General features: G+C 35.2%; 4 protein-coding genes across 4 annotated transcripts; 2 read left to right on the forward strand and 2 right to left on the reverse strand.

Moving 5' to 3' along the window:
- Positions 1 to 1035: 1035 nt before the first annotated feature.
- LOC136071474 (uncharacterized) lies at positions 1036 to 1668 on the reverse strand. Its single transcript, XM_065782811.1, has 2 exons — positions 1527 to 1668; positions 1036 to 1442 (listed from the first exon to the last, which is right to left on the reverse strand). Exons 1-2 carry the CDS (start codon positions 1666 to 1668, stop codon positions 1036 to 1038), a joined length of 549 nt encoding a protein of 182 aa, XP_065638883.1.
- An 11479-nt stretch (positions 1669 to 13147) lies between these two features.
- On the forward strand, positions 13148 to 18938 carry LOC112024804 (cyclin-B1-2). Its single transcript, XM_024057449.2, has 4 exons — positions 13148 to 13365; positions 13893 to 13993; positions 17596 to 17693; positions 18668 to 18938. The coding sequence occupies exons 1-4, from the start codon at positions 13240 to 13242 to the stop codon at positions 18766 to 18768; spliced, it is 426 nt and encodes a 141-aa protein (XP_023913217.1). The 5' UTR covers positions 13148 to 13239; the 3' UTR covers positions 18769 to 18938.
- Positions 18939 to 28991: 10053 nt separating this feature from the next.
- Positions 28992 to 33798, forward strand: LOC112024798 (translation initiation factor eIF2B subunit delta). The gene is made up of 7 exons (XM_024057442.2): positions 28992 to 29728; positions 30739 to 30882; positions 31159 to 31523; positions 31822 to 32566; positions 32668 to 32764; positions 32856 to 32910; positions 33304 to 33798. The coding sequence occupies exons 1-7, from the start codon at positions 29269 to 29271 to the stop codon at positions 33364 to 33366; spliced, it is 1929 nt and encodes a 642-aa protein (XP_023913210.2). The 5' UTR covers positions 28992 to 29268; the 3' UTR covers positions 33367 to 33798.
- Positions 33799 to 40660: 6862 nt separating this feature from the next.
- On the reverse strand, positions 40661 to 44268 carry LOC112000413 (MDIS1-interacting receptor like kinase 2). Its single transcript, XM_065782790.1, has 2 exons — positions 41503 to 44268; positions 40661 to 41274 (listed from the first exon to the last, which is right to left on the reverse strand). The coding sequence occupies exons 1-2, from the start codon at positions 44216 to 44218 to the stop codon at positions 40901 to 40903; spliced, it is 3090 nt and encodes a 1029-aa protein (XP_065638862.1). The 5' UTR covers positions 44219 to 44268; the 3' UTR covers positions 40661 to 40900.
- Positions 44269 to 60565: the final 16297 nt, after the last annotated feature.

A 60565-nucleotide genomic window follows, 5' to 3' on the forward strand; every position in this document is an offset into this window, starting at 1 on the left:
TAGGTTAATCTGGTTGTGTTTTAAGGGGATTAAAAAACAAACAGCTATGTAGCACTCGTGCGCTGCCACTTGGTCTCCATGTACCTCTCCTACTCCGTACTTGGTGGGGAACTTGATCATCAGGTGATAGGTCGAAGTTACGGCCTTCCTCGAATTGAGGGTAAGACGGCTCAGTATAGCGTTATAAGCAGACGAATGGTCAATGACAAGGAATGTAACATCCTTAGTAATTTGTTGAAGGTAATCACCAACCATAACGGGCAATGTGACCACACCTAGAGGGTATACTCTCATTCCTCCAAACCCAACAAGTGGTGTATTAGTCAATACAAGCTGTTCTCCCTCGATCCTCATCTGCTGGAACCCCAGGTAATAGAGGATATCAACAGAGCTTCCTTTATTAACTAGGACCTGGTGAGTGTTATAATCCCCTACCCGTATGCTAACAACAAGTGCATTTTCGTGTAGGTGGTGGAGACGTCGAGCATCTTCCTTCGAGAACATAATTATAAGGTTGTCGACTCGTGCCATCTTTGGAACCATTCTTAGGTAAGTCTTACGTGCTTTTCTAAATGAACCAGAAACTGTGGTGCCCCCTATAATCATCCTTATGTCTCCTAGGAGCGGCTTGGGGCACTTGTTATCCCTTCTTGTAGCCTACTCCTGTGGTGGGTCTGCTCTTTCCTTGCTAACGAATTGTTGTAGCTTTCCTTGTTTGATTAGGGTTTTCATCTGTTGCTTCAAGTTATAGAATTCAGACATGTCGTGACCGTGATCCTAAAGAAAATGACAATACTTGTCTCTAGACCTCTTATTAGGATCTCCCTTCAACTTGCCAGGCCATGTCAAGGCCTTGTCATCCTTGATTTGCATCAAGACCTGATCGATCGGGGCAGTCAGTGAGATGAAGTTTAAGAACCTTTGAATAGGGGGTTTTGAGCGCCTATCCTCTCGTTAATCTCTAGATCTGGCCATCTTCCGTCCCCTGTCCTATCGTGCATCTTCTTGCCTTTCCCTCTTCTTGAGTTTCTCCTTTCAGGCTAGTAGCGCGTCTTCTACGTTCATGTACTTAGTGGCTTGATAAAGCACATCTGACATGATCTTCGGGTCGTTTTTGTATAAAGAGAACAAAAACTTCCCCTTCCGTAATCCATTGGTGAACACATCAACAATTATCTTGTCATTAGCTTCATCTATCGAAAAGGCTTCCTTGTTGAAGCGAGTTATGTAAGACCTTAGTGTCTCATCCTTTTGTTGCTTGATGCTCATCAGGCACGCAGTGGACTTCTTATACCTATGTCCCCTGATAAAGTGCAAGGCAAACTGCGCGCTTAACTCCTTCAACGTACCGATGGAGTTATGCGTCAATCTGCTAAACCATACCCTTGTGGGACCCTTCAGCATAGTTGGGAAGGCTCGGCACATGATCTCTTCTGCCACACCTTATAAGTGCATAAGGGTTTTGAATGACTCTAGGTGATTCAAGGAATCCTTAGACTTGTTGTAGGCTTCTATCTACAGCATACAGAACTTTGGCACAAGGGGGAACGAAGTGACGAGTGCTATAAAAGGTGAGTCTGTTCGGTGGACCAACTTGTCGAGGTCATTTGACACCCATCCCCTGTGGGCATTCATCATGAAGTCCATCCGTTCCTTCATTATCTGCATCTCTGCAACTATGTAAGGCGGTGCCGTATCTGCGACGGATGGACTTGTCGCTATTGTTTGCTCAGGGCGTTGCTGTCTTCTGGTCTTTCTTAGTCCCTTCTTTCGACGCTAGTACCCTCTTGCTCCTCCCCACAATTGTTGGGTCCTGCATTCCTTCGGTGCAATTGTTCCTCTAAGTCATGGTTTTGCTTAGTAAGGCATTCTGCAGCCGCAGCAAGAGTCTGTACCTGTCTTTCGAGGGCAATAATGCATGGTTCATCTCCATTATTGTTGTTGGTTGCCATCAAGTGGGTGAGTACCACACAACTATTTGTTTGGGAAGTGGTAATATGGCTGCTATTGTTTTCTCAATTCCCCACAGACGGCGCCAACTAATGATGCCAAAAATCATCAATGAGCTGCACAGTCCTTGCGTGCTCTAGACAGAATTTGTAAAATAGAAATAAAGAAGACCTTGCAGAGAGTACCGGTGTGGTACTAGCCAAATACCCTCTGAAAGTTAAGTTAGAAAGAATTTCTACAACTCTAAAGTGCCAAAGCTGGGAAAATTACGTGTACCTTGATTTGTGAGGATTTTGGGGTTTTTATAGTAATGTAGAGCCAACCTTAATGTCTTAAGGGATAGGTTATTTCCTTGTAGGGAAGATCTCCATTAATATTTGCAATTTATGGGATTATTTCCTTACAAGGATTCCTATAATTATGGTGGGGCGTGAAGCGTAAGACATTTCCATACTAGAATCCTTGGAGACTACTCATGCCACGTAGGTGCCATGTAGATGCCATAGGGTGACACGTGGCTTCAACAGACCGTCTCCCTTTTATCCATTCACTCAAAAGCGTCTATCCGTCTCCTTACCTTTACATCTTGGTCGTGAATCCATCTACCAACTTTGTCAGACCAACTTTACCGTCTCTTTTGGTTACCTTGTCTCTAAAGTCTAACTCCATCAATTCAATCCGTCTACCCTAGGATTTACCCCTATCACATATAATTTGCACCGTTCTCATGGACTTATTTTTTAAGGACATCTGAGACTTTCTCAAACCTTTTGATGATAAAATTAATATATTTGGGGATTTTGAATGTATTTTTGTTAGCTGTAAATAGGGTTTAGAACTTTTCATGTTTGGTTGAAAATGTATGTGATTTAGAAGTAATAGAAGAATGTAAAACATCAATGGTGACAGAAGCAGATTTCAGATGCTATTCAACAGAATTATAAATAAATAAAAAATTATATTAAAGAAAAAGAAAGGAAATATGAGATAATAACAGTAAGAATAAGAAGACATGAATAAGCATAGATTTCACTTTTATAAAAATTAAGGGGTTTCCAATAAAAATTACAAGAGGATTACAGAGAAAGAGAGAAAGCTGTGTGAAAACAGCTAGGCAATATGCCAGGCTGGTCAAATTCTTCAAAGAGTAAGCAAAACAAAGCATTACAAAGTCAGCTCCACTCACCTCAAAGGCACATGTACTTCCATTCAAGTTAAAACAAGTGGAACCATCAATTGTTCTTCCTCCAAAGCCCCAAGCAAGAAAGCGCCTATTGGAATCATAAAACTGAATGACCTCCCCAACCTCCATTATAGCCTGCAAGTTTTCTTAATTAAATATACAATGACTTCATCAATCAATGAAAAATTGTTTTAAGTATATGCAAATATAAGTACCCTAACAAAAATTTCAAAACAAAGAAACAGTTTTTTACACAATCCATAATCTCAGACATGTTCCACATATGGTTTTTTTTTTTTTTTTCTCTCTCTAACATGTTCTGCATTAGTTGAGAGTAAAAGAACCAGCCAAACAACTATGTTGAACAAAAATATGAAAATATATAACACATTATCTGGACTCCACTCTCAACGGCTCGTTTCTGACAAACGTATTCCATAAGTGGCGTAACAATAGGAGCTTCTTTTGCAGCACCTAGAAATAAGTATGGAGAAACTAATAAATCTGTAAGAAAAAATATGTCTCTTAAAAACAAATAATTAGTTGTGTCCTCTTTTCGTTATGACCAAAAACACAAATTTACTCCACAACATTTGCACACAACCTTATGTGGCAGCAAAGTAGAAGAACTATTAATTTTTTTTTTTTTTTGATAGGTAAAAAGACTAAAATTACTTACCTCTACAACATCATTGAAATCCTGCTTTCTTTGAAATGCACCTACATCATTCTCAATATACAAGAGATTCGGCTAAAAATTTTGTTTAGAAAAAGATTATCAGTCTTTCTAGGGCATGATCAACCTGTCTACATATCAACCTGTCTATAATATCAAAATAATATATGATATATATATATATACACGCACACACATTAAAATTAACGCATCAATATTCCTGTCTACAATAGTCCTTCATGATCAGCCAAAAATTAATACAAATGATTTGATCAATATCCATGGAGAGTCCTCGTTTATCAGTAGTGCTATCTTGAACATATTAAAGATATCGTATTAATATCACATAACAGTGCATTGCAATAAACACGCAAGTTTTGTTAAATTAAATGCAACATTTTTAATACCTAAGAAGGCAGTGAAGAATGCATATGTGGGCTAATTTGGGCAAACATTTCTTTCATGTGCAACATCATTTCTCTCATTTGCTCTTGATGCCTCGCATTTGATTGGGTGAGTTGCTCTTGATGCCTTACATCTGATGGGGCTAGTACTTGGGCGAAATTCTCTTGATGCCTCGCTTCTAATTGGGCTGGTGCTTGGGCAAAATTCTCTTCATGCCTCGCTTCTGATTGGGAAAGTTGGTCCATCACAGATGCAAGCGAAGTCTCCAATTCAGTAATCTGTTGGGTCGTTTCGCTTGATGACAGTGGAGTCAATGTATAGCGTGAAAGGTTTGACCCACTTCTTCCTGATGGGGTTGGTCCAAAACCCACCCCACATACACGTCCACAATGCTCTGAACCCATCACTCAAGCAAATGCATCGTCTTTCGACCATAGGATTCCTTCACCATGCTTTCCTTGTAGTGATGTATTCTCTTAATTTAAAATTTCTTTCATCCTAGCCTATTTTCACACAAGAACCAAATAACATATTACTTTCTATAAACAATTCAAACACAAAATCTGAAAGAAATAGGATACAAATAATGCTTACGATGTTCTCTCTCACTTAGGCAGTAACAAAAGTCCCATCTTTGGTACTGTATACTTTCTCATAAACAATTGCAGGCTCCACTACTGCCCCAGTTGATTTTGCCTACATCATATAGACATATCTTATAGCCACGTTTTAAAAACGCGGCTATAGGTCAATAGTTTAAGTTGTGTTTACTAAAAACGCGGCTATAGCCAACCTATAACCGCGTTTTTGTAAATGTGGCTAAAAAAAATGCAGCAATAGCCCACGTGTTTTTTAGTGAGTTCTAACAAATTTAGCAGATACTTTAAGGACCCATTTCCTCCCATAAGACAAAGCAAAAAAAAAATTTGTCAAAAAAATTACCCAAATCAAAGCCACATTTTCCTATTATTCAAATAAGAACAAAGCTTAAGGTTGCCATAATTCTAAAGTCTAGCAGTCAAAAGCTATGATTCTTATTCAAACAATGTAATAGACCTGCTATATAAGATCTTGTCACCAAGCCATGTATTAATAAGAGATTTTATCTACCCCACCAAACTAACTCTTCCAAGCTTAAATTCAAGCTTCAGATATAAAAAATAGTAGATCTTAAAAGAGTCAAAGGTGCTCTTGTATGTGTGGTAATGAAAATAACACCCCCCCCCCCCCTTCACCGTTTCTTTCTTTTTGCTCGTACTATTATATTGTGATCATCATAATAATAATGAATCTTTTTTACTGACATTCTATTTTTGTAAGTTAGTATCTTTGATTATTCCTTCATAATGCACCATTAGCCTCCATCCTTGTATTTGAGTGAGTAGTGGACTTGAGTCACTTATATATAAATACATTTTCAAACCCAAGTAAATAGGCTCACAAGTCCCCTTAAGCTTGTCATTCCACAATTGACATGACTTATATGCGACTCTAGTGGGGAGTCGTGTAGCTCAAGTTGAAGAAACCATGGCACCAAAAGCATGGAACTCACACACACATGTAAACGCACCAAGGAAAAAAAACAAGAAGAAAGAATCGTAAACACAAACATGAAGTCTAACTATCCATAATATTTCATCATAATGTAAGCATTATGAGACAACATACCTTAGATCACCATGTTGTATGAGATGCTACAAAGTATGCAGCAAATTCATTTTGAACTTGTTGAAGCCATTCAACAGATGAAGGAAACAAAGTATTCAAATGAGTACCCTAAACATCAACAAGAGATGGCTCATCCAAAAACAAATAAACAAGAAAGAGCCTCTAACAACAATTCTCCTGATGGATGACTCATCTCAGAATTTTTCACACAATTTGATGTAGGGGATCCCTTGTGATGCTTCTCTCTTGGTAGAAATTTATCTATGTTATGCCTAAAGCCATGAAAGGTTGATTTCTCATGAATTTCCTAGTCCATGGACTGACACTAGTTAACGTTGAAATCACTCTCAAGCTCCAACAATGATGTATTGGAAATCACACATGGAAGAAAGGAAGAGAGTAGAGATCGAGAATTGTGGAAATGAATCTTCTTATTGATAAATATCTTGCTCTGTTCCTTATATAGCAAGATCAAAATGGCAGGAAAAGAATAACAAAAAGCTAACTAACCAAATATCCTATAGTAGCTAAACAAGTGTCAAAATAGTGAGTAACTAACTACTACAGGTTGTTTAACTCTCCACTAATCTATCCTACATGTAATTTATGTACACAACTATAGTATAGTGTTACAATACATCATACAAACTAATCAAATCGAGAATTGTGAAAATGAATCTTCTTATTAATAAATATCTTGCTCTGTTCCATATATAACAAGATCAGAATGGCAGGAAAAGAATAACAGAAAGCTAACTAATCAAATACCCTATAGTGGCTATACAAGTGTCAAAACTATGAGTAACTAACTAACTAACAATAAGTATACCAAAACTACAGGTCATTTAACTCTCCACTAACAGCCAATTAGGGCTTTACCAGGAGGTAATTTAGTCATAACCCAGGTATGGTTAGCCTGAAGAGCATCAATTTCAACCTTCATTGCAACTTGCCACAAAGGATCTTTCAAGGGGCTTGAGCATAGGAATTTGGTTCTTTGGCAATAGATAAGGCAATTGAAAAAACTCTATGTGGAGTAGATAACTTGCTATATGAAAGAGTGGAAGAAAGGGGATAAAGAATACCTAAATTCTTAGTAGCAATGGATCCATGTGACTGAGTGAGAGAAGTTAAGGCCAATACATGAGCAAAAGCAAGATTGCAGTGATAGTCATGAAGATATGTAGGTGGGTTATGAGGTCTAGTAGACCTTCTAACAGGTGGAGGTACAGGTAAGGAAGAAATAGTGACATCAAAAACAAAATTAGAATCAAGATTAGGATTAGAAGCAACCTTATCAGGATGAACCAAATCAAGAAACTCATCTAGAGGAACAGCAATATCAACAAAAGAGAGAGGAGGGGAAAATTCTATAGAAATTGAAGGAATAAGAGACCTTTTATTATCTGGTACTAAAGGTTGACATGGAAACATGGAATGAGTGATAGAAAGGGAAGTAGTTGTAGACTTGGACACCCAATGCTTGAAAGGAAAGATAGACTCCTTAAAGACAACATCTCTAGATATGAAACAAGATTTGGTGGTCAAATTGTATAACTTGTACCCTTTTAAGCCAAAAGGATAGCCAAGGAAGAAGCACGCCTTAGCTCTAAGATAAAATTTGGTTCTATTTCTACTTAGGGTGGAAGCAAAACACAAGCAACCAAAAGATTTAAGATGATCATAAGAAGGAGGATGCCCTAGGAGTATTTCATAAGGAGTTAAACCATGTAAAAGAGGACTAGGTATCCAATTAATGAGATATGTGGCAATCAAAACACAGTCCCCCCAGAATTTCAAAGGTAAATTTGCTTGAAACCTCAAAGCTCTAGCAACATTTAAAAGATGCTAATATTTTCTTTCAACTACAACATTTTGCTGTGGAGTTTCAACACAAGATAATTGGTGGATAATACCTTTAGAGGCATAGAAAGAATCAATAGAAAATTCTGGTCCATTATCAGATCTAAGAACCTTAATAGAAGTTTTGATCTGAGTAAGAATCATGTTAAAAAAAGACTGAATCAGCAAGGATGTATCAGATTTCTGTTTCATTAAGAAAATCCAAGTACATCTGTTGTAATCATCTACCAAGGTAAGAAAATACTTAGAACCATTCAAGGAAGGAGTGGAATATGGCCCCCAAATATCAGCATGAATTAAATCAAAACAAAAAGAAGAAGTAGTGACAGAATGATAAAAAGGGCAATCTCTTTTGCTTGGCTAAAGGACAAACATTGCATTCAAAAGTTTTATTATTATTGTAAGAACTGATTTCAAGTACAATATTTTTCATCAAAGCTAATCTTTGTGAAGAGGGATGACCTAACCTACAATGCCATAGCCTAAAAACATCAATTGTGGAAGTTGAAGTACAAGAATTAACACTATTAATAGGAAAATAAGAAGCCAACTTGGACAAAGCCTCAGAAATAGAATTTGGCAAGGCAACTTGAGAAGAATTTTGCAATGTATTGAGACCTCTTCGCTTTTTACCCAATCCAATCATCCTCTAGAGCTGCAAGTCCTGAATGAAACAATAATAGGAAAGGAAAATGCAACATGAAGAATTTTGTGCCAGTTTACTTATAGAGGCAAGATTAAAGGAGAAAGTTGGAATACAAAAAACATTTTCAAGAATCAAGGTAGCTGACACTTGTACAGTTCCTATGTGAGTAACCTTGGTCATATCTCCATTAGGTAACCTAACTAAAATTTGGACTAAAGAAGTAATGGAATTAAAGAAGGTAAGAGAATGGACCATGTGATTAGTAACTCCACTGTCAAGAATCCAATCAGTAGAGTTAATGTGAGAGGTGTCAACAATTGAAGAAAAAAACAAAATACTCTAGGGATGAAAAGGACCATATACCTAATAGCTCATGACCTTGAAGACCAAGTGAAGGCTGTGCAATGATATTGGCAACTTGATGAGTCTCTACAACTACCTCTGGTGGTGCTTGAGTACCAAAATGGCATTAAGAATTTAGCAGACCAATCAATTGTTGGTATTCTACCTTAGTCAAATTAACAGCCTCATTTGAACTATCTTCAATACCAACAGCATTATTGGCAAAGGATGATGAACCAGCTGATTAAGCCTTATTTTTTAATTTATAACTAGGTGGGTAACCATGTAGTTTATAGCATTTGTCAACCATATGTCCCATTGCACCACAATGAGTGCACTAAGGCCTCCCAGACTTGTTCTTGGTTGAACTTTTGGAATTTGCATTGATATTCTTGCCTCCCAATGCTACCAATACTACTGCTATATCAATCTAACCCTTCTTTCCAGCACCAACCTTCCTTTGCTTCTCATCTTAAAGTAAAAGAGAGAATACCTTACTCAAAGGAGGAATAGGTTCCATTAGTAAAATCTGTCCTCTGATTGCTGCATAGGTGTCATTCAACCCCATCAAGAAGGACATGGTGCAATCTTCCACTTGATGACCACAAGTACAAGTTCTGTAGTTAGTAAACTCATCCCAGAGTCTTTTGAATTTGGTGTAATAGGCATTAATGGTCAGATGCTCTTGAGCCAAAGAACTGACTTTCTTCCTTAACTCAAAAATTCTAGGACCATTATCCTGTGAGTATCTATATTACAAATCAACCCAGACCTTCCTTGATGTCTTGAAATACACTACACTAGGCTACAAATCCTTTGAAATGGAATTGAATAACCAAGTCAACATTGTGCTATTGCACTTACACCTAGCTGCATAGCATGGATGATCAGGTGATTGGGGTTTTGGTATTGAACCATCAATAAACCCTATCTTGGTTTTGGCATCCAAGAAAATTAGTACTGCTCTACTCCAAGTATTTTAATTTTCTTCAGTAAGATGTTGCACAACAAGAGACACGCCAAGGTTGTCACTACTAGACAAGAAGTAAGGACTAGAAGGATTTTCCCATGGTTGAATAGTAGGGACAGAAGTACTAGAAGTAATGTCAAGCATACTCAATGCAATTGAATAGTAACAACAAATGCAATTGAAAAAAAAAAAAAAAAAAACACAACCTCAAATATCATATAACAAAAAAAAAAACCACAAGAATTGATCTTCAACAAATCAAGGTTCTTGATGACAAAAAATCAACTCAGAATTATGTTGAACAAACAAATCCAAGAATAAAGTATTCCTTGCATCCATTTCTTTAGACTCCATCTTTATTAAATGGCATCTTTATGGACCACAAGTTAATGAGCTATCTATTTTGATTTGCAACTTTACAGAAATAAACCATGTCCAAACAACATGAGCCATTGTGCTACCAAATGAAGCACAACACTTTAAACCTCCCAAAAAAAAATGTGTTAATAACAACATTCAACGACATCACCAACAGATGCTTAACACTTTGCAAACACCATTACAACATTCCTTGAAGAATAACTAACCCCAAGAACTCCTGAATATGAAACCTTCTCTCTTGAGTTAACTTCAAAAAATAAAAATAAATAGGGGTCATTCTTAATGTGAATAGCCACTCCCAAACAATGGCTGAAAAATATTTTCCTTACCTTATGCTCAAGTTGTATACCTCATGCCACCAACAAAAGAAATTTTCTTCAAATCCACGTCAACGACAAAAGTCTATCAACACACTTGAAAGATCTATAAAACTTGCCGTGCACGAATAACCAATGGGTGCCTATGCATCAGTGTTGTTAAAAGTGTGCTTTAAGCATGTCTAAGCGTGAAGTGCACAAGCTCCATCTGGAGTTTTTCCTCTAAAACAAGCGTGCACTTTTTAGATCTTTTCTTATTAAGCACAAAGCTCACATTTGTGAGATTTTTGTATTTTTTTTTTAAAGTCTAATTTGAGTTATAGCAGCTGGATATAGATATGGTTGATTAAAAGCCATTGATTTAATATATAAAAACCAAGATTTGGTGTGCTACTATACACTTAAGCCCCCCTCTTTCACCTTAACATATTTTAGAACAATTGGAACCACAACCACGTTCACTCCACTCAAGTTAGCCAACCCAGCCCCATAGCTCTCTCTCAACCCCACAACTCTATAACTCAACAAGTATCTCTCTCTCTCTCTCTCTCTCTCTCTCTCTCTCTCTCTCTCTCTCTCTAAATTTTTCATTTCGAAGCCTTTTATTTTTACTCTTCTAAAAACCTATGAATCCTCTCTTTTTTTTTTTTTCTTTTTTAAATTTGCCCTAAAAACATAAAATCTCCTTTTAAAATACTTTTTTTTTTTCATTTTATTTGGGTTTTTCTCGAAACCCACAATCTAGAAACCTGAAATAAAACTAACTCCTCTCTTTCTTAGTAGTTAGGTCATTCATGAAAAAAAAAATGAATGTATGAAATTATTTATATGTGTAATTGTTTAGTTACTTTAATAGATGTGAATATAGCACTAATTAAACTCTTATTGAATTTTTCTTAGGCTTATTAAGTGAATAAATCATGACTTTCAACCGGGCCGAATTGTACTCTAACTAGGTTAACCGTGAACCTCTCCTAAATGCTATACTTTTAACTCTAAGAACTTGTCTATGCAAAAAAAGAAGGAAACGTTTGAACGTGGTCCAACCACACGGTTCTAAGAACTGTGGTTCAACAACACGGTTTCGAGAACCGTGATCGATTCTCATGCTTTGAAAAATTCCCTACTACCCTTTGAATCTGTACACAAAAACCAAAACCTCAACAACAAAAAGAGAACGAACATACCTATACAGCTACAACAAAAACAGAAACAAGACAAGAAAGTCATGATGAGAAAAATGAGAGTGAAAAATGGAGAAGAACTGAAGAAGCATTGGTACTATGTTGAAGACGCAGACAAAAAGAATAACAAAACGGAAGACAAAACATAAAATGATAAAGGTGAAGATAAAGATGAAAAGAAATTCAAAAGTGAGAAGGGTAGAAATCAAAGAGTTAGAAACTAGAAGTCATATGCATGAGATAGAGGCAAAGAAAGAAGTGGGGTGTAGGTGGGGATATTTAATGAAGTGTTATATTTCACTTTTTCATTGGTTGATTGACTATTAAATATTTTTTCCATTCTAATGTGTGTTTTCCTTATTGTGCCACATTGTTTGCATGCATTAGCAATTTAGCATTCCACTCAAATGCATGTTGAATTTAACAGCTGATTTTGATGATGTGCCTTTTGATGAGAAAGAGGAGAATGAGGTGGTCATCAAAACAGGTGCAAAATGTAGGAAGTAGTGGCACTAGCAAAAAGACACCAAGACAAGTGGGTCCTATGGATTTATTCATCACTCCTCCCTAAAGCACCACAAATGGGAAATAATGGAAAGGGAATCTAGAAAACTGTTATTGATGCTTACAAGAAAGAGTTAAGAGAGAAAAAAAAATGTGTTGATATAGCAAGGTGGATGTATTAAGCAGCAATTTCATTTAACGAAGTTTCAATTCAATCCATTACATGATAAGAAATTGGTATGAAGCCCCCAAGTTACTATAAAGTGAGAGTTCTTTTATTGAAAAAGAAAATGGCCCACATCGATAGTATTCTAAAGAGCCATAAATAAAACTAGAGACCCAATTATTAAAAAAATATATATATTATCACAATCACAAACTATATGATCTTTAGCATCAATTTCAAAAGTCAATTAAATATACATTTGAGCTTTGTATCCCATAACAAAAGGCTAAGATCAAAGCTTGTGAAGGTCAACCACACGAGGAAGTCGCTTGATGGTAGGAGTCCCCGTTCTGCACCTAGAGATGAACGGTTCAAGCAATAACCCCAACAAGGCTCATGTGGTACACGTGGTATTACCCATTGCCGTCACGTGGCATGGGATCGATGAGTCCACATCGGAGACCCCCTTTTTCATTCAGCAAAAAAAAAAAAGCTTGTGAAGGTTAGCAAAATAAGAATGAGTGAAATAGCATTATTCCAAGGAAATTCCTTTGATTTGCCTTTCTTAGCTACACCGACTCCATTGATATGAAGTTCAAAATTCTAATCATAAGCAATCTAGGCTGGCCCATAACAATCGCAATCCATTGGAAATTAACTGGGCTTTAACTCTTTCAAATTCAAAAGTCAACCGCTCTTTGGAACCAGTATGGGCCCAACCAGCCCATTAACACAGAACTTAACGCATAAAAACGACGACGTTGTCACTTTTCCACAGTATAACTTTCCGCACAAGTCCCTCTCCCTCTACTACATTATTTTCTTGCTCACAAAGTCTCTGCAAAAAAAAAAAAAAAAAAACTCACTATCACACACAAAGAAGAAAATCACTACATTATTTTCTTGCTCACAAAGTCTCTGCAAAAAAAAAAAAAAAAAAAACTCACTATCACACACAAAGAAGAAAATCGAAGAACAACAAAAATGGAGGCAACGAAGACCATAGCTCACGAAATCGGAGGGATCCAAAACGACGCGCTCCGATTCGGACTCCATGGCGTCAAGAGCGACATCGTTGGATCTCATCCTCTCGAATCCGCTTATCAATCTGTAAATTAATCACTCTCTCTATTTATTTTTCTCAATTTTTATGATTTTTTTATTGATTTTTTTAATAACTTATTTCTGTGTTTGGTTACTCAGAGAAGTTTAGGAGTAAAGGAAAACTAGCTAGGTTAGTTTTAGTTTCGGCGTTTGTGTATTTGCTCTGTTAGGTCACAGTTTGTGAAAATATTTTCCGAGGAAAATTTAAATTGTTGTTTTGTATAAAGAAATATATGCGATATTGTAGTTAGAGAGCCTTGAGAATGATTCCTCATTCTTGTGATATTTAGCTAGGTTAATTTCAGTTTCGGTATATATATATATATATATATCTGTTCTCTTCGGCTTCTGTTTGTTTCGAGGGAAAATATATTTCAAGTGAAAATTTGATTGCAGAGAAAAATTTGAATGATGTTGCACAGTATGGGTCAATGTTGATAGAGCGATTGAGAATTATTCCTGGAACTATTTTCTCCAGGAAAAAAAAAATACTGGTTTGTTTATATATTTTTTGGTTCAAATGTACCTGTTAGGCAATGAAGACACAAGAGGAGATGAATAGGAAGATCTTGGCAAACACATATGGAAGTGCATTTCCACTGAAGATGGATCTTGACAGGCAAATTCTGTCTCGGTATGAGTTTTTCCCACTCCTTGTTGATGAACAGTTGTGTTTTTTTCATTTTCTTTTTTTTTTTCCTTGGAAGTTAGAAAGTGTTGAAGAGCATGCATATGGTAATGTACACTATTTTGGGGTTATTCATTCTATTGGTGGTTATGATTTGTGTCTTTATTTGAGCATAGTTGGGTTTATGTTTGAGTTGAAAACCCAAACCCTTGAAGTAATTTGCATAAGAAGAAAATTTTCAAATGCCTCCTTGATTATAGGACTATACAATGGGTGAAGATTTCATCGGCTAGGGTTTCTGATTGGAAATATGCAGTCCATAATGTTAACCTAAGAAGCATGGATATGGCAGATTGCCCTGCCTTTCCATGAGCTGTATGGTGAACTTTTATTTTTATTTTATAATCTTGACATGGTTGGGCATGATCACCACACAACAACAACAACAACGACCCTTAATCCCAAATTTTTGGGGTCGGCTATGGATCCTCAATAGGCTCAACAAATTAATTAGGGTCAACACAACAGTGAAAAAAATTGAAAAGAAAATCTGTGAGGTGGCACAATCTGATCTAAATGCTCAATTGATCTCTACCTTTCTCGGATTTGTACACCAAAACTCTCATCTCTCTTGATCTGGTCAATTTGCACCTTAGAGGCTTTGTTCTTGGCTCACTGGTGCTCATCTCAACTAGGTGCAGTAGTTCTATCTTGTTGCTGTCACCAATCTCTCGAAGTCGAGTGAGTAGGTTTCTTTTTTGGTTTCAATTATGCTTTCTACTCTGTTCTTCATAGTGGCTTAGCCCTTTTTCTCCCTCTAAATCACACATTTTTTTGAACAGTGTACTAAAACAATAGAATTCAAAATGTTTAATTTGTTAGTTTAATAATTTAATAGATTGAGAGAATAGTCATAATTTTTTAATTATTATTAGCATGGAATTGTAGCAGCCTGATAGTTGCAACATTGGTTATTAGTATCAGTGTGCTTTGTTATCTATTATTAATTTGAAATTAATTTTAAATATGTTTTCTGAGATTTTGATGATTTTTACTTATTTTTTAAAACCTAAAATAAACTCAAATGTGTCTAAAAATATATATATATATATATATATTAATTAATTAATTGTCAAACTGCCATTGTGTCTTGTCCTATATAGTAAAGAATTGTTGTATATTGTCTACGTCCATGTATTTTTTTTTTTTTTCCTTTGTTTATAAACTAGTGTGTCCATGGCAGCATGCTAAGTACACTCTGCATGCGTGTCCTCAGTGTGGTAGGAGGAAAAATAAAAATTTTAGTCTGTTTGGCCTCAGCTAAATTGGCTTTTTCTTGATTGTTATTATTATTATTATTTTTTTTTTTGAAAGTTAGCTAAAGTATACTTGGACTTTAAAAAAAAGTGAGGTTTTGAAAAGTTGTACAGAAAGAAAATAAGCTCTCCTTTGAGTTTAGATATGTTTTTAAAGTTTTCAAAAAAGTTTTTTAAAGTATTATAAATATTTATATCATTCTTATTAATGTTAAAAGATTAAATAAACAAAAATACCTAATGATACTTGTCTTTTTTTTTTTCTTTTTCTTTTTTTTTGAGAACCACCTAATGATACATGTCGTGTCCTAATTTTTGTCAAGAATTTCCGTGCTGTTGTATCTTATGTCATTTCCGTGTCCATGCTTCCTAGGCTGTTGTGTTCTGTGCTTTTTAGGTGTTTATGGGTTTAAAGAGTGATACTTCAAAGAATCCTTCATGTGTATTTTGGTGCACATTTTTGTGTATTCCAACTTCTACTTTTTCTCAATGAAACTATTTTTTTCAAAAGCAACCACCAAAACTTTGATTTGGAATCTTGGATGTGGATCCTTAATAGATTATTCAACTTGAATCAACTTACTCATCTTCTTTGATATCCTTTGTACATGATCAAACCATCTCAAGCGACTGAAAAAAATTGCCACTTCTAAAGAAGGATCTTTTGAACAATCTAATCAAACCATGTGTGTAGGTATATGGCTGTTTAACATTCTTGTTGATGTGACTTAAATGATATATGCTTTTGGATGTTAGGAGTTGAGACATGGAAAATTCCATAATAATAGTTGGTTATTGTCTGTTAGCAGTTGTATCATATGTTTTTTGTGTTTTAAAAACGAGGGTATCCAAACCTCTTTGAGCATCTAACTATTCCCCCGGGTGCATGCAGTTACCCCATCTCACACACTCCGGGTTATTAGAAGGAGAAATTCCTTGGGAATGGCCCCAAGATGCTGGCAAGAGGTTTCGAACCCTAGATATCATGGATATCATGAGGATTTAGAAACCACTAAGCCAACCCTTTGGGGTTTTGTATCATAGTTGATGGTTGGGACTTGGGGTAAATGTCTATTATGTATCTAGAATCTTTTCCTCTTGCTAGTGTCTATTTTAAAAATACACTAACTTGAAGGATTTTGTCCAAAATTTTCGCTTCTATTAGAAACAAGTGGAAGAATACTAGGATACTGCATTTAACGATATTTGTCAGACTGCAGGCATAGAACTAGAAAAGGTTATATGTTCTTTTCTTGCACCAAACAGAAAACCAACAAAACCTGCAACATTATTTGCATCAAAGGAGTGTGCTTTTTTCTTTTAAGGAAAAAGAATCACTTTTTTTTTTTTTTTTTTTTGGAATTACATAATGCAATCAAATTTTCAAGGAAAATTAGTCTTTCAAAAACAAAACTGCAAAATCCTGTAAGTACAGCTAAGTTATGTATTTAAACAGGGGCTTGATTGTACTCTTCTCAAGATTAACATGGTAAGCATGTGTGTGATTAACACTGTGCACACTTGTCTAGATTTGTTCACACTTGTTGAGATTTACATGGTATTAGAGCAAGTGGTCTTAAGTTCGAACCATTTTTCCACTCTTCCTATTAAAAAATAAATAAAAACCACGTGTTGAGTCCCACTTAAAATGGCCAGTTGGGGGCACACTTGAGGGAGAGTGTTAGAATAATAGTTAAATGATTAAATTTATTATTTCTTAACAGTTTAAGCTTTTATGATAAATGGTAATTTATCTTAAATTTAGAGCAAATGACCCTCTGCCACAAACTTTGGTGTCTGTTGCCAACTCTGGCATTTTTCATCACCGATGTCTACCTATGGTAACCAAAACTTTTGATGCCAGCAACCACAACCACATCCAAAAAAGGAGCCCATTTGGCTTCTTCATTTGGATTGTAGACCATATAATTCTGACATTGGTTATAGATCTACTTGTTGCATAATGCTGCTTTTATTTCTGTGATAATAGCTGAATTTGCATTTGCCATTCAGATTACAATGATACCTTAACCTCACTCCTTAACTTACCTCCTAGCTAAGGCCCAGTGAATGCATGTAAATATTTATCATTTTATGTGCAGCAAGTGTGCAACCTAACACATTTTTCTGCTTTTCTTCTTTGGGTACTTCAATTCATATCAAGTTTTATGCCCTTTAAAATTTAGTTGTTATAATCATTTCTATCAGATTTACATACATGTGATATTGGGAATATCATATGCCATTCAATGCCTTGTTCCTTTTGCGATAATTTCTTTGAAATAATTGTAGGTTCCAGAGGCCTCCAGGAGCAATCTCATCTTCAATGCTGGGTCTTGAGGCTCTTACAGGAAGCTTGGATGAATTTGGTTTTGAGGATTATCTGAATGGTAAGGAAATTCTGTTTATAAACCAACCAATTGAAATTGGGAATTCTAACCATTGCTATTCTATTTTGAAATTTTGGTTTGATCTGCTTCAATTTCAATAACTGATAACATCCTCTAGTGATTCTTCATTGTAAAGCTTTTATATTTATCTGCATCCTCTCAGTAAGTTAAAGTCTGCAGAAATGTCTAACGTCTTACTTAAGGTTTAAGCCATAACTTACCCAAAAAAAAAAAAAATTTTAAGGTTTATGAGATTTTTTTTACTCATTTTCCCTGCATTTTTATATATTTTTTTTAATGAAAAAAAGGGGGTCACAAGTGTGGTCACTGCCCTCATTTCCCCTGCATTCAATTTTACTTAAAGATTGATTGCTTGATGCTTAGTATTTTTATTCTGGTTTATTCTTGCCATTTTTCTTGAACAACTTGGCTAAATAGAAGTACAAGGGAGTTGAGTTATTGATTCTTTTGAGACTTTTGCTTAATGTATCTATAATAACTAAAGAAATGAATGAGACTTTTGCTCTGCGATATGCAACTAATCTCAGTGAAGTTCTCCTATGTCATAAAAAAAATAAAAAATAAAAAATAAAAAAATTGAATGAGAAATCTCTTTTTTGAAATCATGAATTAAGGTATTTCCTTGTAAAAAAATGATAACTTTCTGCAAATTTCTTCATTTATTTATTAAAAAAATAAAAATAATGTTTGTGCATGGGCCTTTGAAAATTGTAGTTTGTGTTAGCAAGTAATAAATGTCTAGTTTCTTAATGGATTATTATCCCGTTCTTCATGAACATGGAAAGGTTACATTCTTTTCAAAAAAAATCCCCTCTAATCACTTGGTTCTTCGCAATAACTTATAGATGAATATTAGAGTCATGTTGGCAGATGAACAATATGGTAATGACTGGTTTTTTTAAACGCTCTGGCATGTCCTGGGTTTTAAAATTGTTCGTTGGTGCTGTTTGCAGATCCCAAGGACTCTGAGGCTCTCCGGCCTCTTGATACGCATCATGGGATGGAAGTTCGTCTTGGTCTTTCCAAGGGACCAATCTGTCCAAGTTTCATATGATTATGCATTTAATCTCTGGAAGAAAATGAATCAATCAAGTAGTACTTGGTGGTGTTTAATCATGGATCTGTACTATTAAGGATTTAAATATTTTTCTTATTAGAATCTGAACATATCCTACAATGTAAGATTATCTGGTCTTATTGTACTACTTGGTTTTTCTTTTGCTAGTTACTCTAAACAAATCAACATTACCGATTGTTCTTTTGGATCTTGATTCAAAAAAATAAAAAAATAAAAAAAGCGCTTAACTCAGAGTGACTTTTGAAGTTGATACTTGTACGGCTTTAAAAAAAAAAAAAAATTTAAAGGTATATTTGGTTTGTGGGAATAGATCCTGCTGAGGAATGGGCAATGGCTATTCTATTACATGTGAAGGAGGTGGATTTGAATCTTGGTTGTCCTCGGAAGGAAGACTAAACAATGTCATCATTGAACTGTTTTGTCATCATTGAACTATAAGACTTTGGGTATTATTTCTTTTTCTTTTTTTAAATGGTTTTAATTATTATTTTTTATTGGCTTTAATAATTTTAAAGATTATGTTTATCCAAAAACAGAAACTCTTTCTATGCATATAATAGTTATAAAAATTATAGTCCTAAAAAGGGGAAAAGAAAGAGTTATCACGGATGGAGAGCTAAAAGAGTTGGTATAACTTTAAGAAATGCTATACTATAGATCCATTTGGATATTATTTATTTTACTGAAAACACTGTAGCAAAATAATTTTAAATATATAAATAGTGCTGTAAGACTTATTTTTAATTAAAATTTTGGTGAAAAAATATGTTTGTGGGTCTCGTGAACAGTACACGGGACCCACTGACAATGCCATTCCAATGAAATATGTGGACATTCAAAGAGTAGTTGGTCCCATGCACAGTGCACGGGATCCACTAGTAGGCCTGTATCCCACGTGAATGTGATTCTAGTAAAAAAAAAAAAAGGAAACGTGAAACACGGAATGCACCATTTTCATATGGATACTACATGATAACTTTTTTTGGATTAAATTTTTAAAAATTTATGCATAATATAACTTGAAAAAATGTTATATCACCTAATAAATTTTTATTGGATTTAAATTTTGAAAATCTTATGTTTTCTATGTTTTTACATACATTCAAAATTTTTGTATAAAATCAAATGTTTTTTACTATTTGATTCAAAAATTCATTTTTTATGCATAATATTAAAGTACAAACATTTAATAGATACCAACATGGTAGATGCCTAGATGTTCTATTTACCAGGACTTGGGCTAACAAGGCTTAAGTCTTAGGTTCGAGTCTTCCTCACCTTCACTAGAGAGTGTGTTGGTAAAGAGTATAAGAAGAAAATGTGATCAATTAGTAAGTTTGTCAAACTTTGCTTTTAATAAATAAAAAATATTGAGTTTTTTTTTTTTTGGTAGAAAGGGAAATACATTAAACTAAATAACAGTTACAAAACGTTCATAAACCATTCCAGTGGAGTCCAGACTAAGTAAAAATGCAACATCCTCTGGGGGTTCTAAGAAAATAACAAAATCTTGTGGGAGTAAGGCCCCCCTCCTAGCAAGCGCGTCGGCACATTTATTTGCCTTGTGATAACAATGTTGAATTTGAACCATAGGAATTTCTCTCAAACTTGACTTATAGTCACTCACTAAGGCATCTATGCTATTTTGATTACAATCTTCCTTTTGCATCAATTCCACAATAAGCTTTGCATCAAGCTTGAGAATCACAGCGGGGAATTTATGAGAAATGCATAACTTTATACCTTCTCTAAGTGCCCAAAGCTCCGCAGTAACACTAGTTGTATGCCCAATAGCCCTCGCAAAACCTCTAATCCATTCCCCTTTGTCGTTTCAGATAAAAAATATTGAATTGTATAATATTAATTAACATTACACCATATGTATATATATAATTGGGATGCGAAATATTTTTATTATCATTGTTTTAGTAAATTTAAACAAGCATGCGTGCATATAATGATATAAACACACTCGTATTTGTTGCTATCTATATACTTGAGATGCGAAAATGTTTGCTTTAAATTTTGATATGCGTATTGATTTAGAAAAATAGGTCATGATGTTAACGTTAAAAATATTTATTTCAGGACAACTAAGTTCCATATCTTTCTCAAAAAAAAAAAAAAAAGGGAGTTCCATAATTAGTGTAAATATAATTTTATAGCTTCATAAATATAGTTAGTGAAATAAAACATGATGTTTAAAAAATGTTATGTTCACAACATTTTCACAATATTTTTATAACAAATCTTATGTGACAAGTTGCTATTTACTATTACTAGTGGGTAAAAAAATAGTTTCAGTATTGGATTTGAATTAAAAACTTGCCAACAAAGATTTGTTCTGAAAATGTTGTGGACGTAGTACTCCTCGAGATTTTATTCCAATTTTAGAACCAAATATAAAAATATGAATATTTATTCTATTACGACATCTCCATCTCCTATTGAAAAATGCTAGAGATATAAATTATATTACAATAATTTTTTACAAATTGCTGATGTAGTGAATGGTTATTAGTGAGTGAAATAGTGGTATTAGTAGTGAGCTCAGAGTAAAAACTAACCACATCAACAGTTTGTAAAAATGTTGTAGAATAGTTTGTAACTGTAGCATTACTAATTTATTTTCAATGAGAAGTGCTACTTCAACAACATATTCACAATAATTTTACAACAAATCACAAATGATAATTTGTTATAGATTCTAACTTGAATCCACAACTTCAATAATAAAATTTCTATTCCTTGTATAATCTTCATTAGTGTATCAAACATGCTTCTGTTAAATGAAACCTTGCATAAAACTTTCCCTTTTAAGCAAACTTAAACAATTCTCAATTAACAGAACTTTTTTCAGAATTTATTGAAATCATAACTTTTTCAACAATTTATTAAAATTATAAGTTATAAGTGGTGGATAATTAAGTCCTGTTTGTTATCGTTGTTTACACAATAATTTTTAGTATTTAAATAATATTAAACGTATTTTCACACACTTTTTTACTTACATATATTTCTAAAAAAGTATAAACAACGTTGATAGAACAATATTACCAAACGAGCCTTATGCATTACCATTTCTGTCAAAGTAAAAAAAAGTTATTACCACTTCTGTTAAAGTGAAAAAAAAGTTATGCGACTTTAATCTAGTTTAAAAGAACAAATGTACCAGATCGTAAAACAGATTCTCTCATTTCATTACACACAACACAAGTTGATTTTGCACCGTTGCTTCCAGTGGTACACAGTATGCGTTTGGTTTGTGCCCCCACGTTCAGCGTTTGTGTTTTCAGCTTCTTTTTTTTTTTTTTTTTTTTTCTCGTATAAACAGTAATTATACTGTTAATACAAATAAATTTATTGTATAAAGATCAAGTATACTGTTTACATATTATTTATAAGTCTTACTACACTATTTACACATTTAAAAATTATTTTATTATAATATTTTTAATTCTCAATAAAACAATCCATATCCAATCGATATCCAAACGGACTAATGCTCAAATTATCTTACTCCAACTGTTTTTTTTTTTTTTGTTCTTCCTTATCACATAATATATATATTTTTTTTCTGTGGTGCTTTCTTCTACTGTTATTCTCTATTAGCTAGTCCAATCAAGCATCAAAATGCCATATCATATCACTGATAAATAATGTCCCTTTCGTTGAAATAAATTCTCAAGATTAAGACAGCACCTGTCATCTCAGCCTCCTAATCTTGATATGTGGCATTTCTTGGTTTGCTAAAGCCACGTGGATACTCACCAATTTTCATTCCAATCTAATCCAAAATGTAGTGTTTTTCTTAAATTATTTTCTTATCTTTGAAAAAATAAACTAATTAATCTTTTTTTCTATCTTATTATAGACGTTTGGACCATCATATATAATTACTTTACTTTCACAATGTTAATATTGACTACCATCGACAAAATAATAGTAATATTGACCGCTGTTTTTTTAGCAGCATTGCATCTGACTGTAGTTTCTATTCAATGTAATCAAGTATTTGAAAGTATTAATTAATTAGTTTTATTTTACTTAAATTTTTTAGTTTTCTTTAGAGTGGTTGAGATGTCTGAATGTACAAGTTTTTCATTTGAAATAATTTAACAAACAAATATAAACACAGCCTATACGCATAATAATGATTAATGAGCACCTTAACTCAAGTGGTATGCCCAACTTTTCCCATAGAAGAGAGTTTGGTTGGATTATGAGGACTTGGCACTTTCTCACTAACCAAAAAAACTATTTTTTACCTATTTTAAAGTACTAACTATACCATGAATTACTGATTGGTGTGCCTATGCATAGATATATCACATTAGTCATATATTTTTTTTAAAATTGTTTTTGATTTTGTATTTATTTTTTGGATTAATTTGACCGTCTCTATGGAAAATGCAGTAAGAGCATAGATATATCAAATTAGTCATATTTGAAAGATTTTGTATATGATATTGAATTTATCTTCTGGAATTGACAAGCTCAATGGAAAATCTAGTCAGGGCATCATTAAAGTCAAAATATTTTTTTTCCAACAAGTTAAAGTGGTACATCAATTTCACATAAATTCATTTTTTTTAAATATAATTTTTATAAGTGGGAATCAGAGATTTTAAGATTAGTTTTTTTCATAAATAAGAAGAGGTAATACCATTAACTACAAAACTTTTGACTACATAATCTCAAAAATGATATCTTTATGATGCACCAAGAGGCAGGACAATGTTATTGATGTCTTAGCTAAGAGAATTAGGTTGTTTCCTTTATTAGTTTAGATGAAGTCTATTCCCTAGGATATTTTAATATTGTTGTTTCTGATTTTGTATTAGCTGAATAAAACCATGTTGATTTGGTGGTGTTTGGATCAGGATGAAAAGCTAGCGTTTGCGTCTGGCGCTTTTTTTTTTTTATATACACGCGGATTACACTGTTTAGAAGATATTATGCACTATTCATATACTGTTCATGCACTATTCATGAACTATTCATGGGACCCACAACCACTTTATTCAGAAAAAAAAATTAAAAATGGATCCCACGACACTATTCACACATTTAAAAATTATTTTACTACAGTGTTTTCAGATTTCAGCAAAATAAGCGGCATCCAAATGGACCCTTGATCCTAGGGAATATATATATATATATATATTGTAGGCACTAGGTTTGAGCAGCTCTACTGTTGGATAAGTGAACTCAAGCTCAACTAACCCAATACAATGAATTTGTAGAGAATAGGTTTAAGAACTAAGTCTTAGTGAGGATTACAGCAGCTAATATGATGGTCAACACTATCATATATAGAGGAACTGAGATTTTCTAAGAAAGTTTGTCCTCGGCACAATCCAAGGAGCTTTTTGGTCATTCTTCCATGAGCCCCCATCTCTTGATCTGTTTTTTCCTATTATATAGTCCTTCTCTCATAATCTCTTTCTCCCACTTGTTGGTCATTCATGCCCCCCCTCTGACTGCCTGTCTCATCAGCCACTTTACCAGCACTCCTGTGAGTTGCAGCAACCAAGGCAGCACTGTTCAGAGGTCACATCTCCATTAATACAGCCAGAAAGTTAGGTGTGCGCACTTAATGTGGAGGTGACAGATTCTCCTTGAACCGTTCCCCCACTATGCTTCTCTGACCGACACTTTGTATTTGCTCTTTCCCTTGGGGTGCTCCAGGGGGCTACTTTTGATGGCCCGTTGCTTCCTCCTCTCATGGTCTTGATTGGCTGAGGACAGGATTGTCCTCGGCAACGTCCCTGGGCAATTTGTATTTTTCTCACTTCGTCCTTGGGCATTTCCTCCTTCTCGGCATGGGCCTTCGGCTTAGTACGAAGTGAATTGGGGTCACCAGATTCTTAGGCCCCACAATAACCCCTCAAAATCTTGTTGTCCGTATCCTCGGACAGGGAAGAGGATTTTGATGTCCTCGGGCCTTCGTCATGGCTTGCCCAATCTTGGCCTACATCAGCGTTGGAGTCTTTTCGCTTGTCCAATGCACGTTTCTAGCGCCTTAATATACGACGCGCACCCATATTAAATTATGGCGGCTCCATACTCCCCACGTTCAACGACGTGATGGTAATCTGATGATGAGGATTTTCTGCCTTTATGGGCGGGAAACTCTGCCCAATTATCTTTAATTAAGGATATAAATACTCATTTAAACCGATTTGCCTCCTTACTTTTGCATTCAAGAATTCTGGCGCACATACTCTGAATCCGGTCAAACCTCCAACCTAACTCGCGTCCCTTTCCAGCATAAAAAGCCTATCTGAGGAGCTTCTCCTCATTTCTGTAAGCTTTCTTCTTACTTTATCTTGTGCTTTTCCATTTCTGATTTTCTTTTCCCCTTTGGGTGAATCACAAAGGATTCTGGCTCACATCATATGCTTTATACAAACATCCACTTTTCATAAACTTGCTGAGCCTAAGAGAGCGTTTCAGCTCTTGAAGTGCTTTAAGTGATGCTTATCGGCTTGCTTTCGTTTTGCGTCTTCATTGAAGCAGGCTGGGGCAAGTGATCTGAGGCACTAGACTCCCCTCTGGCCACACTCGTAACCTAGGTGAATGCTCACGCTCCGTTTTGTTGGAAGTAGCTAGTTTACCCATAGGTTTGAGTCCAAGGACCATGCAAGCCCTTGGTTCTATCTAGTGTTTAGTTTTTGTGGAGTGACTAGTTTTCCCATAGGTTTGAGTCCGAGGATTATGCAAGACCTTGGTTCTGTCTAGTACTTGATTTTGCGAAGTAACTAATTTCCCTATAGGTTTGAGTTCGAGGACCATACAAGACCTTGGTTCTGTCTAGCACTTAGTCTTTTGTGGAGCGACTAATTTCCCTATAGGTTCAAGTCCCAGGACCATGCAATACCTTGGTTCTGTCTAGCACTTGATTTTGTGAAGTAACTAGTTTCCCCATAGGTTTGAGTCCAAGGACCATGCAATACCTTGGTTCTGTCTAGCACTTAGTCTTTTGTGGAGTGACTAGTTTCCCCATAGGTTTGAGCCTGAGGACCATGCAATACTTTGGTTCTGTCTAGCACTTGATTTTGCGAAGTAACTAGTTTTCTCATAAGTTTGAGTCCGAGGACCATGCAATACCTTGGTTCTGTCTAGTATTTAGTTTTTGTTGCTTGGCGCGAAAAGGACTTATCCTTAGCGTTGAAAAGCCGACTTCGGAAGGAATTATGGCTTTGGCCTTACCTTGCCAAGGAGGGGCTCTTCTGCGGATTGGGCCTCTAGCCCAACGTTGACCTGGACAAGGGCGGCTTGGTCTTCCACTCTCACGTATGACGATAGCCCCATTGCACCAATTTTTCGCCGTTTCTGATTACAAGGCGTCTCTTGGCTGTTTGAGTTGCGTACCTGACGTTTCGATGAGCGAAGCGCGCCTTCATTAATAACTTTGGGGATTAATGCAGGTTTAGCGGTTTGGTGCCCCTTTGGAAATTGGTCAGGTTTAATACTGCTCATAACTCTCCCTTCGAATTCCATATAGATTAATTTCCAGCAATCTTCGCCTTCTATATAAGGCGCTCTAGGGGGATTGTTCTCACACATTCTACAAATCTTTAAGTTCAAAAAGAACTTTGAATTCTTAGCCCCCTAGATATTCTTTAGGATTTCGCGCAGACTGTGATTGAAGCCTAAGGAAATGGGGTGGCTTCGGATGATGGCAAGGGCAAGGAAGCCAAGCCTCTTTCAGGAACCAAGAATGCTGCCCAGATCCTGGACAACGCAGCTGGGGCAAAGGAAGTGGAGGCCGAGGATGTTCCTACCTCTCGCCCGAGCAAGGAAGAAGACCCACCTTCTTCAACTGAGAGCTGCGGATTAATTTCTAGCAACCTTCGCCTTCTATATAAGGCGCTTTAGGGGGATTGTTCTCACACATTCTACAAATCTTTGAGTTCAAAAGGAACTTTAAATTCTCAGCCCCCTAGATATTCTTTAGGATTTCGCGCAGACTATGATTGAAGCCTAGGAAAATGGGGTGGCTCTGGATGATGGCAAGGGCAAGGAAGCTAAGCCTCTTTCAAGAACCAAGAATGCTGCCCAAATCCTGGACAACGCAATTGGGGCAAAGGAAGTGGAGGCCGAGGATGTTCCTACCTCCCGTCCGAGCAAGGAAGAAGACCCACCTTCTTCAACTGAGAGCCAAAGCAGGGGTGAATCGCATCGGATTTTCAATGCGGCCAAATTCGGATCTAACCTTGATGGTAGGTCATTCGATGGAGGTTTGTAAGATTGTGGGACTGTTGATGCCCAAGTGCTGCCGCCTCCAATGCTTAATTATCATGAAACTGGGAGAGAATTAAGGGAACACCTTGGGACGGGGTCATCAGGCGCTTCTGCTCCTTCTCCTTTCTCGTCGCCAGTACCATTCATCGGGCACTCGGGAGTTGTTGGTAGCCTTAAAACAGGCATGCCTTGGCCTCTCTTTTTGTAATTAGCTTTAGAACAAGCCTGCTCTAGCTTCTCTTTTGTAATTAGCTTTAGAACAAGCCTGCCTAAGCCACTTAGTGTACGATGTACCTTTCCTTTATTTAATAAAAAGACTGTATTATATAATTATTTTGCTTTACTTTCTGAATCTTTTATTTCTTTGCAATAACAGCTTCATGAGTGAGTGTGTCATTGTTCTTCCCTCCAATGGGACTTGGAGTTGGTGTCGTTGACAATAATGAAAGAGTTGTTTTCTCAATCTTAACAAAATTGACGGTGGTATTTAGCCGCTAACTCTAAACGGGCTAACAATGTAGTAACAATCAGGATCGTAACCACATGTTCCGTATCGTTGGTTGAACGATCATCAAAGAACGTCACTAGTGCGTCGATCCCACCATCATCTTGACCGTTGCGCCCACTAATGCATAAGTTCTTCCCACAGACGGCGCCAATTGTAGGGACTGGGTTTGAGCAGCTCTACTATTGGATGAGTGAACTCAAGCCCAACTAGCCCAAATACAATGAATTTGTAGAGGATGAGTTTAAGAACTAGGCATTAGTGAGGATTACAGCGGCTAATATGATGGTTAACACTATCATACATAGAGGAACTGAGATTTTCTAAGAAAGTTTGTTCTCGGCACAGTTCGAGGAGTTTTTTGGTCATTCTTCCGTAAGCCCCCTTCTCTTGATCTGTTTTTTCCTATTATATAGTAATTTTCTCATAATTTCTTTCTCCCACTTGTTGATCATCCATGCCCCCCCTCTGACTGCTTATCTCATCAGCCACTTTACCAGCACTCCTGTGAGTTGCAGCAACTAAGACAGTACTGTTCAGAAGTCACATCTCCATTAATGTGGCCAGGGAGTTAGATGTGCGTACTTAATGTGGAGATGACAGATTCTCCTTGAACCGTTCACCCACCATGCTTCTCTAGCTGACACTTTGTATTTGTTCTTTCTCCTGGGATGCTCCGGGAGGTTACTTTTGATGGCCCGCTGCTTCCTCCTCTCATGGTCTTGATTGGCCGAAGACAGGATTGTTCTCAGCAACGTCCCTAGACAATTTGTACTTTTCTCACTTCGTCCTCGAGCATTTCCTCCTTCTTGGCGTGGGCCTTGGGCTTCAATCGAAGTGGACTGTGGTCACTAGATTCTTAGGCCCCACATATATATATATATATATATACCAATAAAAATATGTGTATGATTGTGATCAAAGTTGTGAAATATTATTATGTACTAATTTTTTTGACAAATAAAATCATGAGTGTTTCTATAGATTTATTGATGCATCAAATCTAAAGGTTAACTCAATTGATAAGAGAACTCAATTGGTAAAGTCTCTTATCGTTAAATAAAAGCAATAATCATGAAGCGGGATCTATAAGTTAAATTAATTATATTGTATCTATTAAAAGAAATTAAAAAAAATAAAAAATAAAAAAAACCCCCAAAAGGTTATGGTCTTTTCTTCCCTCTTTTTTATTATTATTTTTACTTGCACTTGTATTTTTTAATTCATACAAGTCAAAATGGTAGTCGAAATAAATCTTAATTCACACTGATAATAAAAACAATTTTTATAGAGTTTACACTATAAGTTGAATTTTTATTGTATGTATTTTAAAAAATTAGAACAAACTATGAGGTTAGAAATAGAAAATGAATAAAAAAATAAGGATGAAACTTTTTATTCTATTTTATCAATATTTATCTCTCTCTAAAAAAAAAAAAAAAATTACTAATTATTTTGGTAGCGCAGCTCTCCTCTCCTCTCTGAGCTCTCTACTGTAAACTCTCCCCTCTCTCTCTCTCGCTGTCTCTCTCCCATTTCCATAAAACCCTCTGCCAATTGCGATATCAATCCAAACCCCAAAACTCTCAACGACAATTTAAAAAAATTTCCAAGAAAACCTTCATATTTCCCCTCAAAAAGCCCATACCATTTTTCCCGCCACCCAAACAAAAAACAACGCTTCTCCCACCCATCCAAAAAAACCAAAATCCCCCAAACGAATGGACCCTCGCCGAGCCTCACGCACTGTCAGCGACCCTAAGATCCGCCAAGTCGGATTCTTCGCTCCATCACCCGACCGCTCTTTCTCGGGCCCACCCGACCCGATCTCCACCTCCACCTCCACCCCAAACCCCGCCGCCGCCAACACCTCATCTCCTCCTCCAATCTCCGACCTCTCTCCCTCCGGCAACTCCCTCTCTCCGGTGATGATCCCTCCGCCGCGTCACTCCTCCGACACCACTTACCGTCCGGTTCCCTTCCCTCCGGCTTCCCCTCTCCGCCGTGACACTCTCTCCCTCACCGTCGGAAGCTACAACAACAACAACATCATCATCTCGTCCTCTCCCACGGCGTCGTTTTACGATGAGTCGAAGGGCATTACTGTCAAGGCCAGTAGCGTCCCCGCCAGTGGCCTGACCACCGTCTCCGTCGTCAAAACCTTGCCTCCTGGTTTCACTGGTATTTCTAAAATTCGCTTCCCAAATTAACCTTAATATATATATTTTTTTCTTTACTTTTGGAACCAAAACAAAACAAAAAGAAAAGATTAATTAAAAAAAATGGCATCTTTGGTTTTGATTATTGGGTATAATGGTCAAATTCGTTTTCACATTCGGTGACTTATTTTGAATGACGTGACATTATGTACAAATTAATTTTTTTGAGACCTTTTAAAGGTTGTATCCACCGCACAAAGCTTTTACTTTTGTAGGAGATGCAATTGGTAGGCAGCTTTACCCCCAATTTACCAAAAACCGGAACTCGGGACCTGGTGCTGTAGCTTTTGATGGATTGTAAAATGTAAATTGCAGATACATATGGCCATATTAATTGAAAGTTTCTTGAGCTTGATTTTTGGAGGTCCAATCTTGATGCATGATAGCTATTTCTTTGATATACTACTTAATTGTTGTTATTATTGATCGAGAGTGGATAATGATGCCATTCTAGCAATTTATGGAATACCAAGGAAAAGATTTTCAATGGTTAAATGGGATACCTTGTGTAATTTATTGGTATAACTATAGTTAAAGTCAAGTTGGCCTCTATAACAATGAGTTAGGCAGTGTGTGAATAGATTGTGCCACGGCAATGAATTTTGAACTTGTAACCCCATTCCTTATTTTATCTCATAAAGTAGAAATTTGTAGGATTCAAATTCAATTCTTTATGGGGTTTACTTTATACAGGCATAGTGTGTTGCTCAACCATGTCTTTTGTAGTGTCAAATTTAGAAGCGTGAGAAGTGGGGTGGGTCTTTGGTAAGTCAGAACTGCAACGAAGATTTGTTGAGTTGAGTGGAGTTTGTTTGAATCCAGATATAATTGAACGCTCGTAATATCTTGATATCACTGGCCACAGATAGGTTCCTCTATCATAGATAAGAAAAGTAACTCTCTACTATTTATGATTCTTGCTTTGGAAGGTTACATTGCTAGTATTGATCATTGATGCATTTTTTGACTCAGAAACAATTGTAGAAAAAGTAGGAGGATCAGTTGAAATGCAAAATGACCTACCTGCAAACTCGAAGCCACTGAAGGAGAGAACTTCAAAAGCTGAAAGGCGTGCCCTTCAAGAGGCACAGCGAGCTGCAAAAGCTGCTGCAAAAGGTGCTTGTCTTTCTTTTGCTAATGGTTTATCCTGCTAGAACCTATTTGAGTGAATGTGCAATATAGTGTCATCATCTTCATTGTTTGTAATGGAATGTGTTTTCCACACCTGCAGGCCTTAGTCCTTTTCCGTTCTATTTTGACAATGTAGTATGCCTTAAAAGAACAATCTGTGATATTTTTATTTTTGTTTATTAGTTTGTTTTGTGGAACATTACGTTGTATCCTTAAGTGCCACTTTGTAATGATCCTTTTCTTCATTACTATGTCTATCAGCTGAAGGAAGTAAATTACCTGCTACTACTTCTGGGGCAGTGGCTTCAGCAAATGCGAAACCATCTAAAGCCACAAAGCCTCCTTCACAAAAGAATGACAGTGCTACAGTTGCATCTTCTGAGAAGAAGGGAAGTGACCGACCACCGGAGAAAGATAGAAAGAAAGATGCTCCTCATCCACGTATGCAATATGATGATAAGAGTCGAGTTGAAAAGGCAAAAAGGCGTGCAGTGGTAAAACAAACTGAAGCTAGGAACAGAGTTGAATTGTTTAGGCATTTGCCTCAATATGAACATGGAACTCAGCTTCCTGATCTCGAGTCAAAGTTTTTCCAACTTGATCCCGTGCATCCTGTTGTTTACAAGGTACTGATATGAACTTGTTACTTTGCACCTTGGATTGAGTTATTTGCTTGGAAGTAACAACTAAATACATATATGAGCTGAGGAGATTAATTTTTTGAAAACCATGTCAACTCAACTAAATGTTTAGTACTGGCTACTCTATTTGTTCTACTATTTCATTCTACCTTGGAGTGGTCTGATCTAGATGACAGTGTGAATGAGATGGTGTGTAGCAGTTTGGTACTTTAGTTTAAGATATTCTCTGTGAAAGAGATTACTATACTCTTGCCTAATTTTGATTTTTTAATGTTTATGTCAGGTTGGATTACAGTATATATCAGGGGATATAGCTGGTGGCAATGCTCGTTGCATCGCAATGCTTCAAGCATTTCAAGAGGCTATCAAAGACTACTCAACACCAGATGAAAAAACTCTGACTAGAGACTTAACTGCAAAAATAAATAGTTATGTTTCATTTCTTAATGAGTGCAGGCCTCTTTCAATCAGCATGGGTAATGCAATTAGGTTTCTAAAGAATCGAATTGCTAAGTTACCTTTGACTCTTTCTGAGTCAGAAGCAAAAGCATTTCTTCAGTCAGATATTGAGCAATTCATAAATGAGAAGATCATACTTGCAGACAAGGTGATAGTCAAGCATGCTGTTACAAAAATAAGGGATGGTGATGTTCTTCTTACGTTTGGGTCATCTTCTGCTGTTGAAATGATTCTATTACATGCCCATGAGCTTGGCAAACAGTTCCGTGTTGTAATAGTGGACTCTCGCCCAAAGCTTGAGGGGCAACTTTTACTTCGTAGGTTGGTGGGAAAGGGCCTTAGCTGTACTTACGCTAATATAAATGCTGTTTCTTATATCATGCATGAAGTTACTAGAGTTTTTCTGGGAGCTTCATCAGTATTATCTAATGGAACAGTTTATTCAAGAGTTGGAACTGCATGTGTTGCTATGGTTGCCCATGAATTTCGAGTACCAGTCTTAGTATGTTGCGAGGCATATAAATTTCATGAAAGGGTACAACTTGATTCAATATGCTCGAATGAGCTTGGTATGCATCTCTACGGTTTTAGATTTCGAAAGTGCCTACAATTTATGATTTTCCTTGTGCTCTCTAGCCTATGGATCAAGTATCTGTTTCATCTCTTTCAGGTGATCCAGATGCCATTTCGAAAGTTCCTGGTAGAGAGGACATTAACTATTTGGATGGTTGCACTAATAGTGAAAATCTGCAACTTCTGAATCTGATGTAAGTTTTGATGATTTAGGTGATAGGCAGTAGTACCAAGTGAGATTTTTCTAACTGACCTTGAAGTTCTTATTTGGATTGTTATTGGCAGTTATGATGCAACACCTTCAGATTATGTTTCAATGATAGTCACAGATTATGGCATGGTAAGTTATTTTACAAAGTCAAAGTCTATTAGCTTAATTTAGGGATGGAGTTTTGATGCAATTATTAAATGGGTTGTGTGTATGTCAATTCATATACCCGTAACTTGACACATGAATATGAACACAAACACGGCATGCCAACACAAATTGACACCCCTAGAGCCTTAATTGTTATAACAGAAATGTAAAATTTCATACATTCTATGTGGGCCTAACTTTATTTCAATTACTTTTGACAAACTTAATTGTGCATATGCTTTGAGAGGAAGTGCTGCATTTTGAAAACACATGCCCTTTGCTTAACCTCACTAGTAGGTCATATATGTTCATACATACATTTAATTTATATTCTTATGAATCTAATTAATATATGTGCTTTCGTGCTTCTGTTAGGTCCCACCGACCAGTGTGCCTGTCATTGTGCGAGAATATTGTAGAGATCAAGTATGGATATAGATTGGGTAATGGCTTGGATAGCTTCTCCAAAATTTTGTTTGCTGAGCGACCAATAAACAATAAGTTGGTTTCTTCCATCTCTCTCTCTCTCTCTCTCTTTTTCCAATTTTTTTGGGGAATAATGTTTTGTATGCCTCATCAAATTTCGGCCCATTTTTTTTTTTTTTTTTTTTTTGACCTTTTTAACCTGACTCAGTGAAGAGTGCAGTTCCTTTGCCTCTCCGAGCAGATTTTTAGTGTTGTGCTCTCGCTTGTTGTAACAATTTTTTTTTTTCAAATTTATTTTGTTTTTACCTTTTTATTTTCCTTTTATGGTATGTGGAACCCAGAGAATGCTAGGTGACAATTTTGTCGCTATATTTTCACATGCTTTAAATGAGTTGTAATTCAATTGCTTTCTTGGATATCATAATTTCATAAGGTTAGCATTCATTCGGTGCCTATATATTCTGTTGTGTTGACATGCGCCAGTTTCAGTCAACATTAAGTTGGGAAATTGGTTTTGTAAATTGTAATGGGAGGACACGCACACGGTGGACAAATACATCTCGATCCGATTTTATATTGTCACAGCAGACACCATGGATGCTGAACTGCCGTGTTCATCTTTCCATTTATATAAATTAGAACAATAAAGCGACCTATTGCCTTGTTATAAGTTTTTGACTATTGAAAATTTAATAGTTACAACTCAAGAAGAGGATTTTTTTTTTTTTTTTGAAACCTACAAGAAAAGGATTTAAATTCAAGATGTCTCTAGTGAAAACATTAAAAAGTACCAACTGAACGACAATGTTCTTGGCTTAACTAGTGAAATGTTGGTTATATACTGGAGGATGCACAAGCTGCAATCGGCGAAAGGACCATGGATCTCCCTATGTACCATACTACAAATGTTGACATTGTGTAGAACATTCATGGCTTGATGTAGTGGATTCAGCCATCTTTCCTATTGTTACCATCTATCAAAATCATTGATCTATAAACCAATGTTGTTATAATGCAATACAATAGTAGAGGGTAAGAACTAAAAACAATTCAAGATTCATGGGGTGTGCGATTAAATGAGCAACTTACTAATTAAAAGCCTTTTTATTTTGTTAATTATAAATAATTTACTTATCAATTAAAAACCCTAATGCTGTAATAAATGATGGCATCTTGTTTTTCTCGCAATGAAAGAAATACAAGATTTCAAATAGGAGCTGCCGCCCAACATTAACCAAGAGCACGACAATCTTAGATATTGGTAGGTTCGTTTGGGCAATTAGATTGCAACTTGGCGTACTTTTGCCTGTTTAAGTTTATGGTGTTTGAGTCATGTTGATTTTTAAGTTGTGAATCTTCTCTCTCAACCATCAACTTTAAAAATAATTATTCAGTAGTTCGAGAGTATTATTTACTCATCTCACATAATAAAGGGTTTTACTAACTAAATTCATAGTAAGACCTACTATTTATATGAGAAGAAACAACATTACTTGCAGGGTATTGATTAATTTTTCATTACGAGATTTTGGTTACACTTAATATAACCTCTCTTTTTCTTTTTCTTTTTTTCTTTTTTTTTTCTCTCTCTCTCTCTCTCTCTTTAACTAAAGGATTTATCATGAAAAAAATACACACGATCAACATCATAGTGCAATATTCAAATGGCTGATTTCATTTATACTAAATTTCTATCAATTAGTCCACCCCCTCTAGCAAATAGGTATGTGTAGATGTTATGTGATATATTACTAATTGTCCCAAAAGTTTAATATATAAGAAAATTGTGAATTTAAAGTTTAATTATAATTCTAACACTCCTCCTAACATGTAGGCCCAGACTTCCTTTTAATGTGGGACCCAACACATTATATTTTTAACATTTTAAATGGGTGGTAGAGAAAAAAAAGATAGGGATCAAACTCAAAATCTTTTGCTCAAATACTATGATAAATTATCAATTTTTCTAAAATTTAAATTATTAGAAATTAGAAATTTAATCATTTAATCATAAAAAGTCTACCAAATGAAGATAGCCTACTTATACTAGGCTGGAAGCCAATTAATGAGGCTGGTTGATTAGAAGTACTCCAACGATCAAGTTAGTGATGAAAAAAATCATATGTAAACTAAGGGTGTGTTTGGTTGGGCTGAAAACAAGAAGAATGGAAAATAGAGGAAGGAAAATATTGTGAAATATGATGTTTTTCACTGTTTGGTTAGGAAAGGAAAATGGGGAAGATGGAAAACCCGGGAGAAATTTTTCTCTCTCGGGCCCACATTTTTTATCCTCCCAAATCAGGAGGAAAAGCTGGAGAGAAAAGTGTTGTCACAGCACTTTTACACAAATACCCTCTCCTACCTACTCTCATCTTACCTTCACAACACACAATGTCCAACGGTCTAGGTTCTCTTCTCTCTTTCTTTCTTTTTTTTTTTTGATAAGGCATCTACATATCTATGTTGTTGTACTTGTATGAATTTTCTCATGAAGCTCAATGAACTGATCAGCATGGTTAAAAATATTGGAGATGAAGTAGTTACTGTGATTTAAGAGTTGGGTGTTTATGTCTTTTTGTCTAGATTGTGTGTTCTTAAACATTGGGTTATTGTTTTATTCCATCAGGCTTTCCCTTCTAGCTTGAAATAATAGAAAGAAGGTCCACCCGTCCAAGGTTGGGAAGTCTTTGCTCTAATGTCTTTGGCGATAATCTCGAATTTTATTATGTATTCCTCTTCTTATAGCCTCGTTCTTTATATATTAGATTTAAAAAAAAAAAATTGTCGCTAAACTTTTGGTTACGACATAAAAGGATTCAATTGTCTCTTTGAGGTGTGTAGCATATGCTAACCACGTTGAATGGTTACAAAATCTTTTGCCCACAAAAAGTTTGCTGAATTTCTCTCTGCTGACAACGTTTTTGTGGGTTGAATGTAGTGTAAATTTGCTAACTACCTTTTTGCTGGTTTCAAAATCTTTTGCCCAATTAAATTTATATGTACACTATTGTAATTTTTATATTATAATAATAAAAATAATAATATAAATTTATATATATGATGTGGTAAATTTTATATTATTTAATGAGTATAAATAAATCTATTTCTTATATATTATGTAACAATGATATAATAGTTAATTTATATAAATTACATTTTTCATCATTCTCTTTTTTTCTCCAACCAAATAAAAGAGTTTTCCACTCTCCCACTTTTCCACCCCTCCAACCAAACACACATGAGGGAAAATCAAAACTTTTCTATCCTCCCAATTTTTCATCTTCTCATAATTTTTCATCCTTCCACTTTTTCTCTCCTCCAACCAAACAAAGCCTAAAGGAAATGACACTGTTATTATATAGTGTTCACAAAATAATGGGATTGTGTGATTCCCCCCGCCAACAAAGCCCAAAATTAGGCAAAGACACTAGAGTGATGCCTACATTTTCTAGAAAAACCACAATCTAATGGTATATCATCATTCACGTCCACATCTTCCTATGATAAGTTTAATTCAAAATTGGGCACAGCTTTCCCATATCGGCCCATTTGGTCCTAGAGGGCCTGATGATGAGCCTAAACCCAAAAAGAAGGACCCATTATTTTAATGAAAAGACTCCTACGTTGGGCGACCGGACTATGAAAGACAGTTTGGAAGACCATAAAACATAAGCCATTGCTCCCAAATATATATATATATATATATAAAAGCAGTCAATTTATGTGAGAAAGTATGAGATTATGCCATGTAACACATTCTTGGTAAAAAGAATTGAAATATTCTCAACTAACACATCAGAGATGAGAATAAATTAAATATTAAATTTTTTTTATTTGATTTAATGTTTCAAGACTTTTCTGATTAAAAAATAAATATTCTTTGTATTTTTTGGTTCAATGTATCAAGACTTTTCCTCCCGTACACATACACACAATATTCTATGCATTTCAATTCACATTTCCACCTCTTGTTCTTCTACTCCTTTATATATACTTACCCATAACTCTTCATGCCATTCGATGTCAAATACAACAGACAAAAAATGATTTCATTTATCTTCAATCTTGCAACGACATTTACCTAGCTCTAACATTATTGTCTCATCTAATTCTAACTTGTATGAATTGGTTACAACTAAGAAAGGGGGCATGCATTTTATATTGAGTGATAGCGGTAATTACGATTTTGATTTTAAAGTCAAACGTTGTAGATTTGTGGGTTTTGTAAAGGATATGATTGATTGTAGGTGTTTGAGATGTGTATTTTGTTTTAGAATTAAGGAGAAAGAGAAAAATACATTTTATATCAACTTTTATTCTACAATATTCCTCCAAAGTTGTTTTCTAATTTCTCATTACTTAAACTGAATAATTATAATGAGTATGTGTGTGCAATTTATAATTGTTTTTTCTTATAATGAACTCATTACTAACAAAATTTTATAACAATTATGCTATAATATATGTACAACATTCTTTAAAACCATCTTACAAAAAGTTTTATAATGTTATCCGTGCATTGTACGAGCAACTTACTAGTTACACTAAAAATAACGAGTACATGAATTATACTACTCCTAGGATAGAAGAAGACGCATTCTAAGAGTGTTGGCGTTGGATGATTGTTGTGTCCATGATCCGGTTGTTTATTAGACACCCTCCTTTAATTTATAGACAAAAAGGACAGTTATTTCTCTGGCCAATAACTATCCCATAAACATATGTTATGAGTACAGTAAAATTGGTAACATATAAGGTGGACGACCTTGTGTCACCAGTCAGTCATCAAAGAAACATAACTAATAATCATAAATAAGCAACGATCATTCTCTCCTAAAAAAAAAAAAAAGTAACGATCGTCCAAGTTGACAATGGACGACTTGACAAAGAATTAAATGGCAACAATGAATGACGAGTAACATACACTTACTGTTGATGTGGGCCGTGTGGCTTGTATTGCCAAGCCCAAGTCAACACAAGTTTACCAAATACTTGTTGTATTAGGAGTCCAAGGTAGCCGACCTAATATATATCCCTATATATATATATATATATATGAGATGAGTTCAAGTTATACCTGGTGTAATTCTACAAAAGTTACACATTTTTTAAACCGTAAATTTCTAAGAAATCTAATAGTTAGAAAATCACTATAATTAATTTTATCTTTAAAATTAATTGCTTCCCATTTTAGTTAACCTAATTAATTTGAGAGAATATTATATTATTTTCTTTTTAACTTTATTTCTCTCTCCTAATCAATTCATCCCTAACCTTACACAAAAGCATATATTCTCAACGTTGTTGGGCATGGAGGCAGTTGTCCTGCATACACATATTTTTGCTGAATGGTACTTGTATTTTGAGATGTGAAAAAAATACATCTTATATGTGTTTCAACGTCTTAGCGACATTGCAACAGCACTGTTTCATAATAAGAAATAGAATAAGAAACCAGTTTTGGTTGTCTTCTGACCCAATACCACCATTATTTCCCTCACTAGGAGTCTTGGCTTGGTTTCCCTCAAAGACAATTTTTTTTTTTGATTATTTGTTATAATATACAAACAGTTAGGGAAATATCAAAATCTTGTGACCAATATGCTATAGATTCATATCCTATTAAATTTTAAAAAAAAAATCATAGACTAAGTTTTATTTTCTTACATGGTAAACCCAAAAACAATCATCATCAATGTCATAGTATCAAACCGTCTTTAGTTTCATATGCATGTTGCAAACTCTGAACAAATTTATGTTTAGGAATTAGCTTAAGTAGATTCTTATTCCGATGAAAGGAAAATCTTGCCGACCATATCATTTAATTCCATAGTCGTGACAAGAAATTGTAATCATTTTTTTTTTTATTATTATAGCAAGTGAGAAAAAAAAAATTAACTTAGATTATAGATAAATCGGAGTGGTGCCTCCACAAGGCCTGTGACTGTTTTTTTTTTTGGGGGGGGATTTTTTTTTTTTTTAAAGAAATTGTGGGAAAAAAAAAATTTAGAGAGATACGTATACCTTTTTGTGTTTTTTTAGGTTTAGAGATAAGTATGGAATGCAATAAATAAGGAACAATTAATGAGATACTAATCAGAATATTAACATTAATGAGGGTTTTTTTTTTACTGTTAGATCTACTTAAATCCAATGGTTTAAAAAATGTGTTACTCTTTAGAGTTACACCAGGTGTAACTTGAACTCATTTATATATATATATATATACACATGTTATTAGTTACGGCAATAGAAGAACCTAATAACCTAGTAGGTTACAGCTGCATAAGAAAATAGAGAATTAGTGAAATTCAACACCCTAAATAGGAAGAGTATAAAACAAACCTAACACTAGAAGGAAATGTAGGCAACATATGCAATAAGAATTGTTTCACTACTCTTATCACTAATGATATTTTGGGGAATTATCAATTTTCTAACTTAAGCAACAGAGGCTCCTCAACCGGGGCACACCTCGATGGTCTCTTAGATAAGTTTTCTTTTTCTTGTAGATCCTAGAAGACTATCAAAACTCCAGATTTGAACGAATGACCCAACTGACTATTTTTGGTATCATCAAGTAGCATCTTGACTTCTTAGTAATGACCTTGCTTCATCTTCATATCTTCTACTTGAATAACGAGTAGCTTCAAGTCTTCTATCTAATTGAAAAGTGACATTTATTGTCACATATGTAACATATGTAGGGAGGTAATTTTTTCCTACCCATTTACCACTCATCAAGATAATGAGTTAGGTTCTTCTCAAAAAAAGAAAAGAAAAAAGAAAAGATAATGAGTTAGGCTAAAACTACTCCCCACATGATGTAATTGCCAAATTATAAGTGGCGTATTTATCAAACTAACATATGAAATAGTTGCAAACTTACATGTGTAGTCATTTATAAGATTACTATTTGACTCTATGCCAATTATAACTATTAATGCTCCTCTTGATCAAGAAATTACTATCTCGATTTTTAGTCTCGTTATTATTATTGAGCCACTGTTATCGAAGCTAGAGTGGTCTCAATTTTGTTTTCAAAACCACATTTAGTCTCGATCTTGAGACCACATTTTGATCTTGACATGAAGGCCAATTGGATATTATTGTTATAATACATTTTTTTTTTTTTTTTTTTTTGTATCAAAAATTTTAGCCTGATCAACAATGAATGGATTAACTGGAAACAAGCTTGAAAGTTGATTTTTAAATCCTAAATTTCCGAATTTTCAAAGAAAAACTTTAATGATAATAAATAATGGAATTCATGGTATATTATTCATTCATGTCCACAAAAATGCTATTGCAATTATGTAATTGCTATTGATGACATGATTCATTTTGATAATATATTAAGATAACTACAACAAAATACAAAGAAAAATAGATTACTTCACAAGAAAAAAAGAGGAAAATAGATTACTTATCTTGTTGGGATTGCATCTGTAAACTTATCCTAACTCTTGTATTTTTTCTTTTTTTCTTTCTTTTTTTGTTGTTGCTTTGTTTGTTTGTTTTTTTTTTGGGTGGAAAAAAGTTAGAATTATTTCTCTATAACATAAATTTCTTGATTCATCAACTGTCGCATTGAAATTTCAGCAAAGGGCTTGGGCAATTGTGACCTTTGAACAGAAAGCTCCTGTGATACTTGTTTCATTGTGGGGCGGGATTTGGGATTGGAACGTAGGCCTGCCAATGCTAGTGTTACAACTAGAACCACACTCTGAGCAATTGTTTGGTTGATATGAGGTGAGAGGCGAGGGTCTAAGACATCTTTCAGCATGATATGTTGAGTGGATGATGATGCCAATGAGGAAATAAGCTCTCCTGGATGCCTTCCCATTATTGTTTCTAGCACCACTACACTGAAGCTATAGACATCGCATTTTTCATTCACAACCATGGTGTAAGCAAGTTCTAAAACATAACCAAAAAAAAAAAAAGTGTGAGCACAACTGTACTACTCGGAAGGTGTAACCTGTTAGGAATATTCTACCATCGTATGATAGTTAGTCAACAGCTTGGGAACATATCAGCAATTTGATCTTTCTAGTAAATATGTGAGCAAATGATTAATCATCTTGTGTTTTTTTTTTTAACAGTGTGTGTGTGTTTGCATATGTAAAAAAATATATATATATTCACCTGGGGCAATATATCCGTAGGTGCCAGCAAGTGTGGTTAAATTGGAGGAATTAGGATTTAATGGTCTAGCTATGCCAAAATCTGCAACAAATGCCTCAAATTCTGAGTTTAGTAAAATGTTGCTAGTAGTCAAGTCTCGATGGACAATTGTTGGAATGCAATCGTGATGCAAGTAAGATAAAGCATTCGCTATGCCTTTAATGATGTTCACACGTTTCTTCCAATTCAATTCCTCGGCTTCAACGTCATTGCATAGGACATACAATAAGCTTCCTCTTTCGATATACTCATAAATCAAAAACATGCATCGTTTATGTAGGCAAAATCCATAAAGCTTCACGATGTTACGATGACGAACTTCAGACAAGACTTTGGCTTCATTCCTAAAACTCTTATCAAAAGCTGGCTCTTCAGATTCTAAATGGTGAAGTTTTTTAAGGGCAATCACCCTTCCACTAGGTAAGGTTGCTTTGTAAACACTGCCATAACCACCCGTTCCAATGCAATATCTAATATCAAAATCATCTGTTGCTGTAATGATGTCTTTAAATGCAATATTTCCATCATAATTCCATATTGAGAATAAATCTCCATTCTTCATTGCTTTAGACTCATGTTCAGTGTTCCTACTTATCTTACGACGAGAGAGGAACACAATCCCTAGTAAGAAAAAGCCAAGTGTAACGATAATGATAACAATGATCTTAGTGCCATTTTTGAGTTTCTTAATCCTTGTGGAGCCAATAATGTTTGGCGGAGATTGAACACAATAAGGTAAGCCTGAGATTTTATCACTGCATAAATCCTTGTTGCCCATAACTGACTCAAGGGTATTATTTCTCCAAAAGTCATCTGGGATTTGACCTTCCAAAGAGTTGTAAGACACGTTCAATTGGCAAAGACTTTCAGGAATGGTACCAGTGAGATTATTAAAGCTGAGATCTAAGTGGAGAAAGGATGATGAGCAGTAGTACCCAAGTTCACGAGGTATATTTCCACTAAGCAAGTTATGACTAAGGTCGGCAAAAGCTGACTTATATGGGGATATATGTTGAAAAGGGAGGCTTCCATTTAATTGGTTGTAGCTCAAAACCAATTGCTCCAAAGAATAGCAGTAGACAAGTTGCATTGGGATGGATCCGCTTAGATTATTGTGGGAGAGGTCGAGAACAAAAAGTCTAGAGAAGTTTTCTACAGCTTGTGGTATCTCGCCAAAAAGAATGTTAAAGGAAAGATTAAGATATTGCAATGGGGTTAACTGAGTAAGCTCCTTTGGAATGATTCCAGATATGTAGTTACTTGATAGATCCAAAAATTCTAGTTCTGTCAAATTCCTTATTTCTAAGGGAATTGAACCATTTATTTGATTTGAATGAATGTCCAGATGGCTTAAGCTAGCTAAATGACCAAAGAATGGAGGAATTGTACCAATGAGATTGTTAAGACCAAGATCCAAAAAAACCAACTTTGTCAAGTTCCATATTTCTAAGGGGATTGAACCATTAAGGCTACTATTAAGGAGGTCCAAGTGCCTCAGTTCTCTCATTTCTCCTATTTCTAGGGGAATGGAGCCATTGATTTGGTTGGAAGCAAGAGAGAGAAGGGTCAAGTTTGTCAAACAACCCGAAGTATGAGGAAGTGGACCAATGAGCAAGTTATGAGAAAGGTTTAGAGAAACCACGTTCTTCAGGTTTCCAATTTTTGAAGAAATAGGACCAAAAAGATTGTTTGTGCCCAAATGCAAAACCATCAAATTCTTCAGATTATATATTCCAGAAGGGATAGTACCGCTGATTTGATTTGAATGTAAATCAAGATGAGTGAGACAAGTCAAAAGACCAAGAGTTGAAGGAATTGAACCAGTAAGGCCACTATCATGGAGGTCCAAGTGCCTCAGTTCTCTCATTTCTCCTATTTCTAGGGGAATGGGACTATTGATTTTGTTGGAAAAAAGAGAGAGAAGGGTCAAGTTTGTCAAGTTTCTTATTTTTGAAGAAATAGGACCAAAAAGATTGTTTTTATCCAAACGCAGAGCCTTCAAATTCTTCAGATTATATATTTCAGAAGGGATAGTACCATTGATTTTATTTGAATGTAAATCAAGATGAGTGAGACAAGTCAAAAGACCAAGAGTTGAAGGGATTGTACCACTAAAGTAATTTTCACCCAGATATAATTCAACAAGGCTTCTCAGGTTTCCCAATTGTATGGGAATTGGACCTCTCATTTGATTAAAAGAAATATCAAGTACGACTAATTGAGTGAGTTTTGCGAGTGAGAGAGGTAGTTCACCTGAAAGAAAATTCCCAGATAAGTTGAGGTGAGTGAGTTTAGAAACGCTACCAATCTCTGGTGGGATGCTCCCAGATAGTCTCATTCCTGCTAGCTTGAATCGGACCAAATTTGGGAATGAAGAGAAGTTAAAATCCCGTAACTGGGCATTCTCATGCCAAATCGTAGACGTAGAGTCTAAGTTGATCTTTGTCACGCTTCCACCATCATTGCAAACGATACCGCCCCACTTGCAAGGACTTGAGGTGCTTTCTTCATACTGCCGCCACCACCACCACTCAGTCCGGTTCAGAGCCTCTGCCTCTTGGTGTAGTGACGATGATTGAGATTTTGCAACCGTAGAAGTATTCGCGCCACCCACATGGGTTATGACAGTAGTCGTCCAAACCAATATCACAAGGGAAATGGAAACAGAGGATGGCATGATTGTTTAGTGGATAACTAATGATGATGATTGTTTTAGTTCAATACAATTTTACTAAGCAAAATAATTGATTATTCCGATTACAAATACTAGTTCATTTTAGACTTTATACAATTGTATTTCTGGCATGGAGCGGTCTTCAATCTCCAGTCTCCTGATGCATGTGGGTGGGACCCATGAGAGCTTGGAAAAAATGCGAGTCATTTATAATTGCCGTGTGGAATCTTTTTATTTGCAAAGAAAATGCCAGGCATTTCTTTGATATTTCAAAACTCAGCAAAGCCGCGTGAATTGAATGCTTTTTTTTGGGTCCTATTCTAGTCTTTTTTTTTGGCTGAATGTCCTATCCTCGTTAAATTGTTAAAATTAAAAGTAATTTTGAGTCCTCTAATTATTAAGTAAAGTTCAATTTGGTGATCATACTATTAACTATTAAGTGTTTTTTTTTTTTTTTTTGATACAACTATTAAGCGTGTTAATAGTGGGGGGTTGGCTCTCCTATGGACAAGAGAAATTAACTTAGAGATCAAAAGTTTCGGCAGCCACTACATTGATGCTGTTATTACAGAGGAGACCTCAAATTTCAAATGGCGCTTCACTGGCTTCTATGGTCACCCCCAAACTCACATGAGGCAACAGTCTTGGGATTTGTTGGAGTTCTTAAAGAATCAATCTCAGCTCCCCTAGTTTTGTTTTGGAGATTTTAATGAGATTTTATCAATGGACAAAAAATTAGGTGGGGCTGTAAGATCACAGAGTCAGATGGATAAATTCTGAAATGTGATTAATGCTTGTGGGTTCAAAGAGTTGGGATACTTGGGGCCGGATTTTACTTGGTATAACATGTAGTCTGGTGACAGCAGGGTGTATTTGAGATTGGATAGGGCTTTTGCAACCAGTGATTGGACTGACAGGTTTGGGGAGGTCAGAGTTAATCACTTGGTTGATTCAACTTCTGATCACTGCGCATTATATGTAACGGATTCTAAAGCCCCTAAACAGCCTCGTACTCACCACTTTCACTTTGAGGCTATGTGGACTAAAAATGACGAATGTAGAAACATTATTGAGGATGCTTAGAGCAATGCGGGCAATGTGAATACGGCAGAAGGTATGGCTGCTGCTTTGGAGGCCTGTGCCATGGAACTAAAGTCTTGGAGCTCTACCACTTTTGGGCATATCCTAAAGAAAATACAGGAGAAAAGGAAAAGACTTAGTAATCTTGTGCAATTGGATTGGGATGGCCAATTGGGCGAGGAAATAAATCAGGTGAGGAAAGACATCAATGATCTTATAGATAGTGAAGAAATCTATTGGTGTCAACAGTCGAAAGCTCATTGGCTCCGGGAGGGAGATAGGAACATGAAGTTTTTCCATGCTCGGGCTTCGAAAAGAAGGAAGTAAAATACTATATTGGGCATATGGGATAAATTTGATAACTGGTGTGGGGATCAAGATAGTATTGCTAGGGCTGCTGTATCCTATTTTGAGGAAATTTACACTACTTCTTGGCCGAATCAGATTGAAGAAGTAACTGATCTCATCCCGGTTAAGGTAACGAAAGAAATGAACATGGAGCTGACCAGAAGCTTCACCAAAGAAGTTCTTGCAGCCCTTAAGCAGCTTCATCCCACTAAGTCTCCTGGCCCTGACGGTATGTCTGCACTTTTCTTCCAAAAATATTGGAGCATTGTAGGCAATAATGTAACCAATTTAGTTTTAAATGTACTTAATTCTGATATGTCTATAGTTGAAATCAATAAAACTAATATAGCTCTTGTGCCAAAAAACAAGAATCCTTAGAGAATGATTGATTTTAGGCCTATCAGCCTATGTAATCTTGTTTATAAGCTTATTTCTAAAATTTTGGCTAACCGTCTTAAAGCTATTCTTCCATATATCATTTCAGAGAATCAAAGTGCTTTTGTGGCTAACAGACTCATCACTAACAATGTCTTGGTGGCCTATGAGATTATGCACTATATAAAACACAAAAGAGGTGGGAATGATAGCTTTATGGCTGCAAAGTTGGATATGAGCAAAGCATTTGATAGGGTGGAATGGTCCTTTATCGACAAGGTAATGAGGAAGATGGGTTTAATGAGTCTTGGATTGGTTTGGTGATAAAGTGCATAACCTCGGTAACTTACTCAATCATTATAAATGGTTTGGTTCATGGATGCATTGTGCCTACCAGAGGTCTCAAACAAGGAGACCCTCTGTCTCCTTATTTATTCCTGCTTTGTGTTGAAGGCTTCTCTGCCCTGATTAATGAAGCGACAAGATGCCAGCAGTTGAATGGTATATCCATTAGTAGGGGGGCTCCAAAAATCAGCCACCTTTTCTTTGCCGATGACAGCCTCCTTTTTTGTAATGCCAATGGTGCTGAATGCAATAAGTTAAAGGAAATTCTAAGAATCTAAGAATCTGCTTCAGGGTAAAAGATCAACACTGAGAAATCCTCAATATTTTTCAGCCCAAACACTTCTCAAGAACGTAAGGAAGAAATCTTTGGAATTTTGGGGCCTATGAATGACTCTCGGCATACAAAGTATCTTGGTCTCCCCTCCATTATTGGTCGATCAAAAAAGCAAATCTTTGCAGAGATAAAAGAGAAGGTTGGTAAGAAGCTGGCTGGCTGGAAAGGTAAGCTTCTCTCAATGGGAGGCAAGGAAATTCTAATTAAAGCGGTGGCTCAAGCCATCCCCTCCTACACTATGAGTTGCTTCCTTCTTCCAAAGGGCCTATATGAAGATCTTGAAAGAGATGTGAGAAGCTTTTGGTAGGGTCAGAAGCAGCAGGAATCTAAGATTGCTTGGGTTGGTTGGAAGAAAATGTGCCAGCCTAAATCCCTTGGGGGAATGGGTTTCCGTAACTTGCATGCGTTTAATTTGGCCTTGCTTGCAAAACAGGCTTGACGGATTCTTACAAACCCATGCTCCTTAGCAGCCATATTTTAAAGGCAAAGTATTTCCCATATGAGTACATTCTGAATGCAAGCCTTGGCAGCTGTCCCTCGTACACTTGGCAAAGTATTTTTCAAAGTCTTGAAGTCATTAAGAGTGGAACCCGTTGGAGAGTTGGGAATGGGCGTTTAATTCACATTTGGGAAGACAAGTGGCTCCCTACTCCTTCCACATTCAAAGTTATCTCTCCTCCTAGAGAATTTGGGGATTTTCCCATGGTTTCCTCTCTCATTGACCAAGAGACAAAGTGGTGGAAGCCCGATGGGGTAAGGATGCTCTTCTTGCCTTTTGAAGTAGACACTATACTATAAATACCCCCAAGTCAGAGTTTGTTGATGGATTCTCTTATTTGGATTGGGAACAAAAGAGGGGTGTTCACTGTCAAAAGTGCGTACTTCATTGCTGCTAAGCTTCAGGCTGATAAGGATTTGGGGGAAAGCTCTTCAGGAGACTCAAATAGTATCATTTGGAAGAAATTGTGGAAACTGAAGCTCCCTCCAAAGGTCAAGATTTTCTCTTGGAGAGCTTGTGTAAATGGTTCCCTGTGTATGTGAACATGGTAGAAAGAGGATTGCATTTGGGTTGTGACTGTCCTGTCTGTGGGGAAGAAACTGAAAACCTCACTCATGCGTTAATTTTGTGTGATTTTGCACTTTCTGTATGGTCTCTTTGGCAAGACTACCCCCTGAATTTACTGGTGAATGCTACGAATTTTATTGATGTTGTGCTTAAATTCTGCTCAAGCCCCAATGTTGGGCTTGCCCAGCTTGCAAAATGGAACAATGTTAGTCATGTATGGAAAGATGATTTCCCTTTGTTTTTAAATTCCCTACTTTAGTCAAGCTCTGGCTAATAGGTGTGTTGTCTTTGCTCTGTTGTACTTCTTCTATTGGGTTAATGATATCTCATTTCCCTTTCAAAAAAAAAGAAAAAAGAAAAAGAAAAAGCGTGTTAATTTAGAACCTCATCGTAAATTTCATTTTTGGTTCTCCTTTATGTTTAAATTTTAACAAAATTAACTATTTGAATTTATTTGATTTTGAAATTTTGTACTTTTCATAATAACCATATAACATATGTCTCATATTTCACAATAATTAATTTCGTTAAATATAAATAAAAGGTGAAAATTTAGGGACAAAATTGACTTGGTTTCAAAAATTAGGGACACTAAATTCATATAACTAATAGTTGATGGGTGATCTTGACACAATTAATAGCTAAAGGACCAAATTAATAATTTAACCTTAAAGTTATCTAAGTACATAAATAAAAATCATTAAATTTGGCATAGTGAGTATAAAAATAGGAATGACGAAGAAGTGGCTATCTCACAAATTTTTAACCATTAAGAATATTGTACACAATAAATTTGAGGAAAAAAAATTGACTAAATAGTATGGGCAATTCTTTATCATTGAATTCTTAAGAGTAGAACAATTTTTTTTTCATATAAAATCTTTAGCAAAGGAAGATTCTCTTATTCTTCTCTTCAAAACTGGTTTTGATTTGAAAGTTGTTTATTATTATTATTATTCTTATATTCTTCTCTTCAAGGATATAAGTCAGAGACGAACGCATGAAAAAAAAAATTAGGCTTTTTTGAATGGATCGAAGCTCTTCAAAAGTTTGGTGCTTTGATGTTCAAAGGAGCGTACCTATTTTTGTAGGGCTGTTTAAGGAGTTTGATTTGATTTAGTCATCAATTTAGTTATTTCAATTGTAAATATTCAAATAGTTCTACCAAGATTTGCATGGGATGATAATTATCTTAATTTTTTATAATTTAAGATGAATATCAATTAAGTATAATTTAGTGACACGTAAATTTAAGGTTGGACATTAAATTGTGGGTTATAGTTAGCTTAACTGGTATAATCTCTAACAGTTGAATAAAAGACCTGAAGTTCAATCCCCGCCTACACCAAAAACCAATTGGTGTTTTGGTCTAATGATAAAAAGTTATTAGCAGGAGCGGACGCCATAGCTAGGTCGAAACTCTAAAAAAAAGGTTGGACATTAAATTTAATCAATTAGGCTCTCTTAATAACACGTGCATTATCTTCTCAAAGAAAAAATAAAACTCATGTATCATTGTAATTTGATGATAAAGAACTATCATCAGGAGCGGATGCTATAACTAGGTTGAAACTCTCTAAAAAAAAGGGTTGGACATAAAATTTAATTGATTAGGCTCTCTTAATAGCACATGCATTATCTTCTCAAAGAAAAAATAAAACACATGCATCATTGTAATTTGTCCTTTGTACTTGTATTCTAACTACTAAGTCTATTTCACGTGACATGCAGAATTTGCGTTGCAAGTCTTGTATACAACAAGGGCCAAAAGACTTTCGAGAGTAGATTTTCCATTTTCCATTCAAAGTCTCCCCTTTACAAGGACAACACGGCTTTACCGGCACGCACAAGTTGAGCTGTAACTTGTAACAAGTTGAGTTTCTTCATGGTAAACTCAAGAAACTCCTTTTTTTTTAACAAAATAATAATAATAATAATAATAATAATAATAATAATAACAATCAAAAAAGGGTCATGAGTCATGACTCAAGTCACTCAACAAGTCACAATTTTTAATTTCCGCAATTTTTTATCCCTAAAAGTCTATATTTAATCAGTAAATATAATCTCCAAAATATCCAAATGATCTAAATTCCACAAAATTTAAAAATATTAACAAAAATATTAAATAATTCCTCACAAAAGCAATATTTTAAATTTAAACTTAAAATCCTGACGCATAGGGCACAGGAAACTCCTTCAACAACAACTAGGTGCTTGATATCTCAAATTCTCAATAGCTGTCCGCTTGCAATACCGATCACATTCTAACAAGTAACACCCTTTTGTCACTACGAACATGAGCAGCTAATCTAGAAAACGAACAATAGGAATAAGCTAATAATGCATTTTTACAGATTTGTACTTATAATGTAAATTATAAACTTACATGGTAGATACACAAAAGGTAATAAATATTAGGCGGAAATACTATTTTCATCTCTACATTTTCACCCCATTTCCACTTTGGTCCCTACTTTTTTTTTTTTACTGCTTTTAATCCCTAAAATAAAAAACCGTTCCATTTTAATCCTTACTGTTATCTCACTAATAGAAAAATAGCCTATGTGGCAAACGGAATGTACATGTCAGCAATTTAAATATTAAAAAAATCCACGTCACTATTTTTCCTATTTTTTAATTATTTTAAAATAAAATAAAATTATAGTTATTATTTAATTATTTAAATATTTGATTGTTCTTCATGTTCTTCTCCAAGAACATGGTTGCCCAGAAAATTAAAAATTCAAGCTTTTCTTCTATTTTCTTGCATTTTCTTAGCAACCAAACAGAAAAAAAAAAAAAACACCTACAAAACCATGATCAAACTCATCAATTCTAACACAATCAACTAACAAAACCCAAACCACAGTCAAATTAAAAAAAAAAATACATAACTAAAAATACCAAAACCCAAACCACGGTTAGATCAAAACACAAAACCAAAAATACCAAAACCCAAACCGGTCAGATCAAAACACAACCAAAAATACCATAACCCATTCCCATAACAAGCACTCAAAACCCACTTAGACACCCATAAATTCTTTTGAAACCAACCCATACCCATGGACACACACACAGCACACACAACTCTTCATTTTGATCTGAGAAATTAGAGAGAGAGATAGTGGTGGTGGTGGCCAGCGTTTTCATGACAGCAAAGAGGCTCCACCACATCGACCACGCCATTGTCGCTCTTCGATTCTACACTCTCTGATTTCCTCTCTGCTAAGTCCTTCACACATCGCTCTTCATTTTGATTTAGAGGTAAGCGAAATGGGTTGTTGCTGGGTTGAATTTTTTGGGTTGGTTTTGGAATTTTTGGGCTTTGAGATTTGATTATTGATGTGTTTTGTGGTTTATTTTTCTTGTGGGCATTTTGAATCTTTTGGGTTTACTGGAGATGGGTTTAATTGCGGGTTGTTGGTGGTTGTGAATAGAGAAAGGTAATGGCTTGGTGGTCAGCTAGTTTCAGTGATGGGTGGGGTCAGATTTGGGTTTGTGTTTGGATTTGGGTTTTCTGAAGATGAATTGCTGGGTTTGTGTTTGTATTCTTGATGATGTTCGGGTTTATGTTTGTTGTTTTTGTATTTGGTTGACTAGAAAGACCTGTTGCTGGGTTTGTGTTTGTATTCTTGCTAATGTTTGGGTTTGTGTTTGTTGTTTTCGTGTTTGGTTGACAAGGAAAATTTGTTACTGGGTTTGTGTTTGTGTTCGTGCCGGAAATCAGTTTGTGTTTATGTTTTTGTGTTTGGTTGATAAGAAAGGGCAAGAAAATGCTAGAAAATTTGGGCATGTGTTCTTATGTTTAAATCTAGATTTGTGTTCTTTAGAGTTCTTGTTGAAGATGAACTCAAATCTAAATTCATGTATTTTTTGGATTTTAATTTTTTTTTCTTTTTTATTTTGTAAAAATTGATAAATTAATTTTTTTCTTTTTTAAAATGAGAGGTTGATGTGGCATTTTTATTATTATTTTATTAGCCACGTTAGTATTTAATGTGCAAATAGTGCACTCTATTTGCCACGTAGGATATTTCCGTTAAGTGAGTAACGGTAAGGACCAAAATGGAACGGCTTTTGATTTTAAGGACTAAAAGCGATAAAAAAAAAGTAGGGACCAAAGTGGAAATGAGGAGAAAATGTAGGGATAAAAATAGTATTTCTACCTAAATATTATACATATTTGTAAAAAGTGTTAATATTTTACACTTTTTGCAAATGCATACAATATTTACTATTTTTATGTGTTTACATTGTAGGTTTATATTGCAAGTACAATGTAAACTAAAAAATTTTCTAAGATAAAGCTCAACAAGTAATAATTCACGAATTCCTACACCACAATCAAGGAAAACAAAAGGCTCTAGGTTCATATAACCCTAAGTGTGTATGAAGACAAACACCTTTAGATCTCACAAGAGATTACACACATAGCATAAACAACAACAACAAAATGTGGCTTAGGGCTTTTCCTTTTATACTTAAGGCAAAACATAAAACCCTACACGTCATATGGGCTTGAGCTGAGTTGGAAAATTCTGCAGAAAAACAATCTGCATGAACTTTGATCAATTGAGTCTAATTTTCGATCAATCGAGAATTGCAGAAAGTGAACAGTAATTTTCTGCAATTACTCGATTCCAACTTTACAATAAACATATTTTGAGCAACCTAAATCTAGACTCTAAGTTTTGATCATGGTTTGCCAACATTACATATTGAAGTTCTAAAACATTTAGATCCTAAATCCTTAGAACCTAACGTATAATTTTTTATTCTCTTCTCTCTCTTCCTCTCACTTTAGAGTTTAGACTCCGCTACCTCTCTCTTCTTTTTCCTTTTTTCTCTTCTCTTTCTCTCACACCCTCTACTCTCTACTCTCTTCCTCTCACGGTGAAGTCTCCCACTTCTCAGGATCGGCTTTGGGTGTGAAGAAAAAGGCTTTAGATCTGCTTTAGGTGGCTTTAGACTGGCGTGGGGTTGTCAAGGCTATAGGTGGCCATGGGTAGGCGTGGGTTCGTGAGTAGGTGTGTGTTCGTTCAGGCATGGGTGGCCATTGATGGGTGGTTTTCTTCGCCATGGGGTCGTGGGCTGCCGTGGGTGGGTGGTTTTACTCGTCGTAAGGTCTTAGGTTTTGGTCGTCGTGGGCCGCCATGGGTCTTGTGTGTTTAGATTTGGGTTTATGTTGGTATTTTTAATGATGAATTAGTGTTTAGATTTGAGTATTTTGGCACCTGGGTTTTTGTTGGAGTGTTTCTCGGTGGTGTTGTTGTAGGTGGGTGTTTCGGTGGTGCTGTTGTGGGTTACCGTTGCTGTTGGTGGTTGAAGGTGTTGGGTTGTCGTTGCTGTGGGTTTGGTGTTACAATGGTGTGTTTGGGGGTTTGGTTTGGTGTTTTAATGGAGTTTCAGAGGTGGTGGTGGTGTTTGGTGTTTCTGGGTGGTTGAGTTTGGTGTTCGATGGTGTTGGTGTGTTTCTAGGTGTTTGGTGTTTCAGAAGAGATAATTATTTTTAATATTATTTGTTGGTATATTTTATATTATTTTAATGAGTTGTTTGTAAAAATAGAAACTAGGATGTTGGGAGAGTTGTAAAATGAGATTGTAAAATAGATAAAGTAAGTTTTTAGGGTGTAAAATAGAACTTTTTTGGCATCTCGGATGCTAATGCTCTAAACAAAAATTTAAGTTCATCACAAAATTTAATAACTTCAAAATTTTGGTCCATTAAAGGTTGAACCAAAAAATTCCCTAAACAAATACAAATCAGCCCAAACAACAACACAAATTAGTCATTTTTGAATTTAAGATGTCATTCTATGAAAGTTGAATAAAAAAATTGCCCAAACAAATACAAATCAGCCCAAATGCCTAAACAACAACACAAATCAACCATTTTTTAATTTAAGATCTCATTTTCACAACGCACACTTGTTTTAGGTGTCATTCCTTAAAATACCCTCAAACACTCGCTAATGACAAATGCAAAAAAAAAAACTCTCCTGGTCTCACCTCTCATCAAATATCAACTTCTTGGTGCAAGCTACAGTAAACAATGGAGGACGTCAATGTAACAAAAATTCTAGTGGTTATTAAGCAGGAGGCTTCTGAGCTCGATATACCTAAAACACACTAGGAAAAATTGTCTCTAGGCTTTTGAGCTAGATGCACCTCTTTAAGATCAAATGCTCGCATCTCATCTCCTCTCAAAAATATCGATAGATGCTTAACTCTCTCTGGGCAAATGCTTGGTTTTTACTAAAGCTTAGATTAAAGGCATTTCTTTATTTGTGGTGTAACATTGTGGGGCTTATAAAAAATAATTGATATATGGTTTAGAAAAAGGGCTTTTTAGAGGGGGAAAAAAAATGAATGCTTAGCCTTGAAGTGAATATATTGATATGAACAAAACTTATGTAATTATCTTTAGTGCTATTCCTTAGGTTCTCTTTTTAAAATTTTGTCATGTGACTACTTAACTAAAAAATACATTTTCATCCATGAGAAAAAAGCCATATGGCAAGATTTTAAAAATGGGAACCTAAGGAACAACACTTAAGTACTGTACCTAAGTCTTGCCTGAAATGAAATTATTATATACAATTTAAGACATATGTTTGCAATTAAAAAAGATGACAAGATAATATTCATAGAACATTAAGGATCAGTTTGGATAGCACTGAAAACAAATTTCAGTTGTGTTGGGTGTTTTTCCCTGGGTCCCATGCACTGTACATGGGACCCACAAGTACATAATTCAGGAAAAAAAAAACTTTAAAACTAGGTCCCACACGGCATTATTCATATTTAAAAATTATTTTGTTACAATATTTTCAGCAATAAGTTTTCAGTTTTCAACAAATAAGTGGTATTCAAATAGATTCTAAGTTGTTTTTATTAATTTGCATTGAAATACCAATTTTAGATCAACTAGTTGTTAACTCACGGAAAGTGTGAGAAATTTTTAAATAAATGTGTAACGTATTCTTGCTCTAGCATTGATGAAAGACCTTTAGAAGAAAGGAAAAAAAATTCCAATCCTAAATAACATGTGGTTACAAAATTTATCACACCATCAAAATTATACAGTCAATTGACAATTATTTCTATAATAAGATATTGCATTTCATTTGTTTGAATGGTCTAAATCTTGGTGTTATAATATTATAAGGAAAAAATATCATAGGTGATATATTCCTTTTTACCTTTGTGTTTGCTCTGTAAAATCTAAGTCAGTTATTTATTTTTAGTTGTTGTTCTTCTAACAATTAGATCAGTTACTATAATACTTTTAATAAGTATTTTTAATTATTTTTTTTAACAAACGAGGGTATCTAGATCTTTTTGAGTATCAGACTATTTTCTCGGGTGTATGCAGTCCCCCGTTTCACACACACCAAGTTATTACAGGGAGAAATCCAATGGGAGTGGTTCCAAAATGCTTGCAATTTGTTAGGTTCTAAATATTTAGGAATAAATGTTTAGGTTCTAATTTTATGTATGTTGGCAAACCGAGTACAAAAACATGTCTAGTATAAGATATTTATGTCTTAGAACAGTTTTAGACATCGCTCAAGTTGATTCAAGTCAAGATTTAAGAACAGTCAAGATATAGAAAGAAGAATTCAAAAATTGCAAGGCTAGACCAATCGAGAGAAAGGTTTGACTGATTGAACTGCGATTTTTGTAGATTTTAAATCATGCCTGAAAGCTCACGAAACATTTAGGGTTTGAGTCTAACACTGCTAGGTATAAAAGGAAAACTTTAATTCACATTTCAGAAGTCTTGTGAAGTCTTGTGAGTTACTCCTGTGAGATCTGTGAGATTCTATAACCTTCTAGCTCAACAAGTATTTACCGGAAAGAAGATTCAAATACATGAACCGATGGAGATAAGTTATTGCATACAAGATCAACTGCTGCTGATAATCTAAAGCTTTGAGTGGGATCTCAAAGTCACAGACTAGAGTGTTTATGTGCAACAAATTCAGATAGAAGAGTATGTGGATTCGGAGCTGCGTGTGGTCATGTGAGTAAGTGCTACAAGAGATAGCATTAAATTTAGGGAAAAATATATTGTAAACACTTCCATTCTATTTAGTGAATTTGTTGCCTTATGGATTATTTATGTTAAATCTTCCCCAGGTTTTTTACCTTAAAACTAGACATTTTCATTGGTTTTCCTAGGTCATCATATTGCTTGTCTTTTTTGCTGTTCCGCTTTATGTTATATGATTGATATTGTTTAACCTAGATCTCATAATAAACCTAAGTAACAACTTGGTTAATTAATTAGGTTAAACAATCTGAGTTTACAGGGGTCTAAATAAATAAACACAAGTGGTTTCTAACCCAGGACCTCATGGATATCATGAAATCTTAGGAAGCACTAAGTCAACCTTTGGATCAAATATCCAAAAAAAATTGTTCATGAATCTGGAAGTTTGAAAAAATATATATAAAAGGAAAGAATGAGAACATAGGTAAATTACAAGAAAAACTAAGGGGGGCAGAGAGTAGAGAAAATGATGAAAATTGAACTTTAAATTTAAGAATGAAGAAAGTGGAGCTTTCTTCTATTATTCTGGAGGAAGATTCTGAAATAGTTATTCTAAGAATTCATAATTACTAGAAGGGTCTTTCGGATTGGCTATAATCTATAGGATCGATCCTTTGATCCCAGGCTGATCCTATATTATTACATGTGTGATTAGTCATTGAACAGAATCTAGGGCTCACCTTCTGTAAAGCCAAATTCTATTTTCATCTCACTCTTGAGATTAGAGGATGGTTTGAGAGAGAGAGAGAGAAATAGAGTTAAAGGATCTAGTTTTTTAAGAAACACATGAGAGAGAGAGAGAGAGAGAATTTAGCATGGTTTATGATAGTAGTAATCCAAACTAATATAACAAGGGAAATGGAAACAGAGGATGGCATGTTTAGCGGATGATTGATGATTGTTTTGGTTCAATACAATTTTACAAAGCAAAAGAAGTATAGATTGTGATGGCAAAGCTTATTGAGAGTACTTGCATTAGTAGATGTAAAATTTCTTTCTATTTTGCACACACAAAAAAAAACATGTTTTTTCTATTTTACATACTCATTTTTACAAAATACTCACATCACATCAATTTATCTCTTCTACCATCTATTTTATTTAAATAATCATTTTCTTAATTATTTATTTATTTATTATTATCTATCTCAAATCCCTTTTAAAACCATCTGAAAACTCTCTCTCTCTCCATCCTTGAAGACACCGCCGCCTCCATGGATGACACTTGCCTCTCCCTCTCCCCCTCTTCGTTGAAATCGCCTCTCCCTCTCTCCCTCACAGTCACAATCTGTTGGTGAGTCACTATGTGGGTGTGTTTGATTTTTGGTTGATTTTGTGGTGTGTCCGTGTGTGGGTTTGTTTGATTTTTGGATGATTTTGTGGTGTGCCCGTGTTGTGGTGGTGGTGGTTGGCGGTGGTGGGTCTGTTTGCAGTGGTGGGTCTGTGTGTGGTTGGCGGTGCTGAGTCTGTGCGTGGTTGGTGATGCTGAGTTGCATTGGTCAGTTGCAAAGATCATGGGTTGAAGGGAGAGAGTCAGGGAAAGAAAGAGAATGTGAGGGGAGAGAAAAAAATATTAAAATAATATATAAAAAGCTACAATAATCGTGATATACGGTTCCTGTAGTACTTTTGGATATATACAAGCAATGGTGTGAATGGTTTTTTTTTTTTTGGTAAAAATAGAAAAAACTAATCTCTTTTTCTATTTTCCACTAACAGATGCGGTTGCTTAATGGACTTTATACAAATACAAGCGTAGGATAATGACATAGTGATAAAGCCGTCCTGATGCATGGTACAGACGAGGGCTTGGAAAAAAGTCTTTAGTTTCGAAAGTGAGTGGAATCTATCTTCTCGCTGTGTGGAATCTTTGAATTTATGACCTCTAATTAAGCTTGGAAAAAACTTTTACTTTAGTAAAGAGCAACGCAATTCTTCTCGCCGTGTGGATTCTTTGTAGTTGCAAAGAAAATGTGAGACATGCATGTAAAAAGCTTTTGCTTTTAGCAAAAACTAAGGAGCAATTCTTCTCGCTGTGTGGATTTTTTGTCAATCCAAAGAGAATGCGAGACAATTAAAAAAGCTTGGAAAAAGCTTTTGCTTTTGTTAGAGAGCATTTTTTTCTCTCCGTGTGGAGTCTTTGTATTTGCGTAGAAAATGGCTTGGGAAAAGCTTTTAGTTTCCAAAGTGAGAGCAATTCTTCTTGCGGTCTGGCTTCTTTATATTTGCAAAGAAAATGCGACACAATTTATTTTATGTTTAAAAATTAATGTTACCCAGAACCATAAACTTTAATGGCGTTGTGTGGTCTTCTTCGTAAAGAATTACAGATTTCAAATCTACCTCTCTACTTGTAACAATTGAATAATGAAAAAATATAAAAATCAAAAAATTTTCTTTTACGATTATTATATAACTAGTGTGTAACTCATGCTTACGCACATGAATGATGAATTGTAGTGGTGCTATTGATATTAGTTTGAGTTATTAAATATATAGGACATCAGTTCAACCAGGACATTTGGAAGTACTAAATGATTTTTTCTTGCAATTTTAATGAGCCAAGTTTTTCTTTACATTGCTATTAGATGTGTATATATATATATATATATATATGAAAATCACTATTGGACACTACATATATTATATCAATTCACTATCACTATCTTTGAAATTCTACTAAATACAACACAAAATAGGTGCAGGAATCTTTTAGCTTAGTTACAGTTTGTTGTGTTCAAAATCTTCAAATACAAAATATCTAAATAGAAACAGTATTTAAAAAAAAAATACTCATTAGTTCAAAAATAATAATAATAATAATAACAATAAAAATATAAACAATTTAATTTGTATGAAAAGCTAGAGAAAATTTAATTAGAATCAACACTTAGAGAAAATTTGATTAGAATCAAAATTAGATTTTGCCTTTATTAGTTTTTCATACAAATTAAATTGTTTAGATTTTTGTTGTTATTATTTTCTTTTTTACATAAGTTTATTTATATTGGACACCTCATTTTCTACACTAAATTAACTCACTTGGCACAAAAATTTTAAAAATTTAGATTAGATGGGACACATGGCGCAAAGTTAAACTCTAATTGAAATCCAATTTTTACATTAAATTAACTCACTTGACACAAAAATTTAAAATGTTAGATTAGATGAGACACATGATGCAAAATTAACTCTAATTGAATTCTAATTTGAAATTTAATTAGATTTTCTCTTAGCTTTGGTTATTAATATATATATATATATATAATGCAGATTTAATTTGTCAGAAAGTCCTAATTAAATTGTTAAAATTACAATGAAAAATTTAGGTTAAAATACACTATTTGTCCCTAAAGTTTAAAATGAGTAGCTCTATCGATCCATGAAGTTTCAAATATTGGAGATTGCTCTTACAATTACCTCTCCAATGGCTCTTTGATGTTTCATGTTCTTAACCTTCGAAAATGATTTTAGTTGTGTTTTTTTTTTTTTAATATAATAAAGTTGCCACATGGACAAAAAAAAAATGCCACATCATTGTTTTTTTAGAGACATAAGCTAGAGAATTAACGAAAGTTAGTGGAGGGATAAATTTAGACTTCAAGGACTAATAATGTTCACTTGACACTTTAAAGACCAAAAAATCTCACTAAAACTTTAGAGACCAATAGTGTATTTTAGCATCCCCCCCCCCCCCAAGGTTTCCAATTTTTGAAGAAATAGGACCAAAAAGATTGTTTGTGCCCAAATGCAAAACCATCAAATTCTTCAGATTATATATTCCAGAAGGGATAGTACCGCTGATTTGATTTGAATGTAAATCAAGATGAGTGAGACAAGTCAAAAGACCAAGAGTTGAAGGAATTGAACCAGTAAGGCCACTATCATGGAGGTCCAAGTGCCTCAGTTCTCTCATTTCTCCTATTTCTAGGGGAATGGGACTATTGATTTTGTTGGAAAAAAGAGAGAGAAGGGTCAAGTTTGTCAAGTTTCTTATTTTTGAAGAAATAGGACCAAAAAGATTGTTTTTATCCAAACGCAGAGCCTTCAAATTCTTCAGATTATATATTTCAGAAGGGATAGTACCATTGATTTTATTTGAATGTAAATCAAGATGAGTGAGACAAGTCAAAAGACCAAGAGTTGAAGGGATTGTACCACTAAAGTAATTTTCACCCAGATATAATTCAACAAGGCTTCTCAGGTTTCCCAATTGTATGGGAATTGGACCTCTCATTTGATTAAAAGAAATATCAAGTACGACTAATTGAGTGAGTTTTGCGAGTGAGAGAGGTAGTTCACCTGAAAGAAAATTCCCAGATAAGTTGAGGTGAGTGAGTTTAGAAACGCTACCAATCTCTGGTGGGATGCTCCCAGATAGTCTCATTCCTGCTAGCTTGAATCGGACCAAATTTGGGAATGAAGAGAAGTTAAAATCCCGTAACTGGGCATTCTCATGCCAAATCGTAGACGTAGAGTCTAAGTTGATCTTTGTCACGCTTCCACCATCATTGCAAACGATACCGCCCCACTTGCAAGGACTTGAGGTGCTTTCTTCATACTGCCGCCACCACCACCACTCAGTCCGGTTCAGAGCCTCTGCCTCTTGGTGTAGTGACGATGATTGAGATTTTGCAACCGTAGAAGTATTCGCGCCACCCACATGGGTTATGACAGTAGTCGTCCAAACCAATATCACAAGGGAAATGGAAACAGAGGATGGCATGATTGTTTAGTGGA

Source organism: Quercus suber, unplaced genomic scaffold (genome assembly GCF_002906115.3).
Source record: "Quercus suber isolate HL8 unplaced genomic scaffold, Cork oak 2.0 scaffold_316, whole genome shotgun sequence".
NCBI lineage: Eukaryota > Viridiplantae > Streptophyta > Magnoliopsida > Fagales > Fagaceae > Quercus > Quercus suber.

What these genes read in the sequence shown, in the direction of transcription:
- LOC112000413 (XM_065782790.1), bottom strand. Translation starts at nt 44,218, where the DNA reads ATGCCATCCTCTGTTTCCATTTCCCTTGTGATATTGGTTTGGACGACT. An exon ending in CTACGGATATATTGCCCCAG is followed by an intron (nt 41,275 to 41,502) that starts GTGAATATATAT and finishes GTTATGTTTTAG; the next exon opens with AACTTGCTTACACCATGGTT.
- LOC136071474 (XM_065782811.1), bottom strand. Translation starts at nt 1,668, where the DNA reads ATGCAGATAATGAAGGAACGGATGGACTTCATGATGAATGCCCACAGG. An exon ending in CCCCCTTGTGCCAAAGTTCT is followed by an intron (nt 1,443 to 1,526) that starts GTATGCTGTAGA and finishes TGCACTTATAAG; the next exon opens with GTGTGGCAGAAGAGATCATG.
- LOC112024798 (XM_024057442.2), top strand. Translation starts at nt 29,269, where the DNA reads ATGGACCCTCGCCGAGCCTCACGCACTGTCAGCGACCCTAAGATCCGC. An exon ending in CTTGCCTCCTGGTTTCACTG is followed by an intron (nt 29,729 to 30,738) that starts GTATTTCTAAAA and finishes TTTTTGACTCAG; the next exon opens with AAACAATTGTAGAAAAAGTA. An exon ending in AATATGCTCGAATGAGCTTG is followed by an intron (nt 32,567 to 32,667) that starts GTATGCATCTCT and finishes CATCTCTTTCAG; the next exon opens with GTGATCCAGATGCCATTTCG.
- LOC112024804 (XM_024057449.2), top strand. Translation starts at nt 13,240, where the DNA reads ATGGAGGCAACGAAGACCATAGCTCACGAAATCGGAGGGATCCAAAAC. An exon ending in TCGAATCCGCTTATCAATCT is followed by an intron (nt 13,366 to 13,892) that starts GTAAATTAATCA and finishes TGTACCTGTTAG; the next exon opens with GCAATGAAGACACAAGAGGA. An exon ending in GACAGGCAAATTCTGTCTCG is followed by an intron (nt 13,994 to 17,595) that starts GTATGAGTTTTT and finishes AAATAATTGTAG; the next exon opens with GTTCCAGAGGCCTCCAGGAG.